Below are 71,665 nucleotides of genomic sequence, written 5' to 3'. Positions count from 1 at the left end.
CGAATCGATACCCATTTTATGCATAAATATCAACTTTGAAATTTGACCTTTTTTGACCTGACCTTGACCTGACCTCCACCAGAAAGTGACCCAAACCGTACCTGATGGTCTTATAACCAACACCATTGAGTTGGAAATGAAAAACTGGCCATAAAACATGCATCGCATAACCTTAGTAAAGTTGGGCTCATGTGGTGACCCCTGGTGACCTTTGGTGACCTGACCTGTGACCTGACCTGGTATGACCAGTGACCTCTAATAGCAACATATGTACTAGACAACTGACGCCTTATCGCTGATTTTCGACAAAATGCGTTTTACTCGGTGTTATAGCGCTTTCCCTAGAAGTCCCGTGAACGGTGAAACATTTTATCTTTGACCTGACCTGTGACGTCATCGGTGACCCCGAGGTCAATGAAATTTGGTTTCCCTCGACAAATTTGACAGGGCTATCGAACGCCGTTTGAATTTTCCGGATCCGTCCAGTAGTTTCGGAGATACGGGGGGGGGGGGCAAAAAAGTGCCCCCCCCCACCGCGCGGAAGGTGGCTGGTAGGCCCACCGCCTGCCGGGCTAGTCTGTCCCGTTGTGACTTGCCGTCAAAACAGTATGTCCCGGCGTTGAAATGCCGTCCCAGCAGTACAGCGGACTAGTCGTCAGTGGTTGATTGAACCGATTGAGCCTTGGTTGATTGAACCTTACATTGCCCTCTCCCTCTCGTGTTTTATCATCCCAGCATAGCCTGACTCAGAGCATTGCAGCCATTATGGTGTCTTTTGACTGAGACGCTGCGGCACACAGCCGGTGCCCGATGGTCGACTTTATTCTGATATTGCCCTCTCCCCGCTAATTCATTTATTCATCATACCACGGCCCTAAAATGTTCTCGAATAGACTAACCCATAGGCTCTAACCGTAACCACGCATAACGAACAAACCCACTTAGCAGTCTCCGAACGTCTGCTGTTAAAATTAGTAGCCAGTAGGTGAAACCGAAACCGACGAGTGGCCACGTCAAGCGGTCCCTCAGTGCCCCAAAGGTGGTCACTTTCGGGGTAGAACTTGTCACAACTCAGCCTATCCTACCGGACTGCCGTGGGCTCCTCTCTTACCGCGCGGCGAACACGGTGAATATCGTGCGCTGGTAGTATTACATACAGCTCGCATCCCAAATAAATAGTTACTGCCGGCGAAGGCCCAACCATTCACCGTACTATGGTGCAGGTCCGGTGACTTTCCCGCCGCCCGTGTCACCGCGACCAACGGCGGCAACAGTGCCGTCACCGGTCCCCTCGAGACCCGGCGATGCCGTCTGTATTTGTTTGTTTGTTTGTTTTGTTGGGTTAGGCTCTTTCGATCCGACAAGACCATTTCAGAGCCGGAAGGATGATAGGAATTAGGGGGTGACATTGGTCTGGGCAGGCACCCTAGTGAGTCGCCGGGGCTGAGCCCGTCCAGAGGACAGGCCACCCATCCCCAAAGTACTCACTGCACCCGGCTACGGGGTGCGCTCCCTCGGGAGCCGCGGTGCCGCTCCAAGGGAGCAGCCCGCATGAGATAAGTTGCCTGTCCAGCCCGGAGGGGGTTTCGGCGTGGAGGAGAAGGATTTCAGTATCCTGAGGATGGAAGCACGGAACGGGTGCCGTCTGTACCGGAACAGCGCACTATCTGTACCCGAACAGGTGCGTCTATGTAGGTGGAATAGGCATACTACCAAACTGAACTGCCGCATGCGAGAGACGGCTACAGTCAACCAGGACTCGTGAGTCTGCGGTGTTTTAATACAGGATCATATGTAAGAGCCCGGTCACCGGCACAGATTGACTGTCAACCAGTCCGTGATATGACCCCTGCTGTAGCTAGCTCACGTTCGGGCCCTGCTCGGCGCACTTGCCGAGGCCAATGACGAGACCGACTTTTACGTCGGTCCTTCTCCGCCGCGCCAACCGAGTTAATAAAATACCTTTCACCATTGCTTTCATAGTTCATACATAATCCAGAATCCTATTATTTGACTCATGTGCCGTACACACTTTGCCTCTGTTGCCGCTCAGCCGTTTCAAGCGTCACAGGCACTAAATGAAGAGCTCTTTGCTAACTGACGGTGAACTGGGCTGGTGCGCGATAGGCACTGGTGTACGCAATGCACTTAAGTTTTTAGGGTATTTCTATTACTTTGCTCAAAAGCAATGGCCATTTGTGACCCAGACAAACATACAGTGATCATAGAACAGGAGACATGAGAACAGCACGAAAACATAGCGTAGGAGAAAAGTGCATAGATGCGGTTTGATACTGTTAATGATAATGATACAGATATGGGCATTCAAAGTCCATTCAAGCCTTCCAACGCATGTAACGCTCTCCTATACACACCAAGGTATAAGATAGGTTTCGATCTGCCCCAGACAGAACAGGGCCTAGGCCGAGAGCCGAGAGCAAAACTAGGGCAAAATAGGCACATGTGTAGCTAAAACTCCACACTCCCTGTGTGTTTTGTTATTTTATACTATGAAGTATGTCAAAGGAACCTCTAACTGTCATTTGAAGTTGTTAAACTAGACGTCTGAAACAAATTACTATGGGCAAATAAGGAAAACAAACGCTATTGAGTGAGTAAGATCAGCATCAGACACCACAAACTGTGTTAAAACGCCATGCCGACGCTAGCGCCACCTACAATTCTAGATGTCGCTAGTAGGTTATCCCATAGGAGCCCGTGTTACGGCGAGATGGTCTCAAAGAAGTGGGCGCGGACCAGAGAATACTGACCGCAGGACACCGATTTTGTGTTTTTCTTACTTACAAATATATAGCGCCACTTTATCTGACAGTTTCCTCTCAATCTGGAATAAAAACCCTCAAATCGATACACTCTAATATACTGCCTTGGGCGTAAGGGCGTAATGTTAAAATCATGCCGTTTGGGAGGGGCAAATGCCCATTTTGCCCCCCCCCCCCCTGGATCCGCCACTGCACGTAACCATTGGTTTCATTTGATGCTGGGTTTGCTTTTTTAAGCCGAAAGGAATCAATAATTTGATGCTGGGATGAAGCTGGGCTTATCCTCATCATCAGAGGTTCAAGCAAGGCCCTAATCAAGGAGTCTGAGTCATCATAACTAAGTCAAAAGTCACAGGGAGCAGTTTCAACAAGGGTATATAGAACGTTTAAACACCTTGGTTTTAATGTACAGTAGCGATAGGACTTGGGTAGATCCACAGTGTATATTATAGTAGGTCTTGATTGATCCAAATGTTTTTATTAACCTACCTACTGATCATGGGCGCCGCCACCGGGGGGGGGGGACGGGGGGGACGCGTCCCCCCACTCTCAGAATGGAAGGGGGACGTCCCCCCCAAACACTCATTGTTATCCTACTCGAAATTTGAATGTTCAAACTTCAAAATCATACGAATTTCTTTTGTTTTGTCATGTCAGAAATGTTAAGTATCGCGAAAATACTGGTAGGCAGTAACATGAGCGTCCAAAGCGGGGGAGGGGAGACGCGTACTCCCAGTTGAGGAATCTGGAGGGGTCCTCTCCAAATAAAACATCCATGAATGTTAAAAAAAGGCTTACTATTTGTAACGGTCATTCGCAATGGAGTCACGAACACAGAAAAAGGCCTTCTTCAAAAGGATGTTGATGCTGGTCACTTCGACCATACACAAATAAGACCTCAAGAGGTAAATATAAATGTATTTGTATTTGATCAGCTTATCAAATCCGAATCCATCAGAGACTGGTAAGCAAGGGTGGCGCGACAGGAGAGGGGGACGGAGGGATTTCCTCTCCCACTTCATGGAGCCGAGGGCTTATTGCCTCCAGTTTTGCTTCATGCTTTCGGTCTAATGTTTCTTAACCCTCGCCCTGGCACTTGGGTTGACCTAGGAAAGGTCAATGAACAGTTTTGAAGGCGTTTAGGTAAAAATTAAACCACAGATTGGGATGCAGGAGCTCAAGAAACCCCACTAAACATGGCTCATATCAGATTCCAGGACAAATCTTCGTATGGCATTTCTTCGTCGCGCAATTCTTCGTCCGCATTTCTTCGTCCGCAAATCTTCGTCGGCGCATTTATTCGTGTCGCATTACTTCGTCTCGCATTTCTTCGTAGGTGCAAAAATTCGTAGCGCATTTCTTCGTATCCGCATTTCTTCGTCGGCGCATTTCTTCGTCAAGCATTTTTTCGTCCACGCATTTCTTCGTCTACGCAAATCTTCGTCCGCATTTCTTCGTCCACGCAAATCTTCGTCTGCGCAAATCTTCGTCCGCAAATCTTCGTCTCCGCAAATCTTCGTCCGCAAATCTTCGTCCGCATTTTTTCGTCCACGCATTTCTTCGTCTACGCAAATCTTCGTCCGCATTTCTTCGTCCACGCAAATATTCGTCCCCGCAAATCTTCGTCCGCAAATTTTCGTTCGCATTTTTCGTCCACGCATTTCTTCGTTCAATCAAATCTTCGTCTGCAAATCTTCGTCCGCAAATCTTTGTCTGCGCTATCTTCGTCTTCGCAAACACTCGTCCACAAATGTGGTTCAACAAAACCATGAAGAAATATCAGACAGTCAAGTGAATGACGAATTTGATGCATGGAATGGATGGTCGAAACTTTTGAAGTCAGGTAGATGAGGTCAGTCAGGTGAAGCTATTGTATTTGGAGCCGACAATTGTAACATTCCATATCATTTGTGTCCCGGACATTCTTTTTTTCGCGGTCGTTGAATGACAATATAATCTTTTGTACCCTCGCCGGCATAGGCGGCGGAACGGGGAGGGCACCGGGGCACCGTTCCTCTCTTTAATTTTGGCCTTTTAACAGCAGCCCTATGGGCGTTGCATGGAAAGCATATTGGACCAAAAGTCGGCAGTGCCGTGTCCCCCTTAATTGAAGATGTTCCGCCGCTACTGCCCGCCGGACCTATTTGTTTTCTACGGTACACGCCGGCCGAGGGGGCGGGTTACGACCCCCCCCCCATCGCCGTTTCGTCACTGGTGGAGCTAGCGCGTCGCGGAAAAAACGAGCGTGTGCGCCGTTACGAGCCGCAGAGATTAATATCCGATTTTAAGACCTTCTAGGTCAGGGGTCGGCATACCGCCCGCGGGCCGGATCCGGCCAGGTGGGTGACGGTTGGATCCGGCCCGCGACCAGCTGACGTCCGGCCCGTAGCTGGTATCAGCGACTTACATCGTGTTCCGGCCCGCGGTTCCTTCATAAATCGACTCCGATATAAAAGTTACTCAAATGTGCTTTGGCACAACAGTTCTTCCTTCGCACACTTCATGAGTTTATAAACACCATTTGCGGGTGTTTTTGTCTAATTCTACTTCTAGACAAAACTTGCAACGGTAAGATTTGGTCAGCAGCTTTTGCGCGCAGCATCAACGACTGCTGCAGCTGCGTGCACTTGGCGGCTTCACGTGGTCTACTCGCTTAACCTTCCAGGCGGTGTGTGTGTGGGGGGGGGGGGGGACGGGCCGGAACACGACGTAAGTCGCTGATACCAGCCGCGGGCCGGACGTCAGATGGTCGCGGGCCGGATCCAACCGTCACCCACCTGGCCGGATCCGGCCCGCGGGCCGTATGCCGACCCCTGACCTAGAAGGTCTTAAAATCGGGTATTGATCTCTGCGGCTCGTAACGGCGCACACGTTCGTTTTTTCCGCGACGCGCTAGCTCCACCAGTGACGAAACGGCGATGGGGGGGGGGGGGGGGGTCGTAACCCGCCCCCTCGGCCGGCGTGTACCGTAGAAAACAAATAGGTCCGGCGGGCAGTAGCGGCGGAACATCTTCAATTAAGGGGGACACGGCACTGCCGACTTTTGGTCCAATATGCTTTCCATGCAACGCCCATAGGGCTACTGTTAAAAGGCCAAAATTAAAGAGGGGAACGGTGCCCCGGTGCCCTCCCCGTTCCGCCGCCTATGCGGCGGCGAGGGTACAAAAGATTATATTGTCATTCAACGACCGCGAAAAAAAGAATGTCCGGGACACAAATGATATGGAATGTTACAATTGTCGGCTCCAAATACAATAGCTTCACCTGACTGATCTCATCTACCTGACTTCAAAAGTTTCGACCATCCATTCCATGCATCAAATTCGTCATTCACTTGACTGTCTGGTATTTCTTCATGGTTTTATTGAACCACATTTGTGGACGAGTGTTTGTGGAGACGAAGATAGCGCAGACAAAGATTTGCGGACGAAGATTTGCGGACGAAGATTTGATTGGACGAAGAAATGCGTGGACGAAAAATGCGGACGAAAATTTGCGGACGAAGATTTGCGGACGAAGATTTGCGGACGAAGATTTGCGGACGAAGATTTGCGGACGAAGATTTGCGGGGACGAAGATTTGCGTGGACGAAGAAATGCGGACGAAGATTTGCGTAGACGAAGAAATGCGTGGACGAAAAAATGCGGACGAAGATTTGCGGACGAAGATTTGCGGGGACGAAGATTTGCGGACGAAGATTTGCGCAGACGAAGATTTGCGTGGACGAAGAAATGCGGACGAAGATTTGCGTAGACGAAAAAATGCGTGGACGAAAAAATGCTTGACGAAGAAATGCGCCGACGAAGAAATGCGGATACGAAGAAATGCGCTACGAATTTTTGCACCTACGAAGAAATGCGAGACGAAGTAATGCGACACGAATAAATGCGCCGACGAAGATTTGCGGACGAAGAAATGCGGACGAAGAATTGCGCGACGAAGAAATGCCATACGAAGATTTGTCCGGTTACGCTCATATCACTAAAGTCAGCGTGTGAACATGCGAGGTCAACAGGTCATTGACCTTGGTTGACCTTAGAAAGGTCAATATGCAAAGTAAGATTCGTGTCCAGTCAAAGTCTGACATAAATCACACGGATTAGTAAAATTTAGTTTCGTTCTTGTCGATGAGATCCAGTCCAGTTACGATATACCAATGTATAATGTACGATTTTTGTCAAAAACGGTCGGATAATGCACTTATTATGACGTCATAACTCGGTGACCTGGCATGACCCGAAAATATTTTATGTATCAAAAGTTGCGCAAAAGATGCCCCATAGGCTATGGAAAATTTCAGCACGATCCGGTTCGGCGCGCATCGCAAAAAAAGCCTCAGGGAGGGAGGGGGTTGCATCGACCCACCTGCCAGGTCGAGGGTAATTGTTTTTTTTTCAAAGGCATAATAGGAAACTCTGACACCAAAAGTTCCTATACACTGACAAACAACTCCACCTGAATATGACACCCGTGATGACGAGCACCGGTGCATCAGATAATTTGTGGCATAGATCTTAGTCGCGTACCTAGGCGATAAGCGTTTGACATGGACATAGGGTCCTCTTTCCTTCACTGTTAATGGGGTGAACATGAACATTTGCGCGGAGGAATCGTACTTCTGGGTAGTGTGGATCTGGGTTAAACCCGCTTTCGGGCTAGTCTCAGCCAGCTTCCCCGTGGTGAGGTCGCACTTGTGCGGCGTTTGCCAGCGTCTAACTTCATGTGCTAGCCCACCAGACAGTCGAAGGGGCTCACCATTGCTTTTGAGGGCCTGATGCTAGCGTAAGAGGACCTTGTCTGTTTGTTTGTTTGTTTGTTTTGTTTTTGTTTATCTGTTTGCGTGTTTGTTTTGTTGGGTTAGATTCTTTGGTCCACTGAGACCATTTCAGAGCCAGAAGGATGATAAGGATTAGGGGAGACATTAGTCTGGGCAGGCACCCCAGTGAGTCACCTGGGCTGAACCCGACCAACTGGAGCCCACCATGGCACTCACTGCACCCGGCAAAGAGCCAGCTCCATGGTGGAGCCATTACCGCATGGGATAGAGTTGCCCGTCCAGCCCGGAACAGGGGTTGCGGCGTGAAGGAGAAGGATTTGACTGTCTTGAGGATGGAAAAGATGAAACGGTGCCGAATCTGAGAGGGCGCAGGAGGTTTAAATACTCAGTGTGGGGTGTGGGCCTACATGCATTGGTCTGACCCCTGCCACATCGGGCAACAAAATCTCCAGCTCTTATCCGACCTGTCATCGCGGAACTGCCTATTTTGATATCGTCATCAATGTGTGTTGTGTCGTATAACGCGACTGGCCGAAAACGGGCTTAGATATTTCGACTAACCAGCCAAGAGAATGACTTTAACCCAGTCGGACCTCGGAGTCAAAATACGAACAATTTCGAAGACTCCAAATCCGACTCTGGCCAAAACTCCCAACTCCGACTGACTCTGGCCCCGACCCCACAGTTCAGCAGTCACACTACACTAAATTTCCAGGTTCTAAAAAATAAGCCATACCTACCTACGGTAGACTTGACAGGACCGCAAAACTTTGAGGCGACTTGACTACACTTGGTGACCTGACCTAAGGTTTTTTGGTATCAGCTTGGTACATAGGCTGCAAAATTTGTACTTTGGAGCAGTTTTGCCAGATGTTTTTTCCCAATTTTCGCGGCGCTTCGCGCCGCCGATTCATACGCAAGTAAAAAAGAAACAGTAGGTACCTACTTCAGTTAAAAACCCCATGTTAAAAGTGGCATATTTCCTTTTAAACATTAAATGCATCGGCCCGAAAAGGCACGGTAAGAATGCCTTCTTTTGGGTTTTCAGTCGGTCAGTCCGTCCCCCCCAGTCGAAAATCCGTGGCGGCGCCCCTGCTACTGATACCACCCTGACCCCTTGCCAAAGATTGTAGCAGGGTTACCAACGGGAATTTTTCTAAATCCCAAGATCGCCGCGCGAATTTCCCAAAATCGAGCTCCATATCCCAAGGTCGACAGGATCAAAGCCCAGTGTGCATCCCAAGGTCTATAGAAACCAAATATAGAGCAAATAAAGTGTATTTGACGTATTTTCAAATCTTTGGTTGACTAAATAAATCAATATCGTTAACATAACTTGCATTCGGCACAGTTACACACGCAGGCATAGGTACAGAGACACAGCAAGTTACCTGTCTGGGTTTTACGAGTTGAAGCATGATCCGTCGCAGTGGCGGATCAAAGGGGGGGGGCAAAATGGGCATTTGCCCCCCCCCCCAAACGGCATAATTTTAACATTACGCCTATGGACGATGCATGGAAAGAATCGATAAATTTTATGGATTGCCCCCCAAAACTCTGAGCTGGATCCGCCTCCGATCCGTCGGGCGTCACAATTCGCAAACAGGCGGCCAGGCCGGGTGTTAATCGACGCGGAAGCCACTGGGTATTTCGCTAAATGCCTCACTTGAGAGCTGAGACGGGAGAAACAAAGTGAAGACGCGTCAAATAAGGATAACTTATTCGTGCTTCGTTGGTTGCTTGGTAAGGTACAGTGAAACCAAACGAAAGAACGCTCGGTTGTGTTCGTCCAAAAAGGACGGTTTACAAAAAACAAACAATTAAGTTGTGTTAGATGTGTTCCTGATTCCTTTGTTTGGTCTTTATTAATACTTTTCCTTTTTCCAATGATTAAAAAAATGTGCTAAAATTAGCGGGAGTCATAAGCTCGGGACAAATCCCAAGGTTTGCTGTTGAATCCCAAGGTCCCAAGGTCGGGTTCAATATCCCAAGATCTTGGGACAAATCCCAAGCTTTGGTAACCCTGGATTGTAGGTCAAGTTAAGTCCTGGCTACGCTATGCGTTTTCTGCGTTCGTTTTTTGCGAGTTTGCGTGATAAGCTTAATATCTTTCTAGAAAAAAGTTATTACTAATATACGTTTTTGATATCAATTAAAAGTTTATATGAAAAACATAACAATAACGTAATGTCGTTTCTTTCTTGAACGATATTACGCAAATCATGCAAACTCACAAAAAACATGCTGAAAACACATAGTGTAGCCAGGCCTTTATTCACTGGTGTTGCACGCGTATTTACAAATTGCAACCGAGCTCCGCCGTGGGGTAAGGTGGGCAGGGGTTTTCGCACTACGGCTGCGGTTGAACTACCGTCTGTGGTAGAAACTTCAGGATGATGGCGCGTTTCATACGAAATCTGGCGCAATGTTTATTTGCTTCTGAACTTGTATTGTTATTGCTGCGAACTCTTGAAGTGGGAGTGTTTCATAAACAATTTGTGGATTATTTGGGTTTCTTGATATAAAAATCGAATAATATTATGAAACATTGTGTGGAAACTGCAAATACTGATATAATCATTTGCTAAGTTTGGGAATTGATACACATTTTGTAGAGGTTTGTCTGGCAAATGGTGTAACAAACTTCAAGCCTATCATGATCTGAAGCTGTTGTAACAAATCAAAATTACTTTGATGTTCCATAGTACCTTGTTGGAAAGACTGGAGCATGGTTCAAGATGATGTGTAAAAATTCAAGATTTGTGCAAAAGCTTATGACTGAACAGCGAAAACAGTTCTATATGATGGCTCAATCAAACGTGGAAATGGACGACAAAAGTAGAGTTTCAACATTCCAGCATGTGAGAATAACTTCAGAACTTCATAGTCCTTGTAGCATTGCATTCTTCTTTTGTACAGTTCTAGGTTTTGTTAGGGTATTTCAATTTTAATGTGTCAGTTGAGATACAGGTGGATTGCGGACAAAATTTAGAATCATTGCATGGTAGATAGGTACTTGTTCGGTAAAAAGGTATGTGATGAATGCCACGAGAAAGTTTTTATGATTAAATATATGTTCATTGTTGTACCTACAAAAATGCAAGCTTACTAGCACCTAGTTATTGAATCAAATCGAAAGTATTTGCTATGAATGTAAATATGTACCTGCAAAGTATGTCAATAAATTTGTGGGATGTTGACCAGAGAGCTGTATCATCTGGGCATTTATGTTGCTTCTTACATTAGGTGTTAAGCATAGTAATTATGGATGAACTTTGTGCCAATATCTTCAATTCACACTGTGTATGTAGCATGTCTACAACCCTCACTGATCCTGCTATAGCTATAGGCATTTGACTCCAGGCAAGACCAAGGGCATGAACTTCTCAGTTGCACAACCCTTTTCATGTACCACCAGTCACTTTTTTTCCTTGAGGTGCACATGGCAGTGTACACAATAATGCGCAGAGGGCCTACACAAAAACAACATGATTGCACTATGATGCACAGCATTGCACCCTGATTATTTGAATATTCTGATCACTCAACAGTCAGGAGACCATTTTTGAATGTCACATTTATTATACATCACTTGTCAAACAAGAGCATGATGACACACATTTTGACAAGCAATCATGGTAATATTCCAATAAGTTGGACACCTCCCTGGGCGTCATTTTCCAGGAAGGTACCTCTGCAGGTGTTGTGGTAGGTTAGGTTGAATTGGGTTAGGTTATAGGTTAAGTTAGGTGAAGTAAGGCGGTTAGGATCAGGTCAGACCGTAAGACCTGGTCAGGTTGATTTTAATCTTTCATTCTAATTTGACATAGATACCTATTGCCTATGTTTTTGCTCCAGACTGAACTTCATTAGGTTATGAGTTCATTTTGTTTTGTTTTTTATCTGTCTTGTTTTGTGTTTTTGTCCCTTATGTTTTGCCCCATAGGCAAGGGTGGAGCTTTTCCAGGGAAGGTGGTGCTGGTGGGGCAAAAAGCTGTCGAACCTGCAATGCTCGGTTGTTAAGTTAGATTATGTGCAACACTGAATCAATTCTTTTAATTACAGAACTAACATTTTGAATTACACAGACATTTCAAAATTCAAAGCTTCTCAATGCGAACAACATAGTGGTTTGCTTAGCAACGAAGTTCACAAATAAGCAAAAGTTGGAGGGGCAGAACGCTATTTTTTCCCTGACAGCTTCGTAACATGTTACGAAGGCACTAAAACTACTTCAGTACAGGGTGTAACGAAATTATCCGGACATCTTTTTTCGCCATATCTGTTGGCACAGTTTCCTTATCCTTTCTGATGTTAGAAGTGGGAATATTGGATGAATACGTGCCTCTGCTATCGGTTTTCAACTCAGCAGTGACCTGACCTTGTCATGTGACTGTTGCTCTGAGTAGGAGTCGATTCACAGACGGGTTCACATTTCGTCCAAGGCAGTTGCGAGAAAGGGATACAATCTCTCCTTTCGTGGTAAAATTGCATGGCGGCATCCACGGCGTCATGAGCCAGAAGCTGGTCTGCCAGCAGCTGGACATCAGCAGCAGCCAATTGCACATCTGCCTGAGGTGTAATAAGCTGGGACTTCGGTGGCAGACTCAGCCCGGCCGCGACCACAAAAGCCGCCCTTTGTCAAGTGGTGAGGAGAGTCATCAAGATAGCGGCAAGGAAACGGCACCAATCAATCCGCAAATTGACTCGAATTCTTACTAAGTCAGATACTAAGAGATCCCATATCATGGTTTACCGCTACCCGCCCTTTAACTTGGTTCTAGTGCCCTTCAAACTGAAAAAGACAACGAAACTGACGGGAAAACAACCAGTTCACCACCTTTCGCCTCACGCCAGATCGCGTCCACAGGTTGAAGAATGATAAGGGTGAGGTGGTCTGGTTGGATGGGTAGCCGTTCGAGCTGTATTATCATTTGAACCGTCAAATCGGCCATGTATGGGCGGCTAGCCGCTCGAACTTGCTGGCCTTCGCCGCCGTCAAACATCCGAACAATAACCAGAACTGGAGCATGTTCAGCTGCCTAGCGATCCTCCAGTAGGACATAGTGTCAGTATCAACCACCATCAACGTCAAGTATTACCGGAGAAACATACTGGCCAATGAATAGTCGGAGGCGCTCAACCAGACGGTATAGGAGGGCTCGGTTTCTGAAGGCGCACTGATGCCTGATTCAAGCCACGCTGTCTTCATGCGGGGAGACGCGCTACTTAAAAGTCCCTAAAAGAACGGGAAGTGATGCCGATGAACCTTCCAATCATCATGGGTGGAGAACCTGCCCCGGCTACCCCGGCCGTGGCCGGGGTAACTTTCAGCCGACCCCGGCGCGGCCGGGGTAACTTTTTCCACTTTTGTAAATCCTAAAAGCTGTCTAAAAGCTGTCCTAAAGGCCATCTATAAAAGCGTCTCTCATTATTCTTATCTACCTTGAAAAGTTCTTGAAAATTTACTTTATTTTCATTTTGGAGCTTCTATGTTTTTAAGTCTTTTCATCGCGGAGCCCAACATGTTTCATCAAACAGAAGTAAATTATATTTATGGGCCGTTATCGTAATATGGCACTGTAATAACATCACAAGACAGGACGAGGGTAATATCAGTGAGATAGAAGGACGAGCTGCTGGGGCTCAAGGCTCCCCCAACTTAACCCGCGCCAGGGTGGTGGCCTTATCGTAACACGTTGAGTCGAGAGGTGGGCTTTTCACGCTCCTGCTAACTCGGCTACTGGGCTACGAGGCGAGAAGCGGAACGACGTTTGAAAGAGCGGCAAACGTGATCAGAGAAATCTGGTCATGTTTTAGGCAAGCTCAATAATAAAATCACCATAGATCATCAAAAGCCAAATTTCTCTGATTTTAGCGTTCTCCGACAACTTTTCTCACAGTTCATGAACATAACGGAGCTTAACCCTCGCCCGTATTGGTGTTTTTCCAGCCGCGAACGTATAAGGGGGGGGGGGGGATCCGTTGGACCCCCCCTTGCCGTTTCGCCCCTGATCGAGCTAGAGCTTTGCGGAAAAAACGAGCGTGTTGCCCGTGACGAGAGGAAGCCGATGGTACCCAATTTTAAGGTCCTAGGTCATTGGTTGACCTTGCAGGTCAGGTCAATAACCCCAAAGGCGGGAAAATCGGGACCTGTTAGAACGTCGTAAAGTGTGGCTGCTATGGGGTTTTTCGGGGTACTGATCACGAATATTATGTTAGTTTTGATCACAGATGATGTCTTCATGTATTTAGGCCAGGTCAGGTCAGGTCAGGTCAGGTCAACCAGTAAGGGTATTCGTAGTAGGTGGGAACCGCCTCTGACAGCTTCGTAACATGTTACGAAGGCACCAAAACTACTTCGTAAATGTTCATATGGTTGCTAAATTCGAATTCAGCTCCAAAAACTGGCCTAGAAACATGTAAAACTCGAAAAAGTGAACCGAGGTCATCAAAGGTCAATGACCTGACCTGACCTTCAGGTGACCTTGACACCCACCATAATGCATGGGAGCAACATCACATCACATGTTTGAACGCTTGAAACCACGAAAAGACTGCAAACGCGCGGCTAAAGCGAGCCGACATACGCCGAATCGCGATTCCAGCCAAACATGGTCTCGAAAAGTATGTCACAGGTCAAAGGTCATTTGGGTCAGGGTCATGAAATTTTCAGGGTAGGTGTGAAATTGATGAATGCGAATTGCGAGGGTACTGAAAGTTTCGTCGCGATCGGCCGCTTTTTACGCGAGTTATTTGCGAAAAACCATGGGGGGGGGGGGTCCGTTCGACCCCCCCCCCCCCCCTATACGGGCGAGGGTTAAACACCGCAAACAAAACATTCGATTACTCGTTTAAGGCTCGGTCGCGAATGATATTTCAGGTGCGAGCTCAAATCAATAGGAGGGTCAAAACCAGGGCTGCGGAGTCGGAGTCGGAGTCGGAGTCGATTTTAGAAACCCGAGCCGGAGTCGGAGTCGGAGTCACCGAAAATCTGTCGACTCCGCAGCCCTGCTAGGTCTGCGGAGTCGGAGTCGGAAGTTGGAGTCGGTCGGAGTCGACAATTCTGCCAGGAGTCGGAGTCGGAGTCGGAGCTGGCTTTTGAAAGCCGGAGTCGGAGTCGGAGTCGGAGTCGCCGAAAATCCATCGACTCCGCAGCCCTGGTCAAAACGGTCAAATTTGACACTTTGTTTTGTGTGGGAAGGTTGCAACTTCCACGGAACAAGCTTTGCAAAGGGCATGATGGCATATTTAGCACGATCATCCAGCAAATTTGACCTGATGACCTGACCTAGCACCAGGTGTTTAAGGCGTATTGTAGAATTGTTGTTACAATTACGAACTCTTCCGCACCTGCGTGCAGCAGTTTTCCCTAAAAACGTACAAACGGCAGACATCCATTATTCTATGCCACAGAATAGGGGTTTGTTGATAACCGTTGACAAATATTTGAGCATCATCGTGTTTCTGACTTTCGGTCGCCGGCCGGGGTAACTTTTTCCAACATTCTCCACCCGTGCCAATCATTCTGGGCTAGCGCTTATGTCTGGAAGAAGTCGCGATCCCAATTCAATCGAAAACCTGTGTTCAGCAGGTGACTGAAGAGACGCCCGCCACAAGCACCGCCCAACCGCAGGCACAGGTTTAGACGGCGTTGGTCCGCATCAAAGCCAGTGTGCTGGAGAATCCATTGGCTGAAATGCTCCAGAACATTCACCACTGTGTTTTTATGAAAGGTGGCTACGTGCTCAGTCAAAATAAAAAGTACCAGAATGTTTTGCTTTTTAATTACAGCGGGAAGAAAGATGTCCGGATAATTTCGTTACACCCCCTGTAATGTTCAAATGGTTGCTAAATTCGAAATCATCTCCAAAAACTAGCCTAGAAACATGTTAAACTCGAAAAAGTGAACCGAGGTCATCAAAGGTCATTGAGCTGACCTGACCTTCATGTGACACCCACCCTAATGCGTGGGACCAGCATCATATCACATGTTTCAACGCTTGAAACCACGTAAAGACTGCAAACGCGCGGCTAAAGCGAGCCGACATACGCCGAATCACGATTCAGGCGGCCCAAACATGGTCTCGAGAAATAGGTCATAGGTTAAAGGTCATTTGGGTCAGGGTCATGAAACTTTCAGGGTAGGAGTAAAATTGATAAAATCGGGGGTATTGAAAGTTTCGTCGCGATCGGACGGTTTTTACGCGAGTTACTCACGAAAAACCGATGGGGTCCGCTCAACGCCTCCCCCTATACGGGCGAGGGAAAAGCGCAACCAAAAAGGCAAAAATATGCACATGCGATAACCTATACTGCGAAAAAAGGTGCATCATTTTTTAACGTCGCCGACAAATTGTAATTACCCCAAGCTCAGGCAGATGTATGGTAGAAAATACCCCAACTGAAATACACTACGGCGGAAATAAAATACCCTACGGCGGAGCTCGGTTGCAATTTGTAAATACGCGTGTTGCACTGAGGTAAAAAGCTGAAAAGAACCAAGGCCCTATATAGAAGGTATGCTCATTAGGCCGAAGCAGCGATTTCCGTGACGTCACTGGTACGAAGGGTCGGACGGCTGTAATGCAATCCTATGGAAAATGACCCAACTTTAGGGCTCTCCCACATAGCTGCCAACCTCGACACTAAGGTAAAAGTTATATCACATTAAAGCTCAAATCAAGACGAACAAGAAACCTATTTGACGTTTTTAGGTATTACTAACGGCTTAGACTCTATTCAATTATATTCAGAGCTCTGCATTACCTCACTTTTTCTGCCGTCAATGCCACTACAAATGTCTAGTCGGCGCACGTGCGCTTGTCGAGCGGAGACCACCAGTCGGGCGATTCAGAGCTGCCGCCCAATCAGAACGCCGCAATGCCGTGACGTCATTGGTCGCACACGACACGTTACGGAGATAGGGATGAGACAGCCCTGGAAAAGAACTTGAACTGTAGGCTGCAGGATAGTTTGTTTGAGAGAATTGCTCTGGTGCCCTGTTTAAGAATCTTGGCCCTGTTATCACTGTCCACACTCCACCCTTAGAAGCAGGGAGGCACCGGTTCTGACGTCACACGAAAATATCAGTCGGCTGGTTGTGGCACTGCCCCCTGCCGGCGCGACTGTGCTGCCACCTAGCTAAGCCTAGTCAGCCTAGGACGGGACGGTTTTACTTTTTCTCGTCGAGTGGGGCAGCTTGCGACGACACCCGGTCGACATAGCTGTGCTGCAACATACCCCAGGTTCTGAGTCTCTCGGACGGCCAATCCTGTTCCATAACCACAGCTAAGTGCCCGCTGACCTTAACCAGGATTGGCCGGACGACGTTGAATCTTCGTAGTTCGAGAGACACCGAACCCGCGGATAGTCTGTCGAAGCCTTGGCGGCTGAAGAAAGGCTAGACATATCTCACTTGATTTTGGCGTGGCCAGCCTCAATTCTGTAGTTTTGCTTCACAGCATTCCACGTCCTATTGAGTTTCCGGTTGCGTAGTACACGACCACGTTCAGAAACTTGATGTCTTTTAGATACATCACGCAATGACAAACTTTTGGCAGCATTTACATTTGTTGCCTGCATATTTTGGTGAGGAAAAATCACTATCGCAGTAGTACAATCAAGACATACCACAAAGGATCAGAGCTAAAGCAGCATTATTAATCAAAAGTGTATTGCATTGATCACCAGCATGTTCGTAAAATAAAATACATCACGAATAAAGATGACAACCAAGCCGGACCAGGACACTTATGACAAACATGAACGCTAAAGTGGCAACACAAATGAAAGAGAGAGAAGATGAATCTGCCCTTCGCAATCGTCAACCTAAAATAAAACTTCAAATATACAACAGACTTCGGTGCATTAAAAGAACATGAATATACTCGCTTTGTCGTCGACACATAATGGGAACATCCTGCCGGCCCAGCCAAACAGCGCGCCCACCTTCGAGTAGGAAATGGCAGCGGCCGCAGAAGTGGCCAACAGATACATTGTTCGTCACGCCACCTGCACTGAAACGTACCAGCTATTTAATCGTGAAATGTAGCTAGCCATCCAAAAATGTTGCACTACACCAGCACTACCGCACAGTTAGCAGATAGGTACGGACCGCAGGTCCTGGTCTCTGTCTCTTCCGAGTACGGTCTCCGGACCGGTCACCGGCGCAACCATCTCCGCGCGGTAGCTATAGCACAGCTCTCCGGCCGGGGCCCGCAGTTCCTCGACTTCTTCGTCCAGCCAGACCAGCACGGTTCCCGCCCAGCGCCTGAAGACTCCGCCCTCCACAGATCCGTCCGTCCAAAGCCGGACAGCACACAGGGGCAGGAACGCGAGGTGCAGCGTAGCCACGCTTTCCCTTTCCGCCACCGTGGCCCCAGCCCGGATCGGGCACACGTCCAACCGGAAGGTGACACCAGCCGTCTGTTGCCACGGTGGGATTCTCGCTCTCGCCCAGGCCTGGCGGCCTCGCAATCTCCAGCGTCGGACCGAAGGCAGGCGCGCCGGTGCCGTGGCCTCGGCGGTCGCGCGCAGGGGGTCCCCTGATGGCAGACCCAGCGCCCTCCCCAGCAGCCTGGCAGCCAGCGTCCAGCTTCTCTCCTCCATCGGAGAAAGTCGGGCTTCCGCCATTAGTGCGTGGCACGGTGTTGAGCGCGGACACAGGTGATGATGCGGCCGCCTCCCGCAGTCCTCGCTCCAGGAGATTCACGTGCGAGGGGGCGGCCGCCGGCAGCCACGCGACGGCAGCGTGTTCGAGCGCCCCTCGGACGTAACCGATTGACCATCGTACTAAGGGCACTCTCGTCCAGGCCCCAGCTATTCAACCAGGTCGACGGCGCCGTAGCCGTCAGAACCTGGTGATCACTCGAGCCACGCCACAGAGCTTACGCCTCAAAGCGGTTGGCTCTCCGGTCCTCGGCATCCGGCATCCGCAGTGATTTGGCGTAGCCAGGACACGTGAGATGCTGGCCTCAGTCATAACCGGAAAGCCTGTAAAAAAAAAAAAACAATATGTGATTGACAAATGGAAATATATTGTATGCATAGAGTTGAGAAATCATGACGCACACTGCATTGTGACAGTAGATAGTTTAGTGTGATTGGCAGAGGAGGGACTTATTGTAATAAAACAATAAACAATTGAGGCATTGATTTGATTTTGTAGGTAGCTACCTACCCTTCTCGTATGAATCTGGATGATTTGTACCATTAAAAAAAAATAGGCCTAGGATCGGGGGGATGTCCCCACTTTTCAGCCATGCTAATTTTTAAAGTAAAATTAAATATTTATTTTTCATTTAAATTCAAAACTAAGAGCAAGAAATTGTTCGGCAAGGTGAGATAAGCACGAAACTGCAAAGAATTTGTTCATAGGGGTATTGGGGTTCCCACAAAGTGACATTGATGTTCTCTGCCCCCCTCCCCCCACACTTTACGTGAGGTTCCTGCGCCCATGAAAAAAAAACAAATTGCATTATGTGCATCAACACTTAACCCTTGCACTTAGAGAGGGCAACAAAGCCCACTATAAAGCCCACAAGACACCACCTGAAATCAAAGCATGACAAATGATAGCATGTAGGCACCTGACCTACTATAACCTACTGAACCAAACATACCCCATATATCAATATGTATGTGTAGATAAAGTATTAATGGTAGGTTGATACCAAGGCTGTTTAGTAGGTTGTAGGCATGCTGAAAGGATGAAAGATGGGTATTTGTTCAAAAAATATCTACAGTTCATATGAATATGCAACATGGGGTCCAGACTGGAAAAAAATACACGTTAAGCCGAATATGTCCGGCGTAGTGGCGGGCTTGCGCCGAAAATTTAAGCGCACGTCCGGCGTAACTTCGCATACGCCGAATTCAGCGCATGGCGGCGTACGAATTTTTCGGTGCAGGGCGGTCGCATAATTTTTTGGCGAAAGACAGTCACCGAATTTATGCGGTACGCTGGTCAATCTAGCAGCAGATTCGCCCCGTGGGCAGCTCTGGAGAGGTTGCGGGACGAGACGTCCCCGCCCCGGTCGTCGCGTGCTCGAACTGGCGAGCCGCCCTGAGTCTACTCAGCGGAGGAACGGCCGCCCAGGTGAGGCCTCAACCTTCGGCGTAGAGATAGGCATGGAAAACGTTGTTGAACGTCGCCAAGCGTCGTTCAGAGGGCCGAACGACGCTTGGCGTCGTTCAGGGACCAGATGGCCGGCCCTCATCTTCAGGGACCAGATGAGGGCCGGCCACCGGGGCAGCTCGCTCCAATACGGCACCGAATCGGCTGTCTCCACTCCGCCGCGTGTCAGCAGTGCCCAGACAAGCGGTGCCCAGCGGCGCTCTGCACCGTGAGCCGAGAAGAGGCTGATGTGCCAGGGCACGTGCTGCTCCGCTGCCGGGCCCTCGCTGGCTCCCACCGAGGTATTGGGTTTACGTGGAAATAAAAACTAATTCGGACGCTCAAACATGGGATACCTAGCGTACAAAGCCCCGAAACACTCTGCCTGGTTGATATAGCCTTGATCAGTATATGTGCACATGTGCTTTATATGAAAAGGGCTTAATTTTCTCACAAATAGGCACCTAATTTTTGGCACAAATCACTCAGAAATTTCGGTGCAAAATCGCTTGTGCCAAATTTCGGCGCAAGATGGTCTCACTGGCATCCGGCGTAGTGTATGGATGTTTTCCAGTCTGGCATGGGGTTAGGTAAGGTTTGATTTTGGTTTTGTATTTGTATCACATGTAAATATCATATCTGGATTCAGGATGTCAAATAGTGCAAGAATGTACAAAATGTATGCCTGAAAAGTGAATCACTCTTTCTGAACATTTACCAAAAGTGGTAGTTTAGTACGCAAAGGTTAGGCTAGGGTAGATGATGTTTTTTATCTTAGTTTATCTACAAAGTAACTGAGAAACCCTCGTCCAGACATAGCAATAGGTAGGCATGGCAAATCGTCAAAAAGTTAATATTTTTCTGCTCATCAGCATTTGACCAAAATAAGGGTTCTAGCATGTCTAGTTATTTCAGGTTATGTTAGATTATATGTAGGCGAGGTTAAAACTTTAACAAGCTCTAAGACATAGATATTATAGGATTAAATTGGACTTACTCCACAAGAGAATCGTTTTCGGTCGGAGCTTTCGACATGTATTACATGTCCTCTTCAGCGAAGGTCGGTAATCGGGGCGAAAATAAAACGTTCGGGTCGAATCGAATCTCAGTTAGAATCGAAATTATTCGATTCTTGTGCGATTCGATTCGACCCGAACGTTTTATTTTCGCCCCGATTACCGACCTTCGCTGAAGAGGACATGTAATACATGTCGAAAGCTCCGACCGAAAACGATTCTCTTGTGGAGTAAGTCCAATTTAATCCTATAATATCTATTTGCTCTCCACACTAACATGTCTCTAAGTCTCTAAGACATATATACGGGCTTCATCTGAGATTAATATTGAGCTAGGGGTCTGGGTACCCACCTTCCTGTCAGGCGATGATACTTGACACATCATCCTGCCAACATCCTGCTATCTGAGGCGGCCCAGGAACCAGCTCAAGCAATTACAATGAAAGTCAACAGTCGTGCAGGCATTACACCACTCCCCATGAAAATATATCAAGTAGGTAATTAGTTAATGACGATAATCCCGCCACCACAAATCTTATGAAACACATCAACATTGACCTTTGATATTCCGAAAAGAAATATCCATAATGATTTAAAGCGAACGTGTTCTTACGCAGCTGTGACATAAGCTGCGCATGCGAAAAACACCCGCTAGACCAATTGATGGCGAATAAACCTGTTGATGAAGAAATACTTGTCTCCCATTGGTCTGTGAACACAATCTGCAGGAAACGCAGCTTAAACTACAGCAAAATTTTGCAGGAAAATCTGCAGAAAGTAAGAAAAATGCAATTTAAACATATTTAGCCAATGAGTCTGGCCAATCTGTTGATATATTCCGATAGATATTGAGCACGATCAGTCATTTTGAAAGAATTACGGTCCGACTCTCTTTATTTTTAAAGCAATGACGCATAATATGATTATTGAAAAATTGACAAATATATTTTCTTGGAGGGAAAAGTGGGACTAGCGTTTAGTTAAAAATCAAAATTAATACACTGATCGAGACCTCGCTTTCAAAAGTATATATCAGTGCATTTTCGCATCGAATCTCTCTCAATCATGAACAAACTTGGGCAAAAACAGCAAGATTGCCTGTTTTGTCAATTCACACATTTTCATATTTGGGGGCAATTTTAAAGTTGATGGCCAATGTTTTCAAAGTCAACATTTCCACAGGAAAAAATACAGCTATTTTTCTTCCAAATTCATTCATTTGTAGAGTCCGACTCTCTCTTGTTTTCTCGCAGTTTCCGTTGTGCTCTGAGAGAAACGATCATGTGTATCATAAGCGTTTGGCTCACTTGAAGATGGCAGAATTTGCACTTGCATTTTCTGCCGTGTGGAAGACCAGAGGGAGTCAGCTAATTTATGACAGAATGTGCTTAAAAATGACTGGTGAATAATATCTTTTGTAAGTGCCTGACAAATATTTATATTTTAAATCACGCTCTTCAGCTGTCAAGTGAGCTCCAAATGGCCTAAATTGTCAGCTGTTTATCATCCTAGGTCAGCTCAAGGTCACAGACGTCAGCTGAAGAAAGTGGTGACCATTGGCCCTGTGTTGAGCGGACAAACCGGTGTTACCTAGTATTCTATGTACCGTGCTTAGAAGCAACTTAGAAGGGTGGAGTGTGGACTCCACCCTTCCAGTTTCGTTCTGACGGCTGACCTCTTCAGCTTTGATTTTCGAGTCTGGAAAATTTTTAAGGTTGAACGTAATAGTCAGCCAAGTGTATATAATTGATAATGATATTGATAATAAAACTGTTGATCTGTTATTCACAAATTGATGAGAAAATTAAACAAATATTGTACCTAAGCCTGTAAATCACAAGTTATACTGTATTTTACTTTTCTCATTACTGTATGAATTCTTCACCATTATATGTGCTTTGCTTTCTCAGTTTTATCAATAATTAATCAGTTGGTACTTGAGTTCCTGGTATGTGTAGAAATCATTGATACATCTGCGGTCTGCCTTGAAAAGGTAACATCTTGTGTTGCCATTCTTTGTTCATCAAAGTTGTGGTCAGAGAGCATCACACCAGTGTATCACTAATCAGTGGTCTATAATATATTGCTATCTTAGAAATGGCAAGCATGGACCTTGTGGGTTCCAAAAGGAGTTGGTATGGGCTAACATTTTACAGGTTAACAACCTTGCCTATAGGCAAGGTTGTTTGGTAGATATGGAAGGTCCTTGGCTTGATTCACTACAGCATTGCTTTTCATGCCACACGGGTCCACGTCTATCAACTTATACTTCCTAACAAATAACAAAATAAAAAATAAAACAATATGCTGAGTCATAAAGGTGTTAAGAACTCCTTTATGTTTTGCTTAAAGTACAAATAGTTAGCATTTTATATAAATCTGTCTGAATACATTATGCAGCTTATCAAGAGTTTAATGCTAAGCAATACATGTGAAGACTGACACACATGTACATACTAGGCAGCAAACAAAGCCTGGGTTTCAGTTGTGGTTTTATTTGTATTGCTATTGTATTGTCATTGTCTCTGAGGAAAACAATAAGCCTGTACCTATACGCTGACATATGTGAACATACTAAGCAACAAACATGAACACTTCTTAAGTTTTAGGAAATTCATCAACTGTGCATGACAATAACTCAATCATTTTCTTGATACATACCTAATCGCTAACTCCAGACTCCCAAGTGTCCAAGCTGCAAACTACCTACCTCAAAGTTGATGAATCTCCAAGGCATAAGACACACACAATAGCATTACATTAAAGGGACCCTCCCACCTTAACATTAGTTTTTGAGTTGAGATAGCCAAATTGGTGGCCATGGCCTGAAAATACCGGTTTGGGCATTCACAACATCGAAAAATGCTTTAATTCGGAGATATGGAATTTCAAACTTGCAGTTTTCGGATTCTAAGGGGCTAATGCATTGGTATGCCCCCTTAGAATTTGTGACGTCAGCGGAGATCTAACGATTTTTAAATCTTTTACTAAAACGTTTGGCAGCACGCGGTGGTATATGCTGCTTTGCGCGCAACAAATGCCGCACTTTCAAATAAAGTCGCTAGGAACAGCGGATATCCCAAAAAGTAAACAAAAGTAAAAGTCTAATATCTTGAAAACCGGTGAATATTTTTCATTGAAATTTGGTAGATATTCATTTTTGCTCTTTCTGAACCGAGCGACATCACTTTCATGCCAATTCATTAACTTTTTTGAAGGTGGGAGGGTCCCTTTAAGTAGAATGCATGACAGTTCATTGCAATTTTAACGCTGTTCTTCATCTGAGAGCTGTGGTGTGGTGTCCTGCAGTCTCCGGTCTCCATGTGACCGACTCTAACTTCTGTGCACAATAGCTGTCTGCGTGGTTTGTCGAGCATGCCAGCTGTGCAGCCCATTTGTATCTGTCACAGCGTGCCGTCTCCAGTCGGTCCCCCGCCTTCAGCTGCGGTCACACGCGGCTTCTCGCCGGATCAGTGGCGCACCATCAATCAGCGGGGGCGCGTGACGGTGCGGACAGGCCGGCCCTGACCGCCCCTTTACCCTGCCCGCCGGCAGGCCAGGGTCGCTGGTAACCCGTGGCTGGTGACCTGTGGCCTGTGAGTTGTGACCGAAGATGCAGAACTTCACCGGCGGCTCGGCGGCCGTGCCGGTCACCCAGGTGGAACTGACCCTGTCATGTCGGTGAGTGAGTGAATGGATGATTAATGAATGTGGTTAATGAGTGTGTACGAGCGAGCAAGAGGGCGTGCGCGGGTGAGAAGTCAACAGTCTCGGATAGGGGTTTCGGAGTTGTGAGACATTTTATAAGCTTTTGGGACTTCGGTGTCTATTTGCAATCCTGTGCTGTTGAAGGAATGTGTGTGCTCCCACCAACTCCGAGTCACCCAAATCTGCAATCAATCGATGTTATCTGACCTCTGACCTCTGTGACCTCTGGCCTTAATTGACCTCTGACCTCTGTGACCTCTGACATCTGACCTCTCTGACCTCCTCCCCCAGGCACCTGGCGGACATGGACGTGTTCTCCAAGTCGGACCCGATGGTGGTCGTCTCGGTGGCACCGTTCGGCTCGTCAGCACGCGACAGACGCTGGGACGAGTACAAGCGCACCGAGGTGGTGCAGGATAACCTGAACCCCGACTTTGCCACCAAGGTGCCCATCGCCTACCGGTTCGAGGAGCAGCAGTTTCTACGGTGAGCGCCCGGCGGCCGGCCGGCTGTGACTCCGCCTGGCCGGCCGAGTGGCTTGTGTTAGGAGCTGTGGACGCTGGGGACGCTGAGGCTGGATCCTACTAGCGCCAGCTTTCAGTCAGAGTCGCGATGACATTTGGGGATGGAACGGAAGTGACAGATGCTCAATCGGTCAGTTAATTGACCATGGCCTATCTCAACAGGCACCGTTCTTCACTCGGGGTAGTGGAATGGGTTCATTGCGTTGTTTATTTCAATATAGTATGCTGTTAGTAAAGCCCTCCTGGCACAAAAACATTGGAAACTAGGTAGGTAGGAACTAGAAAGTCGTATATAATACGCTCTGCATTAGCGTAAGACGCTTAGCGTAATGACCTAGTGTTGTACTAAGAAGCGGTTTCGGAAACGGTTGGCATCATTATCACTGCTCCTGGACCACAACGGACTGTGGAAATCTCGTACAGGGACCCGCAGTTGCTACTGTACAGCTGCGACCCTGAGTAAATTGTCCCAGCACCCTCACAGGGAACAACGATAAGCTGTCAGAGGGTACTCACAGGAAACCTCAGCTGGTCTTGTACAGGGACCAGCAGTCGATATCAATGTTATCGGTTGTTACTGGACAGGACAGACGGTTAGACTTGGGGATTGTGTACAGTAGCAACTGCGGGTCCCCGTACCATCTATACACAGACAATATGAGTTGACATTGTATTTTCAGACAGTCCGACGTGTAGTTTCCTTCCGTCTCGGTTTCCAGTACGATAGTGCCCGGGTAGTCCCTCAGATGTCATCAGGCCCGGACCGGACGTACCGCGCGGGCTCTGATCTGACCCTGGTGTAATTGGACGTAAGTGCACGAGACCGCAAGCCCGCCGGGCCGCAGACGCTGGTAGTTAGGACGGCGCTACTGCTTAGGATTGCTTTCAGCTGCGGGACGTACCGTACGGCGGGAAGGCCCGTCCGTGAGCCGCGCGCTGTGAAGTCACGTGACGCGCCGTGACGCCGTAGCGTCGGCTAATGGTGCCGAGCAGGGGCGTGCTCCCCGGGGTACCGCCGCACACAGCCGCTATCCGGGTTCAGAAATGGCCAATACCCTAATTTTCGACAAATTTTAAAGCGTGCTTTTCTCACATTTTCTGGTCGTAAATTGATCAGACTGTTTAAAGGTAGACTGCCACCTTTTTTTCCACAAAACGGTTTTCACTAGAGCTGAGCCACCTATGTCCCAGACTGAAGTCGGTTTTCCGAAATTCGAACCCGTTTGCGAGAAATCGGAGACCAAAGTTCAGTTTGATGCCATTTTTTTAGTCCAAGAAAACCGACATCTCTACTGTTTATCGATAACTTTGAAACACGAATTTTCTTATCTTTTGATAAATATATGTCAAAACTTTGATTGTTTCGAGATCAGAGAAGAATTTTGGAGTGTCAAAATAAAAGTTAAACTTATATATTCAGTAGTTCATTTTTTCCAAAAAAGTGTGGGAAATGGGGTTTAACATGGGCCAGACCCATTCCAAATGAGCCATAATTTTTAAATGTTTTACGAACTTAAATGCAAAATAAATTAAACATGGCCAATTTCTTATGAAATCATATATTAGTAAATCATAAAATACCTTACTTTTTCAAATAAAATGTAATAATCTTATGACCTTGAAGTCTAGTGATGTGTAAACATTGTCGCTAGACATTAACCGATTGATAATTGTATGATAATCGACATTTTTTTTTCGCGATTCACGTGATGATACTTTGTCAGGTGAATTCTAAAATTTTGTTTTGTCCAGGGAATAAATCATAGGCCGATCTGAGAAAACTTTTTGAAGGTGGCAGTCTTCCTTTAAAGTATCATCCAGATTACTCATTCTGGCACAGATTGGTGGGCTCCCAAAGTACACCGTTTTGTTTTGCTCCGTGAGACCGAACTTGTGCTGCGATCTTCATGTAAATGTTGACGAGTCTCCTGTCATATTCTTTGCTTGAAAATGCGTAAGTAAGATATCAGCTAAAAGGGGAAAATGTGCGGAATCCATTGGTAACAAAAGTGCATCTAAAAAACTTCCCACTCAGTTATTGTAAGCTAAATGTTGCACACTTGCACAAAGCAGAAGGGCTTGAGGATTTCAATATTTACATAGGCCTGCCAAAAAACGCACAACGTGCTTCACATCGAGACAACGTCCATAACATATACCGTACAATTGTGATTCATTTGCTGAAGAACTTAGGTTGGCATCACACTTCCGGCAAAAGTTATTGCAGTTCGAGTGACGCTAGGTCGCCGCCCGGCCGACCCCGGTCAGGTCGGCCGGGCGGCGGCCGCGCAGCTGACGTCTGTGCGATTCGGCAGCTGACCAATCAGCTGCGAGAGAGGAGCGCGGTCCGTCTAATCGCCCCCGGCAGTTGCTTGTGCGGAAGGGTGCTCGACGCTCGTGTCGATTGCATTTGTTGGTTGTCGATTGTCAATTGACTTAAGGGGTATACTTTCTGGTGACCAATAAATGTACGTCGTCTTAACTGAATGTAGTCTGATCAAATTCAATAAAGCAAAAAGACATCCAGCCAACAGAACATCGTAAGAATGTCCGATATGGTTGATAACATTTAGAGTTTTGGGGAGCAGCCATCGACCAGAATAAAGCTTATTGGCTTTTGTATGTAACATTTGCATTGCTTTTGGAAAGTTTCAGTCAGATATCTTCAGAAATGGCAATGTTATCGGCTTTTGCATTTTACCGTAGTCGGTTAATCACAATTCTCGATATTGCAAAGGCAATTTCAGTACTGACATCGAAAACCAAAACGAATAGCATCATCGTGTTCCAGAGCTCAAATTGCATCCGATGCACATATTTTTTTTGTTGAGAATGTTCAACTTCAAAATTTGACCTTTTTGACCTCGCCGTGACCTGACCTTCATTTGTCGAATGGAAATAGTTTCGAATCGGACGACCCAGATGACATCATTTTTAGATGCTTTTGCCGAAATGGACATTAAAGATGTGTCGCATGACCTTAAAAATGTATACATTTCCTTCCATGACCTTTTCCGTGACCTTTTGTGACCCATGACCTTTCCATGACCTTTTGTGACAAAGTTAGGTTTCGTTTGTCAGCTATTCCTATCAGAAACCGTTTGAATTTTTAGTATTGAACGAGTAGTTTCGAAGACAGCAGGGAAGCTATGCAGAATCCCCTCCCTAGTCACCCATGTTATGGGATATACCCGTCATCCGCGGATTACAAGCAAACATATTTTTACGGCAATGCTGGATCAGCAGGATGGTCATACGTTTCCATACGTAACCTTACGGTTTACTTCACATATAATAAAAATTTCTTGGCAAAATGTCAACTGGTTAACGAGTTATCGCATTTTGGCCACTTCCGAACTCAAATAGCGGCTGTGTGCGCCGGGGTCGTTAGGGACGAGAACTGCAGCGGGTCTCCCCGCGCCGGCCGGGCGCCCGCCGGGCCCGGCCCGCCGGTCCGCAACTTCATGATTTTATCGATAAAGAAACACCGCCCTTGTTGATATGCTGTCAGCCTGCTAGATGTATCTTCGGCTGGTGTCCCTATTTCATGCGGTTTTAGTCCTGCCTTTTTTGCATGATATCTGATAGATGGTCGTCCGTTGCTTATTAGCAATTTTATTTACAGATTAGCCGGACACGACTATGCTGTATTGCTTAGTATGTAGGTCAGCTTAGCCTGGACCGTAATCCTGATTATGGTGCTATGCGTTTTTGGTCAATAAAGTAATTTATGTAATGGTGAACGATTTTTTTTTTCATGTGCAGTTAGATTTATGAAAATACGTTTTAGCCATTACCTATAAAATATGTTGCCCCGATTCATGCTGACGTAGATCATACACCATAATGGAACTGCGATTGACTCGCTTTTTGGGATCCGCTTTGTAAATTTGATCGCTAAGCTTAATGTCAAATACCAAAAGTACGTCGGAAACTATGGTATCACCCTAGAATATCTAGTTTCTTTTCAACAGGTAGCATTTCTATCAATACCTGGTAGGGTGCGTGGGAAGGTACAAATTTATTTTGATCCACCCCGTCACCGTCACCCGGATCAGGCTGCCGATCAGGGAATGCCGCTGAGTGCGAGCGGTCCTTACGTAGATAGTTGGGACATTCCCCGCTGTTTTTAAATTGGTCTGGCTCGGTACCGAGTTCACGTCAATCTCCGCAATAAATGTTTCATTATTGTGAGATTGACTCGTGGGCGGTACCTGCAGCCTTTCAGTGAGGATTACTAAGTCCTTTTTACTGTTTGTTCATCTTCTTGCCGGCCATACTTTCTGATTCCCCTGGTTTATTTTGTCGCTGGTGACGTAGTCTGATTCCTATTGGCGCATTGTCGGGTAAGTATGAAAATGTGGAGAAGCTCGGAGAGTTCCGGGAGTTTAGGAGGACTTTTCTTTTTTCCTGCATCTTGCCCTTCTGATCCGGATCTAAGAAGTGAGCTCCTCATGGGCGGGGTCCGGGAGGGTAGTTACCTACCGTACCACTGCGTCCGGGAGGGCGGGTGTCGAGTGTCGACGGAGCGGAGCAAGATGGTCAAAAAAGTGGCGCCTGAAGAAATGATACTTATAGGTAGGAGAGCAATTTTTAAGGTGCTCACTCAAGTGCTGTTTATTGCTGACGTGAATACCATGGAAGAACGATGTTTGCTCCAGCGACCGACGGCTTGCGTTCAGGGTATGATGGTTCGCACTTTGCAGTACGGTAAACGACGTTTGAGAGAAGGCTAAGTTGGTGAGACGGGGTTGGGTTTTTAGGGCGAGTGGTCATACTGATAAAAAAGTCCAACGTGGCAATGCTTGAAAAAGTCAGCAGGTACCCTTACCCGTGTATTATTGAGGAAGTGATACTCCGTTGCAACTATGGTTGTCAAACTATAAATCCATTCCGGTAACTGGTGTTATCTCAGCTATCGTGAATCCTATAGCTTTTTCCTGCGACTTTTGTTTGTCTTTGTGACTATCGTGATGTTCATTTCACGACTCATTGACGTGTACTTCATGACGTACGTGACGTGCATTTCACGACTCCCCTAACCCTCACACCGCGTCTCTCCCTCCGTCGTCAGGTTCGACGTGTACGACGTGGACTCGTCGTCTGCCCGGCTGGAGGAGCACGACTTCCTGGGCCGGCGCGAGTGCACGCTCGGCGAGCTGGTGTCGGCGCGCGTCTCCGAGCTGCCGCTGCAGGGCGGCCCGCCCAGCGGCGCGCAGCCGGCCACGCTGATCGTGCACGCCGAGGAGATGCTGGGCTCCAAGGAGGAGGCGGTGCTGCAGTTCTGCGGCAGGAAGCTGGACAAAAAGGACTGGCTGTGGGGCAAGTCGGACCCGTACCTGGAGCTGTTCAAGTCGACCGAGGAGGGTCAGTGGGTGCTCGTCTCGCGCACGGAGGTGCTCAAACGGACGCTGAACCCCGACTGGCGGCCGGTGACCGTGTCGGTGGGCTCGCTGTGTAACGGCGACTACCAGCGCAACATCCGCGCCGTCTGCTGGGACTGGAACGCCAGCGGCACGCCCGACCTCATCGGCGAGTGCTTCTTCACGCTGCAGCAGCTGCGCGACGCCACCAAACCGGCCGCCTTCGACTGCATCAACAAGGAGAAACAGGTGCGTGCGTGACGGCCCGACTGCGTGTGAGCGTGGGCGTGGGGTTGGGAGGGGGTGTGACGTATGTGTGTGTGCGTGGGGTGGGGGGATGGGGAGGGCGTGGCGTGGGGTGTTTGTTGGAGGATCTTTATATCACTGGTAAACCAAGACCATTCGAACTCAAACTGCGGCTCTTATCTCATTTATCATTATGTATTTGAGGGGCAGGGCAATGGGTAAATGTGTTTTTACTGCATTCTAGAACATATTTGCATTGTTTGTCTACCATTCCCCATTTTTACGTTGTTTGTTTACATTGCTCCTTTCACGTAATTAATTTACGTCGTTCCGAGGCGTTTTATATGTAGCAGCACTCTAGAATTACTATAGGATTAACGTGATTGCTGCCATAAATCTGTTCGTAGGACAATAGCTCGCAGTCGCCAAATTGATGGGAAAGGACTTGCTACGAAGGAAGACGCCTCTTTTCTTAAACAACCTAAAGATACAATGGAAAGCTTTTAGAATGCCTTCAAGTAGGCAAATATTTTGGATTATTGGATACCATTTGGATATTTGTCGTCGGAAAAGTGCGTTTGGGCCACGATGATATCGTGAATTAGGATGAATTAGAATACTCGTATGCATAATGAGTTATTTTTATGGTTCAAGAAGCATATCGTTCTGACGTACGCTCGTCGTTCACGGGTCTAGAATTGGCTGATGAATTATGGCCATACATAATTTGCAATTTACATTGTGATATTACTGATTACTATTAAGTCTGATCTCGATCTAATGCTGGTCCTATTTCTGTCAAGACCTATCCCAGTGCATTGCAAACGGCCGAGAGGCCTACCATCTGCCGGCTTAATCCGGCGGCGCATTCATTTGAATTCAATTGTGCTCCTTTACCGCGTTAATCGCCCTCGGCTGATGGGTGGCAGCCTTTTTGCCGGTGAGCCGGCTTTCGCAGCGCCGCGCGCCGCCCCCGCCCTCCGCTCTGAGCCGCCATCGGCGGTTTTTGACGGCGGCGAACTCCGCTCTCTGAGGAGGCGACTGATGGCGAACTGCAAAGCTCGTCTGAGAGCTCCTCTAGCCGCCCTCGCCCCCCGCCTCGCCACTTTGAGACAGACGGCTGGATGACTTCTGGCAGTTTTTCCTCACGGTTGAACTTGAGTGGTCGGATAGTTGTGCTAGATTGATAGCTCTTTGGGTTTTCTGTGGGCCTTTAAATGACACTTAATGAGACTCAAGATTGAGGTTCTTTTTGCGTATGGATTTTAGTTAATCAGTGGCAGCTCACGTTTTCCTTTTTGTGCTAGAAAATGTAGTCAAGCGTGGTGTCTGATGATATCCAGTGGCGCCTCTGATTATTTGAATAAGCCCGATGTTTTACTATTTTAAAACCATTTGACTATTGAGTGCATATTCAATTTTCCGCGTCACAAGCCAGTACGTTATTGATGGCGAGGACTGACTGCAGCCGTATTGTTTATCCTCCGCCTTCAAAGCTGACCCAAGGCCGCAATTTGTCGGAGCTTGCGGCAGGAATGGTTCTGAGGGCGTATAACTTCTCAAGTTCTGCCCATCTCACCGATAAGTTTATCCATTCATTGCACTATCGATGTTGATCAGAGCCGATAGAGCCAGAGGATGTGAGTGGCGCGTTACGGTGGCGGTCTGCGCGGCGTCGCTCGGCGATAGCGTTAGCTCGGTCCGTGCTGCTCCTCCTGGCTATGTCATGACAGAACCTGACCTGATGGTATGATCTGGCTGGATCTACACAGGTGCCTTGTGTACAGGTGTCAGTAGTTTTTGTGATGAGTGTGCGTTATTGTACATTACAGTTCCGTGGAATGCATTTTCACTTCAAGTAGGAAAGCAAATGCCTTATTTTATCTTGCACAAGTGGACCAATGTTAAGGCTCAACTAATTTCGAATCAAAGTATCTGGGCAATGCACTGATGCCGTTTTAAGCCTCAGCCGGAAAGCTCAATGTGCATCCATGTAAATTCAATCAAACTAGCAGGATGATGCTGATAAACATCAACAAAATATGTTCCGAAAATGACTGACACACTGCTGTCCGGACAGATTGGTCGGAGATGCGTACTCCGCTTGGTAGTATGATAATTCCGCTACTGGGAGGCTTCCCAGAGGCGGTTATAGTCCTAATTTCGTATCCTATTGATTTAGGACTCTGTGTGAAGGTTTGTTTGTGGCCCAGAACAGCGATTGTCACTATCCGAATATGAAATAGCTCTTTGCCTGACTGCTTTCGGGCCCTGTGATGCCGCTTGGTTTGACCAAGAGCACAATAAAGTTATCAACTTCCCACTGGACTGAAGGCAGCACTATCGATAGGCAATGGGCAATCATGAACGTATTTGGCGTCTATTTGTCTTAAATTCGATGGTGGTCGTAAAACCAATGATGCTTCAATATTCCTGAATTGGAAACCCTGAGCCAAAACGTCTTAACTCTTAAATGACTGCCAAACTAAATACATTTTTATTCTACATTCTGATTAATCGCCCGCCATTGGCCGTCATTATTTATCTCACAAATTGAGCCACCGTACCGTGATGCACATTCTCCGCTGCCTTTCTGGTATGATGCCGCCTCGCTCTCCCGCCCAACCCGCTCTCTTTGACCGATCGGTACCCCGCACCCCGTCTGTGCGGCAGGCGCGGAAGGGCTCCTCGTACCGAAACTCCGGCCAGATCATCCTGCAGAGCTGCCAGATCCGCGTGCAGCACACGTTCCTGGACTACATCCAGGGCGGCACCGAGCTGGCCTGCACCATCGCTATCGACTTCACAGGTGAGCGTCAGAGACTTCACACCTTAGGGCTGAGTTCGACGTTGGAACGCTCTGTTCCTCTGCTCGGTAACGAACTAGCTTGCCGCGGCATAGCTGTGTCACTGGACTCTGTAACGTTCTGTTACTGTTGTCGAGCGTTTGTACATCAGAGTTGACTAGGGGAGGGGAGGGACGAGGAGAGGGGTGGTGACAGTGACGTCATAATGACGTCACAGTGCCGCTACCCCTGCTGCTGTCGGGAGCCGGAAATTGGTGGCAGCAGAACAGCAGATAACACAACTTGGCACGGTGCAACAAGCTGCTAATGATAAACAATACAAACAAGTGCAAACAAACAGAGTGAACAAATGCAAACGAACGGTAATGAATTATGTAATAAGGGTGGCTATAAGTTATAACTGTACAGCAGTCATGAGACATGAAGTATGATTTTCCTATTCATTATGATCCGTAGAGGTATACACTGACATCATGGCATTATTGACCTTTAGTTCCCAAGCAACACAAGTAGCAGGACTTCTGGAATACTTCTCAAGATCACCTTCCTCAAAAGGCTGGGGCGCTGTTCAGCGAGTGTAAATGGGGCTATTTTTGGCAGCGTCAGTTTTGGTGGATAAATGTCACACTACTCAAAGATGATGGAATGTTTCATATGCCGATGCTTTCATCAGTGTTGCGAACTGTGGCCAGCTAGTTCGCGATGAATAACCGTGTCTAAACGTGTGTGTCCAATGTCCATTCTCCTTCCCCTGCCCATAATTTGTCACACTCGGGATTATTCCACCACTGACGTCACTATCTGCCCCGGCCTGCCACCAGTGACGTCACTAACTACCCCGACCCTCTCTGGCAGCGTCCAACGGTAACCCCATGCAGCCGGACTCGCTGCACTACCTGGGCCGGGACGCCGCCGGGCGCATCAGCAACCCGTACGTGACGGCGCTACGGGCCGTCGGTAACATCATCCAGGACTACGACAGCGACAAACAGTTCCCCGTGCTCGGGTTCGGCGCGCGCGTGCCGCCGGCCGGCATCGTCAGCCACGAGTTCTTCGTCAACATCGGAGCCGAGACGCCGTTCTGCTACGGCATCGAAGGTAGTGGGGTGCGAATGCGGAGTTTCTCGGGGAAACTGGATGGTGATGCAGAGTCTGGCTCGAGTGGTAGCTGGGGTCGGGTTGGTAACAAGCTGAGTGGTAAGAAACTCAGAGGAATGATGAGTCGTTTGTTTGCGGTTATGGCAAAGCATGGGGAATGTGATACATGGTGACTTGTGTCCTAACTTGTGTTAGTGACTATTTACATGTCTTGCGTTCCTGTTCTTTGAAGGTTTGGTGGCGTCTTGGTTTGTCTCAAATGATTGAAATTTAAAACGAATAGAATTAGTTAGCGAAAGTTTGAAAAGCAATGTGGTGGTGGCGTCTTTCAAAATGCATCATATCACAACATAACTTATCTTCTCTAGTGACTTTTAGTTAGCAACTACTTAGCATACTACCCAGTAACCCTGACTGGTGTAGTCCCATTAGTTCTCCGGTGCGTTGTCTCCGCCGATAGTGTCCCTCTAACCCGCCCCGGCTCCGACAGGGGTGGTGGCCGCCTACGAGCGCTGCCTGCCCCAGATCCAGCTGTACGGACCGACCAACTTCGCCCCGGTGATCCAGCACGTGGCAAACTTTGCCAGCCGGTACCGCGACGGCAGCCAGTACTTCATCCTGCTCATCATCACCGACGGCGTCATCACCGACATGCCGCAGACCAAACAGGTGAGCTCGGTGATCCACAACAAACAGGTGGGCTGGGAGGGGCAGGCTCAGAGGACCAGGCTGCTGTGTCAGACAGTGACAGCAGGGCGGACCAGGCAGGTATATCAGGCACCCACTGTATGACGAAGAGGCGCGTCAAACACTCACAGTGTAACAAACAGGTGCGACAAACACTCAATGTAGCAAACAGGTCCGTCAAACACTCACATTAGACGAAACAGGTGCGTTAGACACCCACATTACATAAAAGAGGTCCTTCGCAGACCTGCAGCGAACCAAATAGGTGCGTAACGAGATTTGAGCATGCTCATATGTTGACATGTGATGTTCATGAAATGTGAAGGAAATGCTGATTTTATACATGAATTTCATCGACAGCATGCACTTATTATACAAGCTATGTATTGATTTGCCTCGCATTCTTCTAGTGAAGCTGCATGTGGGTCCTGGATTGGTGTGCACTGCTGAACAATGACATTGCACTGTTTCTAGGACGTGTGTCATGGGATGCTTACGTAGCTTACATGGCTACGTAGATAAGCGCAGTTTATCGCTTGCAAATTAGATGCCACTGCATACTAGACGGATGGCAGCACGAACACTAATTTGTAGAATTTAACGGCAGCTGCACTGGATTTCGAACTAATTGCATACGCCTCGTGACACATCTATTTGTATAGATCGTCTACCCCAGAAATCGATGAGAGCTTATGTCTGGTGTGAGGATCATACGTCCTTGCCAAAACACCTGGTAAATGGCTGTTCTGTAAATGATTAGACTAAAGGTGTTCTCAGTCATTGCTCCAACAGTTCAGCGTGGGTCGGTTTATTTACGCCAAATACTGACTGACTAAATAGCCGATTGCTGGAGCGTTGGTGGGGAGATTGACAACAGCTAGGTCTTAGTAAAATGTCCCAGTATTACTGGTATTTATATGGCAATTTAATTGTTAAACGACGCATACTATTCAATAAATTTGATCTCCCATGAGTTTTTATCATATACTTCAGTGCCTGTAAATGTTATCAGTCTTCGAAGCTAATTGATCGTCAATCGGCCAGTAAAAGCTAAACGTCCGTCATATCCCGACAACGGTCATCACTATCCACCCAATCAGCCGCCGTCTCAGCGGCTCGAGGGCGGCCTGACCGAGCCCGTCAGTTACCCTGTCCCTGACCTGACCTGCCCTGACCTGGGTTGGCCTGGGGATATTTGACGCGTTCCTGATATGGGCTGGCCTAGGTATGTGATATTTGACGCGTTCCTAACCTGCCCTGACCTAGACTCATCAGTGGCGATCAGACGCGTCCCTGACCTGACTTGGGGTGACCTGGGGTGATTTGACGCGCTCCTAACCCGCGGTACCCGTTCGGCAGGCGATTGTGAGCGCCTCCAGCCTGCCGCTGTCCATCATTATCGTGGGCGTGGGCGGCGCCGAGTTCGACGCCATGGAGGAGCTGGACGGTGACGAGGTGCGTCTGACGGCCGGCGGCCGCGCCGCGCAGCGCGACATCGTGCAATTCGTGCCGCTGCGCCGGCTGTCGGGCGGCGACCCGGCCGCCGTCAGGACCCGGCTGGCGCGCGAGGTGCTGGCAGAGGTGCCGGCACAGTTCCTCGGCTACATGCGCAGCGCCGGCATCCAGCCGCAGCCGCCGCGCGCCGCGCCCGTTCCCCTGCCGCCCGACCCGCAGCTCGTCTGAGGCCGGTCGAACGGGGACCTGACCTGACCTGACCTGACGTGGATATTATGGGCGCTCCCCGACCTCTGGGTGACCGGCATCCCGTGTGTCCAGTGTGTCCGGCCTGTCCTGTCTGGTGTGCCCCTGGCTCCCCTTGTACCCACCCCACCCCACCCCGGGGGTTCCACGCCAGACTAGGGGCGGCGCTCGCCCGCTGGGCTGGACTGCTGTGTGCGTGTCTGTGTGCGTGTGGGCGGGGAGGCTGTCAAGTCGGGACTGCCGGCGGTCAGTTTAAGTCCCCGACCTGTCAGATGTGCATTTGGGTTTCCGTGGGTGATGTACTTAGTAATATCGAAATGTGATGCAGCCAAGGGATATTGTTGAAGAGGCCATATAGCTGTTGTCCTGTGTGCTTAATCAGACGATTTTTACTTGTTTTATTTTTGTCGTGGATGAATGCTGGCTGTGGTCCGATTTGAATGGGTTGTTGTTACGATATTTGTTTAAATGTCAGCCTTTATTAATCTGGGAGGTACCGATACTGTTCGCCACTGTCGCTCAATTTGCAGCCGTTTCGCACAGCTCGCGCTGCCGTTTATAATTCGAGGGTCCAACACGCGTCTGCTGCGCACAGATGTGACGTGCCTTAATCACTTCAGTAGCTGCCCAACTGCCCGTGCCCCGGCGTGCTCCGCAGGTGACCTGCGAAGTCAGATAAGAGCTCGCTAGCGGTATGCCATCCACCGTTTGTAGCCAAGTAGCTAGATGAAGGGCCTAGGTCGGTCAGCAGGACCCCGTGGCGCTATGCTCTCAGATCAACCCGAGGGCAGTGGTGTCTTCGTGTGGCGTGCCTCAGATGGGCCGGGCTCTCAGGGCACGCCGCCGCCGCTAAGGTCACTCACACCCTCCCTTTGCTGACGCCACAGGCTCAAATACGCACCGAGCCTGCGCCCGATGTGGTGTTGGTGTGCCAACCGTGGCCCCAAGTGAGAAGCCTTGCTGGTTTTTGCAACAGCTGAGCTTCGTTGTGAGGTTAAATTTAGGTGTTGGTCGACCGAACAATTCCTACCAGTGGCACACGTCTCTTTATTGAGGCTGGCTACGCAGAACCCTGTGTTACATATGGTTGAGGTCGGAGTCATTTCATCTGATGAATTCCTTTTTGTGGAGCATGAAAATAGTCCAACTTCTATCAAACTTGTCGGATAAACTAGAATTATATATAGAATAAATTCGTAGTTGGTGATTTCAGTTGAACCGTTTTTCCACAGCTCTGTGACTGGGCTTCTGCGCGTTTCCACGAGTTTCCATCTATAGCATTATTGCTGCGTCGTTCAAATGTATCCCGTTGCCGTCATACAGGGGCGGTGGGTGACCCCGCGGGATCTCCCTCACCTAATTGTGAAGGGTATGACGCAGCTCAGCTCCCTACCGGTACTAGCTGTATTTAATGGTGTGCATCTGCTGCTGCTGGGATGCGCTGGGGTGAAAGAAGCCTGTTGCCTTGTGGGGTACACACCGTGTCTGTGGGAGTATATGTCTGTTCGTATCCCCACTTTTCAACACTACCCCATGGTCAGTACAATGTTGTGTGTACTTACAGCATTTTGGTGTCTCGATGTGCAATAGGGCGTGCTTTGATGGATCGTTGCCGCTCGCGTGCCGTGTGTGAGCCCGCGGGTGTGCGTCCCGACCCAGCCCTCCCGGCCGGCCCGCCAGCCCTCTCGCTCCAGCCGGGCCCCGACGACGGACGGGTCGCCGCCGCCGGCCGCTGCAGCTGCCCGCGGTGAGCTCTGTGTACGCTTTGGCCGCTGCGGCGTCTGGGTGCTTCCTCCAACACTGCGAATGTGTGAGCAGAGCTGTGATTGACCTGTCCGCCAGCCTCAACCCGTTGACGTGCCGCAGCGCAGGCGGAGGCTGTTGTCATGTCTCGTCAGAACGCTGACTGGTGTTATGTGGGTACTGAGTTAATCGGCTGCTATCATGTCTCGCCATGGAGCGCTGTGATCTGTCAGGACCGCGGGCTGCAGCTGCCCCTTCTCGGGGCGTCTGGCGGCGCTCTTTCGCACTTGCCTGTCTAACCACGTGACCAGTTACTCCCTATTCCTCATATTCTTGATTCACATGTATTTTGCTACTGCTTTTAACTGCGTCGACATGCGCCACCCGCTCGCTGTGTCGCGGAGATGAATCGAACTCCGTGCGCTTTAACTGCCTGCCTGTCATTACCGTGCCTATTACAGTTCACCTCAGGGACTGTGGGGCATCAGTGGGGTTTCTGTGAAATACACATCAACGAATCATATTATGATCGTTTTATTTGAGCTAAAGAACATGGAAGATCGTCGGGGATCGCACATCATGAGTCGGGCGGCGCGTGCGGGAACATTATTGTCTTCACAAACAAACAGTATGCGGCTTCCACCCGACGCGTGTCCCACAACAAACACATACAAATACACCGACACACCCACACGGACGCAGCCGCCCACAACCAGCCTCTGGCGGCCAGGACAGCACAGTCGTCCACAGTCCGACTCCGGGCCGGTTGAGACGGCGTAGTCTTACCATGTCCGCCTGTGGGGCGGCCGGTCAAACAGAGGCCATAAACCGGCACGGGCGAAACAGACTCGCCACAGTAAACAAAAACGACACGCGGGCGCACCGGCGGAGCGGGCAGACTGAGGTACCGGCCCGGCCCTCACGGCCGTCCGACCGGCACCGGCTGTCCGTGAAGCCGCCGCGTGCGGCCGGCGGCGGCGGCGGCAGGCGTCTATCACAGAAGGGCTCGCGGGGCGGCGCGCGGCGCATCACACCAGGCGCGGCTGGTGCCAGACCACGCTGCCGCCCAGACAGCCCGTCACCAGCAGACACTCGCACGGCGAGAACTTGGCCGTCACCACAGCGCGCTTGTGGGACGAGGTGGCGGCCAGCTCGTGCAGCGGCCGCGCCGGCGGCGCCCAGCACGTGCTCAGCTCCTGGCCCGTCTCGCTGAAGGCCAGCAGCCGCACGCCGTGGCCGAACGGGGAGCAGAGCAGCCGGCCGTCGGCGCTGAAGCACAGCTCCTTGATGAAGCCGTGCGTCAGTCGCAGGTTGGGCTCCTCGATGTAGCGCGTCAGGCGCGGCCGGTTCTGCGCGATCTGGTGGCTCAGGTCCACCTGACGGTAGCGCTCCCTCGCGCGCGCCTGGGAGCCGATCAGGAACACCGAGTCGGCGCCGCCGCCGTGCCGACTCGGACCGGCGCGGATGATGAACGGACCCTGAGCGTCGCCGCCGACATCGGGCGACTCACCGCGCTCGAGCGCGCGCTGGCGGCGCCGGTGCTCGCGGATGATCTCGAGCGCCTCGACCACGTCTGCCGAGGGCGCGCGCAGCTCGATGCTGCGGCCGGCCAGCTCGTGGATCAGACTGGGCTCGCCGGCGCCGTGGCGCAGCGTGGCGTTGAAGCGGATCTGCATGAGCGGCCGACGTCGGGCCGTGTCGCCGGCGCCCGGCTCCTCGGGCTCGGCCTCTCCGTCCGGCCGCCGGCCGTTGACGCGGATCGTGAACAGCGAGCCGGTCGACTGGGAGATGTCCTGCAGCTCCCGCAGCGGGTCCGGGCTGCTGGCCGCCGGCCGCCGCGACCGCTCGTCGTCGGCCAGCTGCTCTGGCGGCGGCGGCGGCGGCGGCGGAGGCAGCTCCGGCTCCGGCGGGTCTCCGGACGAGTCCGGATCCGCGTCTTCGTCTCCGGGCCGCAGCCGCTCGTCCTGGATGTCGTGCACGCACGTCCACTCGGAGGCCTCCTCGCTGCTCGTGTTGCGGCTGGCCACACACCAGCCGAGCGGGTGCATCGCCAGCGAGGCGATCATCTCTGCCTCGTTCCCTGCAGATACACCACGGGGGCGTCAGAAGGGAGGGGCGTAAGTGGTTTAACAGGAAATCAGAAGTCCGAATTGCCGTGTTATGTGTGTCAGATTATCTACTGTAGCAACTCAGTGTTGTTAACGCTTCAAACGAATTAAATATTGAAATAAAAGATTGATGCACGGCCACGGGGCTCTAAGACACAGCAAACAATTCAAAACGTGGACAAATAACCGAAGATTGAAATCGGTCGCGAGCCATACCATAATTGAATGTCAAAAAGTGTCTCAACTCTCAATAATAAAAAACGTTACAGACGACACAAAATGAATGGCTCATGAGCGCGGGGATATACCGGGAGCGCGTTGCAAATGGGGTCCGGAACAGCCCGATGGCCGCAAACGAGGCCGTCTGATCTGCATTGAGAGTAGCGCGGTAAAGTCAGGATGGATGGGCCCATAAACCATCGGGCTGCGAGCCGATCGGTAATGGGTCGCTCGGCGCGACGGGCCCCAAAGCGGCGTCGCGTGCCGCGCCCTTGATGAGCTGCTCAGGCCGCCGACCAGCTCGCCTCAATGCCCCGACAGAGTCCCGCAGCCGGCGTCGACGCTACTGTGAAACATTTAAATTAGCCGAGTTCGCGGCAACTGGCCGACTTCTCGCATCCTCGGCCTTTGATGAGTTAGACTTGAGACGGCGCTATTTCTCATCATTACCGACACGTCGGCGTAGCACAAGAAACTTGGGACGAGAAACGACTGCGGACAAACGGCCGTGGTCAGCGGACGTGGGTGGGCTCAGAGCTAAATTCTGCTTCTATTCGGTAACAACGAACGCAATACCTACTACTCATAGTGATATATGCACTGTGCAGTATATCGTACAATAAAATTACGTGTCTAGCTGATTGTAAGACTACCAATTTCACGCTAACCATGATTCACCAATAATTAGAAATAGGTCGAATATGAATTAAACCTTTAGAGTTTTAAGGTCAGGAAGACAAACAAATAAACGTCCATAAGCTAGCGGCAGCAACGAGAAGATTTCGTATGCCTCAAAGAAGATACGTGTAGTGCAACTTCACTCTATACGGCCAGTTGCAACCTTGTCAAATTCTGGCAAATAGCGAATAGGTAGTGTCGGAATTTCGCAAAAATAGCGTTGCAAAGTTCACAAAAAAAAAATCCACGCTGGCAGAGCAGTGGGGCCAGCGAGTGCCCGTCAGGTACGAAAAACAGCTTCATTTTAGCTTCAGTGCCTACAGATATAACGCAGACCTAAGAGGAAATAAGAAAATCTGCTGGTTGAAAAATGCTCACGGCAGGGCCAAGACGCGCCGCTGTCAATAGCACAAACAGCTGCGACTCTCGCAGTTCGTCGAAGCACTGGCTAAAATTGGTTTGCTAGCGTCCTCTGAAAGGCGGGATGCGAACTGCAGGTCTCGCCATGCACGACAGAGGGCATCGACGTCTGTTCGTTTGAAATGATTCCCCTCATCTACTAGCATATTCTTCCAGACCTCCTGCGCCAAAACACTCGAAGGTTGTGATAACCGAGCAAGGACGCCCAACTCCCGGGTCATTGTCCCTGGTCCCCGACTAGCGACCTCTCCAGCCGACGAGACCGTCGGTTCAAATCAAACCACCCCGTACTGTTGCGGCACTCATGGCACCGTGATACCGTTCGACCTGAGCCGTGAAGAGACGGATGATACCGCCAGCTACCAAGAGACTTCACTGTAGAGAGGACGCTAGCAGCCCGACCCACCTTCGGGAAAGTCTGTGATGAACTCGATCCGGTTGCGCCGTCGAGACGTATCAAACAGGTGCGTGTAGCGGGCAGCCGCAGGGAACGGCGTCTTACTGATCTGCATCAGTTTATACAGGCTCGGCTGGCGACAGAGGGGAGCGGGCGTGTGTCAGAGAGCCGAATATAGACAGGCCAGGACGGGGAACAGAACAAACAATGGCACAATTATACCTCCGGAGCGAGTTAACGTAAACACAGCCGCAGACCAGGGTCAGCGCTCGCTTCCAGATTAGACGCAGGGTTTGCCTGTTTGGTGTGCTGTTCTCCGTATTTCGTGCGCTGAACGGATTCATATAGCCAGTCGCTAAGACAAAACGTGACAAAAAGAACCGCACGTTAAATGTGGCTCAGAAAAGAACACAGAGGCGCAAAAAAGAGCGTCGGAGAATACCGGCTGCCGATTGTCACCAGACTGACCTTGAAGCCCCGCAGGTCTTCCTGCATGGTGTCGAAGTCGACGTCGTGCACCACCATCAGGTAGCCGTTGTTAGTGCAGATCACCAGCTTGCTGAAGTCGGGTGTCAGACTGGTGCGCATCAGGCCGTTGGTGTGCAGTACCCGTGTGTTTTGCGTCCGCTGCTCCGAGCCTCTGCCGCATACCGAGAGAGGGAGAGTCAGGGCAGAAAGGGAGAGTCAGGGTAGAAAGGGAGAGTCAGGGCAGAAAGGGAGATTCAGGGTAGAAAGGGAGAGTCAGAGAGGTGAGAAGAGGAAAGAGCCGAACAGAGAACAGGCCACGAATAAGTTTGGAGAATGGAAACTTAATACAACTGACGTTCATGTCCGTAGCAGCTGGGACAAGGAACAGGGTTTTGGGGAAAATACAGCAGGTCTGCATCGTGGTAGCAAGCAAATAACTCTAACATGGAATCTGATTAAGCAAGAAATGAGCGAACTCCAGGTGATATTGAATGCGAGATAACGCTTACAAGCCAGGTGGACTTAAGTGCAAGTGTCAACTAAACCATCGACATAGGTAACGTAATCTGCCGACCGATCACGCACCCGACGTTGTTCAGATTCCAGGTGTAGATGCTGCCGTCGAAGCCGGACGTGACCAGCAGGCTCTTGTGCGGCAGGTACTCGATGTTCTTCACCCAGTTGCTGTGCGCCTCCAGACAGTGCACCTTCTGGCGCAGATTGCGCACGTCCCAGATGGCCACCGTCTTATCGTCCGAGCACGAGGCGAACATGCGACAGTCCAGGAACCTGCGCAACAATCGGAAGGCTATTGAAAAAGCGAGACGACAAACAAGTTCCACAGAAATGATGACGATGATTTGGGGTTTTGGACTTTCAGACTGCCTGAGATCCTCAGCGCCCACAGTTATAAAGTTAACACAATCTGTAAAAAGCTGGATCGCAAAAGGACGAAGTCGGTCGATTACTCACTTGACGCAGTTGACGTATCCCTGATGCGCTTCCTCCACGGTGTGCACGTTCCGGCGCGTGAGCGTGTCGAACAGAAGCACACAGCGCCGCTCGCAGGCCGCCACCAGCACCTTCCTGCACGCGCCGCAAGCGGGTGGGGAGAACACTGGGTGTTAGTAGGGATTAGGGAAAAGACCACGTTAGCGGTGAGTAACGCTGACCACCGGACCGGTAGTTTAGCGACTTTCGAGTGTAACATGTATGGTCCACGACGCAACAACAGCACGTTCTTTACAGAGGCCACCTGTATAAATAAAGGTAGGACGATTACGTCCGGGACATTTGTTCATATATAATGACAAAAAATTTCCGCAAAGTAAAGAAAAAAAGTAAAACGAACCCATCCTTGGAGAATTCCAAGTTAAAGACGGCTCCACCAGATCCCTTGAAATCTTCATATGTCGCCACAGGTGCCACACTGAGAAGGAAAACTTCGCTGAAGACATAAAACCAGCTCACCCTACCTAAAAGACGACCATGAGCTGTACCAGTGTGTCAGGCGACGGGTGTCACAAGTCACAACCGAAAAGCTTGGATGTCTGTTTCCAATCGCGAGTCCCTCAAGGTCAAGTTCTGTACTAAGAGTTCGTCCAGTGAAGGTTGGCAAACACTGGGGTATGCACTTACAATAAAAAATTAAGTCTTTACCGTATATAGGCAGACACGTTTGCTAGGCCCTAGTGTGATTATTACTAAGGAAGAGCGATGCAGCTAGCCGTGTCCGGAGTTCACGAAAAAAGCAGACATAAATGAATCGCATGATCAGGTTAAGAAAGCATTACCTATATTGCTATGCGAGTGAAACGCATGCAAGCAAAGTCCAATGCAAATGTTTCCTTATGACATGTGTCTATGTGGATGCATTCCAACATTGGTGACCTGGCGCAAGCGCAGCCATCCCAGTCAGCGTCTGTGTAATTCAGTCAGCGTGGGTAGCTAGCGCAGCCGGTCTCACCGCGAGTAGAGCCGGGACGAGATGGCGTCCTGGTCGCCGAGCGTGGGCCTCCAGCCGTACTGCCGGTCGTACGGGTAGAGCGTCACCCGGCCGGTGGCGCGCGGAAACTTGGGCATCCTCCCTCACACGGCCCTCCGCCGGCCTATGGCCAAAGACAGATGTGTTAGGCTCAAAGATGTTGGTGCGCTGTCGTTCGGGGATGATGATTTGTTGTTTGTTTATTGAGTAACGATACAGATGGGAAATGGGACATAGGCAATTGTGGTCAAATGTTCGAATTATTCAGAAATGTCAAATATACCTTCAAAGGGAACATGTATCAAAATGCACAACACATAGTTGTTGAGAAACACAAAGCATCATTTAACACTTGCATCATGTATATTGTATATTGAAGGCAGTCATATATTGTGGCTGTGGGCAAACTTTGAACTCATTGGTGACTGGTAACACCAACTGAACATGAGTGGCAGAACAGAAGCCCCGGAAGGAGTTAGCTTGGTCTTCCATAAAATATGGTGTATGGTGGTTATGCAATATCCACTGTACAACATTATCCTATTGCAACAAAACCATGTCTTGCCCATCCTAAACTGATTTTACCCAAGTCCCAGCCTATCCAAACTTTCTACTACTAAATGCAACTGACATAACCTAACCTGGTCTTATGCTTACCTAACCCTACAATACCTAGTATCTTACACCTAGCACCTGCCTCTGGCAGAAGGCTAGGCTTAGGCTTCACTCAGCCTTCAAGCTTGGCTAGAACAGATCAGGTTTGATCACGTCAGCCTCAGGTGACCTCAGCTTGATTTATTCATGGTAGTGGCTGCACTTTTACCCATCATCTGTAGATAAGATATTCAAAAACAAGCAAAATTTCACCTTGGAAAATTATTTGACCTTAGCTTCAGCAATACAGCTGGTAGCAAAAACTTGACCTGGAAAACTTTGCAAAGCAAACCTACTTTTGCTATCACCTAAAACTAAATGTTCCATTATACATTTTGATCTTCTCTGTCTGAATTAGACATTTACAGTCATCTGCAAGCATGGGAACAGAATCTTGTGTATTTTTGTCTATCTTAATTTCATTAAAACTGAATTTTTGGATCATTTTGCTAATATTAGAATCACAAAAAAAAAAACAAACAATCAGCACATTCCTTGTCAGCAACATTTGGATAGCATGATCATTCAATATAATGAGAGGGATTCTGAATCGCCAGGTATAGATCAAGCAGGATGCCAGACAGGCCCCAACAGCGAAATACTTATGCCATAGACCTCTGTACCTCTGTACATGCTTATGCCAACTATGAACTCGCGTCTACCAGCATGGCATACGCTAGTCATGACCACCAGTGTTTCATAATCTTTGAGCACAGAGCAGGCATCAAAAATTGCAAAAAGTTTGCATACAAATAGTAAATGATATTAAATTTCTTTAAGTGCTCATTTAACCTTCGCCCCAGTGGGGGGGGGGGCATATGTTACCACCCTGTCGCGTTTTATGCGTGTGAATAAAAAAACCGCGGCGCGTAGCGCCGCGCCGCTTCGGGTAGCTTTGGGTACATCAATTTTGGACAATGTGTGAAATTTTTGACCACAGGTCATGTCAGGTCAGGTTACCAGGTCAAGTTAATCGACCAAGCCTAAAAAAGTTTGCAATCATGTCCAGCCTGCAGTGTTTGTCAGAAAGGTTTTAAACTTGGTGGATTGCATGGTGTTATGGGCGCCTACAATTCGTATATCTCGGATTTTTTTATATCCGTGACCTAAGGTCAGGTCAGTGGCGTGACCTTTCCATTACAAGTCAATGGAGAAAAATGAAAATGCCTCTAGATCCGTGTGTACGCATAGGAACAGTCCAAATATTTCAGAACATTAGCGTCGCCACGGGGGGGCAAGCGGGGCAGCTTGCCCCCCCCCCCCCCCCCAACCTCGGACCGGGCACCCCCTGAGATCGATACAGATCCGATGAGATTTTGGAGTCGGGAAAAAATGAGGGTACCTTTCTGAGAATGCCTGTGAGGTCAGACTCGGTTGGAGCAAGCAGTTCAAACCAGAGTCTGACTCGCAGTCGCCAAAATCTTCAAGACTCCGAGTCCAGACTCGGAAATGTCAATGCTGTGATTCATTCCATGTTCCTAGTTCGTTCTTTATTACATTGTACAGCTGATTTTCATAAGTTTTGGAGTGCTGACACAATTTTCGTTCAAAGCGTGAAACGAAATCTTCGGGGCCTTTCTCAACTCTCGTCAAATGTCTGCGAAAGGCTTAAGTACCGTACAAGTGTCGCAGGGCTCATGAGCTTGCTTTAAACAAAGGCTCCTAAGGAGCTCCACTGAGCCCTAAAGAAGCTTTCAGAGGGCCCAAACCGGCCTCTGAAAGTCCCACTGGTATCCATGTTCTCTGAGGGCCCATACAGGGATCTTTGAGCCTTCGAACATTTCTCAGAACCTTAACTGGCCTCTGTTAGTTCAGCCAAACTTTTGAGGCGACATACTTTGCTAACCCCAAGCCGGCATCTGAGGGGTCACAGCTCACGTGTCCCTCTGAGGTCCGCAACACATGTTTATTATGTCCCTACGTAGGGTTCTTAGGGATTCGACACAGACCCCGAGGGTTCACACTGTTATCCGAGGGCTCCAGGGCCAGGCTCACCCGGGGCCTAGTCTCTTAGCGCCCGCCGCCCACACTGGCTTCGGAGGGCCCCACCTTGGGCTCGGAAAGCCCTAAAGCACCACGTACACGTAAATATTTGAGGTGACCCACGCCGATCTCCGGGATCCTAAGCATGCTTCTAAGAGTCGGCACTGGCCCTGAGTGGCCTGAAATGGCCTGGAAGTCCCAAACCTATCTCTAAGGGATCCCTTGCCGCTATGCCGTGCGTAACTTTTGGTTCCGTTTAATAGCTTTTGTTCGCGTTTGCAGCGCTTCCCTTCACACGAAAAACGAGAAACTTTTGTTCACACTCGAGTAGACAAAACACTTCCTCTCACTGGAGCAAAGATGAATTACTTCCGATTCACACTTCCGACATTCACTCTCCGCCGAATGCCCAGCTTAGCTACGATCGGCGGCTGGGATAAGTCCTATGCATTTCACGTAAAACCTCTGCATGCATGCGTGAATGGAGGTTTTAGCAGGGTGATCCGATTAAATGGATCGTTTTTCACCTTTTTCTGGGTAATGATCATGAGCGTCGAGCCTATGCACAGGGGCCCTCTGCAGTGTGTCGGCAATCGCAGCCACTATATACTATAATTCTACCAGTCGTTTTTGTCATGAAATTTCAAAATTTTGAATTTTTCTGTAAAAAAAATTACATGTCATAGCTAGAAGGAAACCTTTGTCACCATCGGATTCCTCGCACCATTGCGCGTCGAATGATATGTAAAACGAGTGAGTAAAGACTGGGGAAAGGCAAGTTTTAACACAAAAGTTGATTTTGCCCCCCCCCCCCCAACCGAAAATCTCTGGCGACGCTTATGTTTCAGAATCACAATGATTTGGACCATCCGTGATGACCTTGGTGTCATTTTTGCTGATAGCCTCTAGAAAGGTCATCCGAGGTCATTTGAGGCTACAAACATATTTTTGCCAACAACTCGCGATTGGAAAGAGATAGGACGCTGGGGATGGTCTCATTGTGTTTGTCTTGTTGAGACGCATCGACTGATATGCAACATGACCTTTTCCGGTCAGGTCATGACCTTGACCTGAGGTCAAATTTTCAAGTTGACCTTTCAAGGTCAAGTTATAGTTCATGCGACGCGTCTCGGCGAGAGGAACACGATTCTGGCAACAGAAATGTCGTGGCTTTTTGTAGTCACTGTCGTTAAGTTACTGTCGAAAAACACTTAGTAAAAACAGCTATTTTTGGAGTTTTTGCCCTCTGGAGGCTAAACCGTTGACCTGAGGTCAATTTTGATGATGACCTTATCAAAAGAAGAGTTCAAAAGCTATCGATTGTTGTTCCATGCGTTTTTCTAGCTACCATAGTTCCTGAGATAACGGCATGTTTTCTGAAAAATATAATGACAATTGGCAAATTTTGACCTTTGATGACCTCTGGTGACCCCAATATTGCTCTAAGATGAAAAATGACTGAAATACTTTCAAACGTACGCATTGAGAGCTGGGGCATTCCCCGATAGATCGTACCACTTTTTTCCAATTTGACACCCTCATCTCTCGGAATTTGACGAGAATTGGTCTTAGGGGTAATCAGGGGCTCTGAATCCACCTGTAACAATTTCAGGCTTATCAGATAAGTATTTTTTGAGTTATGGTGTATAACATTTTTTGGATCTTGCTTTGCAGCGCTAAGTTTGGCGGGCTGTAACTCTAAGACGGATTATTCAAATGCCAAATGTTATACAACATTGAACTTGCCATGAAACAGAGATTAATATGTGTTTTTGAAATTTCGAAAAATACGCCATTTTTGATATATGACATATTAAGTTTTCTTTCATTTGTGTTTTTTGGACTTTGGCACCAAATTTTTTTGAATTTTTATTTCTTTAAAAAAAAAATATTTGGCTCATTGTTAACAAATATGCAAAAAATTAGGAAGGTGGGGCATTCCACGTCAAATCAAACACCGAAATCCGTCATCCCCTTCGATTTTTCTGAAAATTTGTAGGCAGACTGGGCATGGTTCAAAACTGAGTTACGTATAATATTTTCGAAATTTGATAACGTATCGCTGAGATATAGGTCATCGAATATAGCGAAAAATGTCACACATCAATTTTTTAAATGGCTATAACTCTGGTTCCTTTTCTGGTATCAAAATGATATTAACAGGGTCGTATAGGCAATTGATAAGGCTTTGATTTTTAATTATAAAATTAAATTGAAGTGACCTTGAAATGCATTTGACCTTGAATTAAAACATAGAAATTTAAATAGCAAAAAACACGTCACCTTCGATTTGGGTAATTTTTACATATTATGTCCGTCACAATGTTCCTAACCATCTGTGAAAAAATTGGACTGGGCCATTCATAACTTTCGCGGCAAACGCCGTTTTCATGCATCAACATCACGCAACCGCGCGTGACCTTGAAAGACAGAGTCAAGACATGCTTGCTTGTGTACACTTTCTGAAATGAATGATTGCTGATAAGTGATATCCCAAACTCTGCGAGAATGGAAATGCATAGTCATCGTAGTCAAGCATTCACGTTCCATAGTAAAAGTGTCTCAGGCAAACGGTAATTTGCGGTGAATTTTGAGCCGTGTGGAAATGCATCATGAAGTGAATTCAACGAAAACATTATCACGCAACGATATCTTCACGTCATTTGATCTTCACTATACGAAAGAACATACATTTTTTAGTATGTATGGGAAATTTCTAGTTAATCCAATAATAAATATGGCAGTTAGAGGCCTGCTAAGAGTAACATGTCGTCGGCTGAGGCGGCTCGGCCGATGCGGGAAACGCAGCAATCACAATTTTGTGTTTACACGTTCATATTTCAATTGTTTACCAACCGATTTTCAAAATTCTTTCACCAGAAGATTGCCTGTACATTTCTTAGTCTTCTCACAAAATTTGACGCGAATCGAACGTAATCAGCGGTAGGGAGCGCGATGTAAAGACGGAACCGTTCCGCTCCATCCCGGCACAGTCTACAATTCAGGCGGCGCGTAGCGGTCGGCGCCGGCTGCCGAGTCGCCGCGTCGCTGCGGCGACAGGATGTTCACTTTACACCGCTATTACTAGAACAGTTGTGAACCGATTTTCTTATTGCTTGCACGATGAGATGTCCAATTCAATTCTTGACAGGTAGCCATAATTAATTTCGCATTAATCTTATGAGATATTGGCGAAAAACAGGAGGGGTGGGCGAAATTCGCTCTTCCCCCTCCACTGCGCGTGCAAACATACGTTTGCATATGTGCAATTTTCTTCAAAACTTATGAATGGCCCACTCTAATTTTTTCACAGGTTGTTAAGAATATGGTAGGCAATAAAATATATGAAAATGAGCCAAATCGAAGGTGACGTGTTTTTTGCTATTTCAATATTTGTGCTTAAGTACAGAGTTAAGCAAATTTCAAGGTCATATATTTAAGTAGGTGCAACTCTTAACAAATGCTTAAGAAATTACATAAACAGTAAGGTTTATTTCATTCAAATCAAACAAGTACAACCAAAGTTATGGTCGTTCAAAAATATAAAGATGCAACATTTTGTACAAATTTGATGCCCTATATTTAGAAGACCTGTGGTCAGAATGTGCAAAAAACATCAATGTAATGTCCGGGGCCACACAGGAACTCGCTCACAAATTTATAATGAAATCGCTGATGGTAAGGTGCAAAACAGCCGATTTTTGTTCGATTTGACGTGGAATACCCCAGGTGTTCTTTCTATAAATGTATTTATTTTACGTCACGATAACGGTTTCGAATAGTGATTCCGGGAGAGGAGCTTACAAATGGCGTGGTAAAGCTGCCTAGTGACATCACGGGTTACTGAAATTTCAATTGAAGTCTGAGTCATCTGAAAAAAGTGAAGAGAAGGTTCATCCAACCCTCTTTCCTATAAGCGCGAGGGTGAAAAAGGCTGTTTGGTTCTGACATTGTTTTGGACGCCAACAACCATAGCTGTCCGAGATGAAAGCTACAGGACGCATACATGGTGTCCTCCAGAGGTCTCACAACTTGTATATCTGGGAATTTTTAAGGTTACGTGAAGTCAGGTCGGTCACGTGACATCACTGTTATAAGTCAATGGGGAAATATAAAAACTGTTATCTTGGCGCCGAGAATGATCTAAAACTATCCCACGTACATGGTATCGTGATTTCATGCACTTCTTGCAAAGTCCAATGCTTTTCTTTTGCATTGGTAACCTTGCGTGACGTCATTTATGACGTCGCTAGGGTCGTACGAGTTTTTCGTCAACAACTCCCGATCAAATGGAGCTAGAGAGTCAGGAAAGCCACCAATGGACTCGGGAAGACCTTCCGAATCGAATGATATGCCATATGATACCCTTTGCCCAGCTTCGTGACCTGAGGGGCTCTGACTTGACCTTGATCCGAGGTCAACTACTTAAGTTGACCTCACCCTAGCAAAAAGTATACCATTCGATGCACCTGAGCTAGGCGAACACAATGATGCCAAAATCGCGGCTCTGCGGCCATTTTTTGCGAAGTTATTTACTAAAAACCGAACCCGTAACTTCAGTCACTTGACCTGACCTCAGACGCTACCGGTTAAATTGAGACCTTAAAATCGGGTACCAATCGCTGCGACTTGTTGCGGCACACACGCTCGTTTTTTCCGCGAGGCTCTAGCTCTATTAGAAGCGAAACGGCGTGCTGGGGTCGTATCAACCCCACCGAAACCCATTTTGTTTGCGGGAAAATGAGGATTTTATAGAAAGAACACCTTTCTAATTTTTGCATGTCGATTTGCAATGACATGAAGTTTATTTTGAAAAATAAAAATTTGAAAAATTTTGGTCCCAAAGGTCATTAGAGGCAAATGAAAAAAGATTAAGGTTTTTGCTCAACAATAAAAATTTTTCTTTGGAATTTTTAAATGGTAATATTAATTTTTGATTCATCGCAAGCTTAGTGTTGTTTACTGTTTGTTGGTAGCTTAACCCGTTCTTGAGTTATAGGCCATCAAACTCACCGTTATAAACCGAAGTTAAAAGAATGTAATGCAATATAACTCAAAAAGTTTTGATCTGAGAAGCCTGATATTTTTCCAGACGTCTTTGGGGCCTATGATTACCCCTAGGACGGATTTTCATTAAAATCTGAGAGATGAGGGTGACGGGCCTGGTACGATCTATCGTGGAATGCCCCAGCTATCGACTGCTTTTTACCGCGTCTTTCTAGCCCTCTTAGTTTTTTAGTTAGAGGTGGGTGGTAACATATGCCCCCCCCCCCCCCACTAGGGCGAAGTTGGCAGAGACCGCCACTGGGGCGCGGGTTAAAGGTAGTGTGCCAGCTTTCTTGGACCATATGGAGTTAATGACCCGGATAAGGAGAACCGGATTTTTAGAACTTATCCATACCTTCAAAACTTATGGAAACGTCTTAAATTCTTCAAATTTTGAGTACCCCAGTGCGAAATTCGCCCCGACGGGTTGTCGGTCGTACCCCAACCACATTTCACACCACTATGAACAATAAATGCACACACTAAAATCGCTATTACCGATAGGCTCATCCAATCAAGTTTCGATAAACCCGTTCATCATCATCTCCTGCGGTTTCGAACACGCCTGTTAGGTGGCTTCTGATGCTCGTCGAGGTCGGAATTTCCAAATACGCGTGGTGCGTCGGGCCGCGCGCTCTGACTTCGGCCAAGAAAAATGCGTCAGCTGATCATTGTCATTTCTGCCACTTGCGTGTGGTGTAATGGGGTCATAACTTAAGAGACGGCTGTTTCATATCAATTATTTTACATAAAATCATATTTCAAACCACAAATTAATGTTCGACAGCCAAATTTAAGAAACAATACCAATACAGGCTTACAGTTTAAGGCTCGACATTGTGTTGTCTACGATTAGACAGCTGATAACTCATTCCCGTACGTCGTATGGTCGTAACACTATAATGACCTTTGCTTATTGTCACAAGCGCGCCGCATTCGCGATTGTTGCCCGACGCCTGTTTGCAGGTGAGCCCACTACAGTTGTTATACATATCTAAAAACCGATAAACTTTTAGGCGAAAAAGGCACTATTCCAGGCCCATTTTTGATTTTTTTTTTGCGATATTAGGTAAAAACAGAAGCTTCTTATCCTAGGAAAAATAAAACGGGAAATCTTTCAAAGGTGCAGAGACGTGTGCAGTGGTGTTCCACAGGGTTCCGTGTTAGGTCCGCTGTTGTTTTTGATATATATTAATTTTGTGTGCTCAAAGCTTTCCTGTACTTTTAAGATGTTTGCCGATGACCTTAAATTGTATGCTTCTGTTGCGCGCAACTCTGTGGCGTTGTATCCCCAGACAGATCCGACACTGCAACAAGATATTGACGTGCTGTATAAGACCTCTCTGTCCTGGGGCTTGCGCATGAACAAGGCTAAGTGTGCGGTGTTGAGATTTTCCCGGAAGTTCTGTAGCCAATCTCAGCCGTTGTACACGTTAGACGGTACACCACTTCCGATCCATCACTCGCAGCGCGACCTAGGAGTGTTGGTCGATGATTCGTTAAAATTTCATCTACATATAGCCACTGTAGTGCATAAGGCCGGTGGACTGTGTCACAATTTTAAAAAGGCTACAGTTTGTCGATCACCCGCATTCATGTTGTTCTTTCTCAGGACGCATGTAAGGCCTGTGCTTGAGTATGCGTCTTGTCTGTGGTACACCGAATATGCTGAGGATGTGCGTAAACTAGAAAGGGTACAGCGCAGATGGACAAAACACATTGAAGGGATGCATGACATGACTTATGCGGAGAGGCTGAAGGAACTTGACCTTTTCTCTGTGCAAGGCCGACTAATTCGCGCCGATCTGATACAGTACCGGAAGATTTTCCATGGGAAGAGCACAATAACCCCTGAGGACATTTTCCATCAGCCTCCCCGAGGTGGAACTCGTGGTCACTGCTTCAAGCTGCATGTAGCACGTGCTGTTTCGAACGTGCGGCAGCGCTCGTTTTCGCATCGTCGGGTGGCTATCTGGAATAGTTTGCCAGAGGCCGTGGTGGCCGCTTCAGATCTGTCGTCTTTCAAACGACTTCTCGCACAGGCACTAGGTAACACATTGTACGACTACATCTGACTCGCGATATTTGTGCAAACATACCGATAAGTGTTGTTTTCCAATGGCATATACCACGAGGACACACACTTTCCAGTCATCTGGCCATATCTATAGGACATCATCGTGGGGAGACTGTGACTGGCGTGTCCTGATCCTATCCGGGTTCCTCCTGCTCCAGTCCTTACTACCGGCTGCGAAGCAGAAGGAGCCCCACCAGGTAAGAGTACCAGGTAAGAGTGGCACACTACCTTTAAAGGGACCCTCCCACCTTAACATTAGATTTGAGTTGAGATAGCCAAAATGGGGTCCCTGGCTCACAATTACCGGTTTCGGCACTCACAACATCGAGAAATGCCTTAAATCGGAAATATTGAATTTCAAAATTGCAGCATTTTGATTCAGAGGGGCTAATGCATAGGAATACCTACCCCTCTGAATGTGTGACGTCAGCGCAGATATCTAACGATTTTTAAATGTTTGACTAAAACGTTTTGTAGCACGCGGTGGTATATGCTGCTTTGCGCGCAACAAATGCCGCACTTTCAAATAAAGTCGCTAGGAACAGCGGAGATCCCAAAAAGTAAACAAAAGTAAAAGTCTAATATCTTGAAAACCGGTGAATATTTTTCGATGAAATTTGGTAGATATTCGTGTTTGCTCTTTCTGAACCGAGCGACATCACTTTCATGCCAATTCATTAACTTTTTTGAAGGTGGGAGGGTCCCTTTAAGTTAAAAGCAATTTATGCCAAAACTAGGATCAATATGATGAACAGCAAAACCAAAAGTTAAAATAGTAGGCAACAGCACCATAAAGCTTAAGCTACACTAGCAGTGGTCGTCCAGGAAATTACGTGCGTGATCTGCAGATCCGTGATTGCGAGACTCCCTTGACATCGCTTTCTGCGAGTTTCCAGAATTTCCGTGAGTTATTATAAGCTGACGTAATAATAACAACTAATAAATGGTTTCGCAACAAACGCTTTAATTTGCTACCTTCAATACTATTTTATTGATAAATATTTTATTTTGTTAATAAAACATCAAAAACACAAAAAAATTAAAGAAACAATTATTAATTACGTCACTTGGGTTCATACGGTGCGCCACCAAGTGCGCAGTGCGCCAACAACTGTCTCATATCACTCAAACTCGCAGATTCTGCAAAAAAGTTCGTAGCTTTGAACTTTACATTGGTACGGAACATCCTGACCGTCCTGACTATCCGGCATTTCCTGTACTGAACGTCCGGGATTTCCTTGACTGAATCTGCGTGACCCGTGTAGCTGACCCTGTGTATTTCCTATCAGCTGAACTTGACCTGCGTACCGATTTTCTGCAAAACCCGCAAACACGCAGATCACGGACGTAGGATCCCGCATAGTGTAGCTAGACCTTAACCCTTGTGGGCTGCGAATGCGATAGGTAATCCAATCTCACCTTACAACCTTGCCCTGTCACTTATATGCTATTAGAATAACAAATACAAATCCTCATCTCGAAAGGCAAGGCACGCAATGCTGCATTTCAAGTTTAAAGGCCTTCTTTTTCTTCGACCCAACTTTGGAAAATGAAAAGTCAGAAATACACAGCCCAACTTTGAAATGCAACTGCGCCGCCGCGCGTCAAAATGGGAGCGCGTCGTTAATGTAACAGAGCGCCAAGTTATAAAACATTCCAGATCAGCTGAATCGATTTGGTAGCCATACTCTTATGAACAGCTACCATATTTCTTTCTCACCATGTAAAGTAATCTTGGTTTCTGCCTTCTATGTTTCTGCCCCAAATGGGGCAGAAATGGGGTTTTACAATGTTGTAAAACCAATGTAAAACAATGGAAATTTGAATGGAAATGATAGGTATACACTGGGAAAACGGGGATCAGTCATGTTCTCAGGAATGAGGGAGGAGGGGGGGGGGGGCCTAAAAATATATAAATTTATACATCGCACACTGGGTGGATCGCCAGTTCTAGCACGACATGGGTAAAAACTAAAAAAATCGAACTTTGTTGAAGAGCAATGAAACGTACCTCTATACCATTTTGTTCAAAAATGATCATACTACATTGCTGTGGTCTTTATTTCCCAACACAACTACTATTTCATGGCGAAAACTCAGCTTAACCCTCGCCCTGGCAGGAGGAGGGTTATATACCAAATATACTTAGGACCTTCCTAGCGTAAAAACGGCAGTGCGCAGCGCCGCCAAATTTGGTACAGCCTATGGCGCAACCTTTTTACATATGACCTGAAAATTTCAGGTCCGGGTGACCTTAAGTCAGGTCAACAGGTAAAAAAAAAACGGTACAAGGTCATGGTCAAATCTCAATTATTTATGCACGTGTCCAACTCACAGTTTTGGACTGAATTCCTTCAAACTTTCAGGATGTGCTAAGTTCACCGAGTTGTAAGTATAACATATAGTTCGTTTTTCATGACACTGACCTGAGGTCAATTAGAGGTAATTAGGGGAAGCGGGGGTAACACCGCCCCCTAAGCTTTTCGCCAAAATGACAGAATATGTGTGAAGTCTCTTGGTAGTTATTGTCTTGGTTACAATATTTAAACATTTGCTCACGTGTTTTAGGTACTTATTTTGCATGCTCCTAAAAGGTTTTCATGTATCACGACTTTTAAAAATACCTTGCATATTTGCCGCCTACAAATTGTGTGGGTAACCCCGCCACCGGTGTTGATTTAACCCAACCCATCCCTACGAAAGCTTTTAATTGTTCAAAGATCGCGTGCGATGAGTTTCCTGTCGGTAAGTGGTAATTTTCGCAAATAATCGGTAATGGACACCTAAATAGGTATAGGTTCATCAGCTGTTTGCCAGTTTTATACAGCTGGCAAATGCTTGGTCGGGATGCATGAAAAATATAAAGTAAAAAGTCAAATAAGCTGTTTATTCCCGACTTAGGAACATCTACGAACATAAATAAAGCGTGTCTTTGGAATTTCATCACTTATCACGCTACGAACAGGAAACACCGCAACCTCAATTGGGGTAACACCACCACGGGGTGGCGGTGTTCCCCAATAAGTGATCACAAGCAAAAATCGCCAGCGGCAAGAATGTACTACACGGTTCAAGCAAACCTATCTTACTGGACAAAGCCGATCAGTTATTTTTCGATGTAATCAAGTAAATCAAAATGAGTCTCTACTTAAAGACATTCAAAAGTGCTCCCAACTCATCGAATTTTTATAAGAGAATGTGCATTTTTCTTTAAATGCCCACAATGAGCTTCGATTACACTGAAACACCGGAACACAAATCAGAAGACGCTTACCTTCGTGCGGTTAATAGGAAATAACGGATTTTTACACTTTATAGTTCATACTTTCGCCGCCAGATGGGGTGGCGGTGTTTCCCACAGTGGCGGTGTTCCCCCCCCCCCCCCGCTTCCCCTACGTCGTAATGGGAAAATATTCAAATCGGAAAATACTGGAGATATCCGCTTCGTTCTATCACTTTTGTGGTTTGAAACAACTGTACTTAACACTCGCACCGACGGGGGTCTGCGCCAACTTAGCACCGACGGGGGGGGCGGATGACCGCCCCCCAGCCAGCAATTCGCTTGGGCTAAACTATGGCAAACGTCGGGCAGCTTGGGCTTAGCTTGGGTTTGCCCACTCCGGTCAAAACCAATGCATTTTCTACTTGGGCTGACCTTGGGTATGCCGCTGCTATGCCCGAGTGTGGCCAGCTGCAGCTCAGCCCGACATCCGCCCGCGCAATCAAGGCAGGCTCAACTTGGGCGGAGTGCGGGCTGATCAAGCTGGCTGTCTCCTTTGGCTAACTGGAGTAAAGCCGGAGTTAAGCCATACTTGATCGGCTGTTCACGCTTGCGCATTTCTGCGCCAGTCACGTTTTGCTCGGGCTTACATCGGGCTACCGCCAATCGTCGCACAACTAGGGCTAAACTACGGCTATCCGGAGCTCGCAGAGCGGGCATGCCTCCGGCGGAGCATGGGCTTAAGTCGGCGTTTTTGTGTCATACGCCGACTTTAGCCCAAGCCTTAGCCGACTTTAGCCCGACTAAAATCTCGGGCTAGCCGCACTTTAGCCTGCTTGGGCCCGGAGTAAAATTGCTGGCTGCCCCCCCCCCCCCCTGAGATATCGAGAACGAGGCAAGATAGCGACAAGCGGTAAACGGCATAGGATACGCACGGTCAAGTCAAGATCTACAATTTTTACACAGGTCATTTTCAGGTCAGGTCAAAGATGACGTCACAGGGGTTGAAAAAGTCAAAATGGCGGCGCTAGATATGGAGAGAGTTTTTCTCGAATAACTTTCGAACTAGTCAAGATAGGAACAAACTAAGGGCATCATCGTGATCCTCTCGTCAATCCGCATCGAATGATATATATGTTGACCTCGAAAGGTCAAGGTCAAAGGTTGACCTCAGGTCACGTGAACTCGAGGTCATCATGTATATCATTTGATGTGTCTTGACGAGCTGAACACAATGAGACCATCCACGTGGCTGTATCTTGTTCCTTTACGGAGTTATTGGCCAAAAACCTTTGGTGACCTCTGATGACGTCACATGACCTTACAGATGCCCAACAGCAAAACAGACCTCAAGGTAGTGAAGGTTGATCGTATATGAAGTCATGTATGGTATATAGGGCCATTCCGACCCGTTTTAGTGGCAAAAACAGGGAGTTGATTCCCCCCCCCCATTGACTTATAATGGGGAGGTCGCGAAATTGACCTGACCCTAGGTCACCGATATCAAAATTCCGAGATTTACAAATTGTAGCCACTAATGACCTAATAACATCCTGCGACTTTCAAAGGCCTCCGACATATACTGTAGCTCTGGCACGGTGACAAAGTTGCAAAAAAGTGACTTGAGGTTGGGTCATTCAAAGTGACCTGGTGACCTGACCTTAACCCGCGCCCCGTAGGGCTATCGGCGGACCCTACCGCCCGTAGGGGAGGAGCCGTTTCGGCCCCTCCTAAGATCTCGGAAATTTACCGGCCGATTCTCAAAATTCAAACTGTGTTCGATAGCCCCACCCGGGAACTACCTTGTGACCAAATTTCATTGACCTAAGTCAAACCGATGACGACACAGGTCAGGTCAAAGGTCGGATTTTCACCGTTCACAGGCATTTCAAGAAATGTGTTGTGAAATCGAGTAAATTGGTAATTTATTGAAAACCATCGATGGTACATTGTTTGTCAAACACATACCTACTTTGCTATCTGAGGTCACTGATACCAGGTCAGGTCACAGCGAGGTCAGGTCACCGGGGGTCACAATATGAAAGTGTCGTGTGATACATGTTTTATGGTCCATTTTACATGACAAATGCGATTATGTGGGTTAGGCAGCCTTTGGGGCCAGCCTAGGTCACGTTTTGGTGAAGGTCAGGTCAAGGTCAGGTCAAATTAGGTCAAATTTCAAAGTTGATATTTTTGCATAAAATTGGTATTGATTCGATGCAACTTGTCACGGGGAGTGTAATGGTGGTCTTTATTTTGCTCTACGATGTCTAGAATTGCCAAAAATTGAGTTTGAAAATTTGACGTCATCATTTTTGAACAGTTTTTTCGCTATAACTTGGCCAAAAAACGAGGTATTGATCGGAAATTTGGTATGTATATAGAGGACGGTAGGTACTATCACAAATATTCGTTTTTTTCGGAACTTAAAAAACTTTTGGGATTTTTTGGCAAATGTAGGTATCCAAAAAATGCTTTTTTGATTTTTGGGGGTCAAAACTCAAAAGTTTCAAAAATCCGAGATAGCAGTTGTGTAGCCCTGTCAATTCTACACCTTTTATGTTTTGATTATTTTTCTGTATCTTCAAAGCTGTAGGCCTGACAGGTCTTCTCGCGAAGGTCTTTCTTCGGTCGAAAATGGCAGAACATGACGTCATTTTGACCTCATTTGTGGCCAACCTATCATAGCCTATGATTAAATTTCACAATGTGTAAAATTGATGCCCGGAAGGGTCCTGAAAGTTTGGTGGCGATATCTCCAGCCGTTTAGGAGATATCGACGGAAAAGGACAGGGAGGGGCCGTTTCGGCCACCCCCCCCCCCCTACGGGGCGCGGGTTTTGAGGTAGGAAGTTCAGACTTGCACACCATGTGTAAAATTGATGAGGAAATAGTCGCACCAAATTTCGCGGCGCTACGCGCCGCGGTTTTCCCGCTATTCGCGAAAAACCTCAGGGGGGCGGATATCCGCCCCCCCCCGTCGGTGCGCGTGTTAACAGCATGTCACTTGGTGCTTCTTGATTTGGTGTAGGTACTTATCCATGGGTCAGGTTAACCCGGCAGGCGGTGGGCCTCCCGGCCACCTTCCGCGCGGTGGGGGGGGGGGGGGGGTGAGAGGTGGACATTTTTGCCCCCCCCCTGTATCTCCGAAACTACTAAACGGGTCCAGAAAATACAAACGGCGTTCGATAGCCCTGTCAAATTGGTCCAGGGAAACGAAATTTCATTGACCTTGGGGTCACCGATGACGTCACAGTTCAGGTCAAAGATGAAATGTTTCACCGTTCACGGGTCTTCTAGGGAAAGCGCTATAACACCGAGTAAAACGCATTTTGTCGAAAGTTAGCGATAGGGCGTCAGTTGTCTAGTACATATGCTGCTATTAGAGGTCACTGGTCATACCAGGTCAGGTCACAGGTCAGGTCACCAAGGGTCACCACATATGAACCCAACTTTACTAAGGTTGTGAGATGCATGTTTTATGGTCAATTTTTCATTTCCAACTCAATGGTGTTGGTTATAGGACCATCAGATACGGTTAAGGTCACTTTCTGGTGGAGGTCAGGTCAAGGTCAGGTCGAAAAAGGTCAAATTTCAAAGTTGATAGTTTTGCATAAAATTGGCATTGATTCGATGCAGCTCGAAATGGGCGGTCTAATGGTGGTCCTTGTTTTGCGCTACCAGGTCTAGAATTGCTAAAAATTGAGTTTGATTTTTTTTTTCGCTATAACTTGGCCAAAAAAAAAGAGATATCGATCTCAAATTTGGTACGTAGATAGAAGGCGGTAGGGACTATCACAAATGTTCCGTTTTTTAATAAAAAAAAGTATATTTTTTGGCTATTATATTCAAAAAATCTATTTTTTCATTCTTTTGGGTCAAAATCCAAAGTTTTCAAAAATCCGAGAAGACAGTTTTGTAGCCCTTTTAATTTTACACCTTTTATGTCGAAATATTTTTCTGTATCTCTAAAAGTCTAAAGCTGTAGGCCTGACAGCTCTTCCCGCAAAACCTTTTTTGGGTCAAAAATGGCAGAAATGACGTCACTCTGACGTCATTAGCAACGATAACATTTTTGGTCGTAATGTGCAATAGCTATTCACGGGAGGGTACTGAAAGTTTGGTGACGATCGGCGCAGCGGTTCTGGAGATATATCGAAAAAACTAAGGGGGGGGGGGGCAAAAAATGCCCCCACCGCCTGGAAGGCTAAATGAGGTGAACTCAAACTGAGATCAAATGACGTTTGTGCCAATAACTTTTCACATAATAAAGATATTTAAAGCCTTTCAAAATGGCATCATTCTGTTCCTCTTGAAGAGCTGGCTTGAATGATATGCATCATTAACCCGCGCCCTGCTGGGGGGGGGGGGGTGTTTGAACACCCCCCTTGTGGTTTTTCGCGAATATCTCAAAAACGGCGGCGCTCCGCGCCGCCGTTTTTGGTAAACCTTATCATACATCAATTCTACACATGTTGTCAAAATTTCAGACCAAGGTCATTCAAGGTCAGGTCACCAGGTCACTTGAAGTGACCTCACCTCATAAAAAGTTTCAATGTCTGTCATAGCTACACTGAGTGACCGATCGCTTTGAAACTTTCAGCGATTGCTAAAAGCAATAGCATGTACAAAATGTATATCTCAGAATTTTGATATCAATGACCTAAGGTCAGGTCAATTTTGCGACCTCCCCATTATAAGTCAATGGGAGAAAATTGAAATGCGCCTCTTTTGGACAGAAGACATTATAAACACTCCCAAACACTGAATTACAAGTGGTTGAGACACACTGAACATAAAAATGGTGTCCGTGACCCCTGTTTATGCCCTGAGGTCATCTTAGGTCACGAATGGTATCTAACAGTTTTTCGCAAATAACTTTTAATAGAGGCATGCTAGAGCGATGAAAACGCCTTTGATGTGTTCAGCTCGACGATACGGATCGACCGATATGCAACATGACCCTTTCCGGTCAGGTCATGACCTTGACCTGAGGTCAAATTTTCAAGTTGACCTTTCAAGGTCAAGTTATAGTTCATTCGATGCGTCTTGACGAGAGGAACACGATGCCGGTAAAAGCAAGCTCGTACAAGGCTTGGGTCAAAAGTTATTGCAGAAAAACTGTTTCCGAAAAAAATCGGCTATTTTTGCAGTTTTTGCCCCCTGCAGGCAAAACCGTTGACGCTAGGTCAAATCTGAGAGAATTACTCAGAAAGGGCGTTAATAGGGCTATCGAATGCGCTTTTCCGCGGCGCTGTAGCTCTATTGGTTCCCGAGTTATGCGTTGGCTTCTTGGATGTCGACATTCGACCTGGAAATCGGCGAAATTTTGCCTTCAATGACCTCTGGTGACCTGACCTTTGACCTGAGCAAAAAATTGACCGAAGTGATTTCCTCATTATTTTTGACGCTCTTTCGAACGCCGCCTTCCGCGTATCGCTACGTGGCCCAGGAGCCGAGTTAGAAGGGGGGGGGGGGGTGTTCAGACACCCCCCCCAGCAGGGCGTGGAAATCCAGGACCCCCAGCCGGGCGCGGGTTAACCCTCGGCGGCCGAAAGGGGGGGCCGCCCCCATAGGGTTTTTTTCGCGATAGCTCCAAACACGCTGGCGATAGAAAGCTGAAACTTGGCATACCTGACCTCTGATTCAAGCCGAAACTTTTTTGACACCAATCGCATTTTCGGGTCAGGTCAGGTCACTGACCTATGACGTCATAAGTGAACCTCTGCACGGTCTTCAGATGTCGCAACTTCGCAACGCCCTCACTGCCAGAGGAGCTTTCACAGGGAAATGAAACTTGCAGGATCTAGTATCCATTATGAGTCTCATAACTTGTTTATCTCGGATTTTTCCTAAAGGTCATATGAGGTCAGGTCATTTTCGTGACATTACCTATGGGGGAAAATGAAAACTGCTATTCTGGCACCGGGAACGATCTCCAACTATCTCAAGCACACAGAATCGTGATTTGATGCACTCCTTGCAAGATAAGATGCGTCACTTTTGCAATGTTGACCTTGCGTGACGTCATTTATGACGTCATCAAGGTAATATTAGTTTTTCGTCAATAACTCCCGATCAAATTGAGTTAGCAAGTCGGGGAAGCCACTAATGGACTCAGAAAGAACTGCCGAAACGAATAATTAATATGCGACATGACCTCTTTCGACCAACTTCGTGACCTAGGGGCGCTGACCTGACCGTGACCTGAGGTCAACACCCTAAGTTGACCTGACCCAAACAAAAAGTATACCATTCGACGCGCCTGAGCGAGGCGAACACGATGCTGCCAAAATCGCGGCTCTGCGGCCGTTTTTTGCGAAGGTACTCACCAAAAACTGAGCTGTGCCTTGGGGCACTTGACCTGACCTCAGAGGTCACCGGTTGACCTAGGACCTTAAAATCGGGTACCAATCTCTGCGTCTCGTAACGGCGCACACGCTCGTTTTTCCGCGACGCGCTAGCTCCACCAGGGGCGAAACGGCGAGGGGGTTCGTACCCCCCACCCCCCCCACCCCAGCTCCCTCGGCCGGCGCGTATGTAGAAAACCAATAGGTCCGGCGAAGCATAGTTGTTGAGAAAATAACAAATTATAAATTATAATTGTGATCTATGAAGGGAAGGTACCTAATTAGTAATCGCCATGCCATGTGTGGATCGTTCATGATCGTAAATGCAATATAACACAATACAAATGTTAAGAAATATTTTTTTCCCAACGCATTCTACGTTTGATGACCAATGTGAGCTCAATAGTGAACTGAACCGAGTGCTCTTTATAAATGTTGTACGTCTTTCAATGAACGTGATAGCCCGTCCGGAATATGGTGAAGAGGACCTCCGATGGCTCTCTATACAATCAGGGGTTCCTCTCAGGGAACAAAGGGTCTTTTGCGGTCAACAGAGGGCGGTGTCCTTAGAGCCCCAGGTTAGCAGAGAGCCCTCTGACCCCTGAGACAGATTCTGCGTTATTTTCGAACGAATAAAATCGAAGAGATACGCTCATCGGGCAGCCTAGAAACCTCAGGGCCCCATGGATACGCTACTATATTCTGCTGCATTCTCCTAAATATGTTTTCGCGTCTTTCTTTCTTCCTTCGTTTTTTTTTTTTTTTGTGACAAAGTGGCTGCTCCAACCACGGGGAAGTGAGATGCGACCCACATCCGGGTGTGAATCAACATAATTTTGGTATAGATGGTCACCATAAAAAGAAGTACCTACAAGGTAGGCTTAACCTTCGCCCCAGTGGGGGGGGGGGGGCATATGTTACCACCCTGTCGCGTTTTTTGCGTGTGAATAAAAAACCGCGGCGCGTAGCTCCGCGCCGCTTGGGGTAGCTTTTGGTACATCAATTTTGGACAATGTGTGAAATTTTTGACCCCAGGTCATGTCAGGTCAGGTTACCAGGTCAAGTTAACTGACCAAGCCTAAAAAAAAGTTTGCAATCATGTCCAGCCTGCAGTGTTTGTCAGAAAGGTTTCAAACTTGGTGGGTTGCATGCTGTTATGGGCGCCTACAATTTGTATATCTCGGATTTTTTATATCCGTGACCTAAGGTCAGGTCAGTGGCGAAACCTTTCCATTACAAGTCAATGGAGAAAAATGAAAATGCCTCTAGATCCGTGTGTATGCATCGGAACAGTCCAAATATTTCAGAATCACAATGATTTAGTCCACTCGTGATGACCAAGGTGTCATTTTTGCTGATAGCCTCTAGACAGGTCATCCGAGGTCACTTGAGGCTACAAACAATTTTTTGCCAATAACTCGGGATTGGAAAGAGATAGAACGCTGGGGATGGTCTCATTGTGTTTGCCTTGTTGAGACGCATCGACTGATATGCAACATGACCTTTTCCGGTAAGGTCATGACCTTGACCTAAGGTCAAATTTTCAACTTGACCTTTCAAGGTCAAATTATAGTTCATTCGACGCGTCTCGGCGAGAGGAACATGATTCTGGCAATAGAAATGTCGTGGCTTTTTGTAGTCGAAAGTTATTGTCGAAAAACACTTTTCGTAAAAACAGCTATTTTTGGACTTTTTGCCCTCTGGAGGCCAAACCGTTGACCTGAGGTCAATATTGATATGACCTTTTCAAAAGAAGAGTTCAAAAGCTATCGATTGCTTTTCTCTGCGTTATTCTAGCTACCATAGTTCCTGAGATAGCGGCATGTTTTCTGAAAAATATAATGACAATTGGCAAATTTTGACCTTTGATGACCTCTGGTGACCCCAATATTGCTCTAAGGTGAAAAATTACTGAAATACTTTCAAACGTACGCATTGAGAGCTATCGACTGCTTTTTACCGCGTCTTTCTAGCCCTCTTAATTTTTGAGTTAGAGGTGGGTGGTAACATATGCCCCCCCCCTCACTAGGGCGAAGTTGGCTGAGACCGCCACTGGGGCGCGGGTTAACCCTCGCCGGCACAGGCCATTTTGAGTCCTTCGACGGCACAAGGGGGGGGGGGGTTGGTACGACCCCCCCCTCGCGTTTGGCCCCTGATTGAGCTAGAGCTTCGCGGAAAACAAAAAAACGAGCGTGTTGCCCGTCACAAGAGGAAGCCGATGATACCCAATTTTAAGGTCCTAGGTCATCGGGTGACCTTCCAGGTCAGGTCAATGACCCGAAAACCGGGAAAATCGGGACCTGTTAGAAAGCCGTAAAATGTGGCTGCTATGTGGTTTTCCGGGGTGCTGATCACGAATATCGTGTTAGTTTTGATCAGAGATGATGTCTTTAAGCATTTAGACCAGGTCAGGTCAGGTCAGGTCAGGTCAACCGGTAGGGGTTGTGACGGGTATTCGTAATACGTGTCAACCGCCTCGGACAGCTTCGTAACATGTTACGAAGGCACCAAAACTACTTCGTAAATGTTCAAATGGTTGCTAAATTCGAATTCAGCTCCAAAAACTAGCCTAGAAACATGTAAAACTTGAAAAAGTGAACCGAGGTCACCCGAGGTCACCAAAGGTCAATGACCTGACCTGACCTTCAGGTGACCTTGACACCCACCCTAATGCATGGGAGCAACATCAAATCACATGTTTGAACGTTTGAAACCACGAAAAGCTTGCAAACGCGCGGCTAATGCGAGCCGACATGCGCCGAACCGCGATTTCGGCCAAACATGGTCACAGACAAGAGGTCACAGGTCAAAGGTCAGGGTCATGAAATTTTCAGGGTAGGTTTAAAATTGATCAATGCGAGGGTACTGAAAGTTTCGTCGCGATCGGCCGCTTTTTACGTGAGCTATTCGCGAAAACCCTTAGGGGGGTTGCATCAACCCCCCCCCCCTGTGCCGGCGAGGGTTAATAATTATTACACCAAATAAGATGTGACCACCCACCAGTGTTGTACCGTCTAGAAATGACTGAAACGTCTGGCGTGCAGGAAATGAATGGGCGTACGAGCGTGCAAACTATGAATGAACTACACCGGATGTGTCGGACACGCTGTGCTGGGTCAGGACATGTGTCCCCCTGTATCAAAAAGTAACGGTGGTCAGAGTATGACGGCGATACGATCACCAGCACCGTATATCCGCACCGCCACAGACCGGCGGCAGAGCGACGCTCGCCTCAGTGTCGCAGCCCCGATCTCCCGGCCGCGCAGGGTCAGATCTTTCCTGGCGCTCCGACCGTGCACGGCCCGGAGAGCAGGAAACTCCCGCTGCAGGCGCGCTCCTCTGCGCTGCGCGTGACCGTCGCGACGCATTTTACTCCGGTGGCTCCGTACAAAAGCGGCACACGGCCTGCACCAAGCGCCACTTTCGACCTCCACTTCCAGAGAGGACGCAGCCATGCTCTCCACGGCGACTGTCCTGCTCGTGTGCGCGGCCCGGGCCAGCTGGGCTCAGTTCTCCACCGCTCAACTGGGCAGAGGCGTCACCCACGCCCCAGTGGCCGGCGCCGGTCCGCGCTCCGCAGGGGTGCCTGTGCTTTTCGGCAGCGCCGCCCCCCGCCGGTCGTCATCAGGTGCCACCTTTGGAGGCCTGCTGGTCAGCGGGTTCGACAGCATCTCCTACTTGCCGCTTTCCGGGACTCCGGGGAGCCTGGGCGGCCTCGGCGGCACCGGCTCCGTCACCCAGCTGGGACTGGGGAGCCTCGGCACCGTCACCCAGCCGAGACTCAGTGGCGTCCCTCTAACCAGGCGTCACTTCACAGGCCTCAGCATCCCTTCTGCTTTCAGCGCCCAGCCAAGTCTTACCAGCTTTTCTTCTGCCTTCGGAACCCAGCCAAGTTTCTCCAGTTTCTCTTCTGCCTTCGGAACACAGCCAAGTTTCCCTAGATTTTCGTCTGCCTTCGGAGCTCAGCCAAGTTTCCCTAGATTTTCGCCTGCCTTCGAAGCTCAGCCAAGTTTCCCTAGATTTTCGCCTGCCTTCGGAGCTCAGCCAAGTTTCCCTAGATTTTCGTCTGCCTTCGGAGCTCAGCCAAGTTTCCCTAGATTTTCGTCTGCCTTCGGAGCTCAGCCAAGTTTTCCTGGATTTTCGTCTGCCTTCGGAGCTCAGGCAAGTCTCTCCACGTTCCCGGCCGTCACCAGTTTCAGCTCTGGCGGTTTCTCCGGACTTGGCTCCTTCGGGGTGAGCCAGCTGCCCGGACTGCGCCCCGGCCTCGCTCTTAGAGGGCTCACCAGCGTGGGCTCCTCTGTCGCGGGTCTACCTCAGCTGGGATTGCCGCTGACGACGGGCTCAGTGTCTGGCGGTCGGCTCGGCACGCTCTCCGGCTCTTTCTCAGCGGGTTTGCCTGTCAGCTTTGCGCCCGTGGCGGTAGCGCGGCCCCGCGTGGTGAACCTGGCCTCCCAGTCGGGCGCTGCGGGAGGCGCGATCACCGGACTGGGTGCCGCCGGATTTAACAGTGTCAGCTACAGTCCTCTGCTCACTCAGCGGGCCAGCTCCAGAGGGGCGCCCTAGGTTCTCGCACTGTGCATTAGATTATACCTACAGGGTCTTTATACCAGGGTCTTTCATAATGAATGTTACTTTTGAACATTTAGTTAGGAGCTCTTAATTTATCACTTCCGCGTGAATTTTATATTCGTATTGTTGCAAATTGATTAGGGTTTTGTACCAAAAAATAAAAAAATTCACAACGCCAATTTTCCTTCACGGAAAAGCAGAGCAAGTTGACACCACTAAAACGCATTACGGATTACGGTCGACGGACAAGTCTTCATCCATTGGCTCTCCCCTGGGTCAACACTGAACGGGGTGGCTTACCTCAGGCTGCTCAAGGAATGCTTCTGCCTCAGATCAGGAACAAGGTTCAAAGAGACGGCCTGTGGTTCCAGCAGGATGGCGCCACAGTGCACACCACGGCAGCAGTTGCGCCAGTGGCTGATCGAGAATTTTGAAGAGCGCGTTATCAGCCGCCTCACCGAGCGACCATGGCCACCACGGAGCCCTGAAATCTCCCCGCTGGACTACTGGTTTTGGGAGTCGCATTGGCAGACCTGAGACAAAACCCTCATGCAGCCATCCACTGCGAACCACAGTGGAAAGGTTTGCTGGAAGCCTGGACCCAGACGTTGTGAGGTGCGGGGTGCGACACCTTCGTCAGAGGGCCGAAACCTGTGCCTTAATTTAGGGCTATACAGCGGAAAATTCCTGAGGAGCATTAAAATGAAAGTTGTGTGTGCAAAAACGCTAATGTGTTTCTGTTTCATGTGATGGTACAGATTTCATGAGGAACATATATGTCCTGAGAAATAGCTCTTTCAAAAGTAACATTCATTATGAAAGACCCTGTATGTAATGAGTTTCATGATATTGATTTTATAGAGATTCAACAATTAGCTCGTGTATCTGACTCGATTCATATACGATATAATGTTATAAGCAGGATCTGTGTAAACATTTTCTCTACCTTCATGGTTTTATGCTGTTCGTTCCACATATACGAGAAATTCGTTCCTCGTATTTTGCCTCGATGATCTGTGCCATTCAAAATGCACATCAATCAATGTGTATGTTTAATTAAGCCATATAAAATGAACATTTACCTGCACGGTGTGGTTTGTTTCTACCCGTATAACACAAATCTTGACAACGCAAGTCTCCTCCCACCCCATAACCTCACACTCAGCAATAGTCCGACGATCGATAATTTCTGAAGGCCTTCCCGTCTCCGGTGTTTGTGATTTCACTCAGCCAGCTCAGTGACAAAGCTCAGCTCAGAGGCCAGTTTTACCAACAGAAAAATAGCAGCCCGGCGCAATTTTTCTGTCAAAAACCAGCCGACGAGTTTCACCAACCAGGCGAAAAAAATATCCGCCGGCGTGAAAAAATATCAGCCAGAAAAATAGCCAACGAGTTTCACCAACGGCAAATGCGGCATTAATGGAGTGTTTATCTGCGCCATTATATGTAGAAAAACAGCCCCCAAAAAATAGACAGGCGACCCCGTCTATTTTTTTGATGTCGTGTTGGAATAATTGGCCTCATTTGTTACTAACTATCGTGATTTGCGCTTCTCAGTTGATATAATAATTTAGTATCATTCATGGCCAATTTGTAAAGCATCTGGGCTTCAAGATTAGAAGAGGAATACTGATGATATTGCGTAAAGAAAGAGCCTTTGTCACCAGGCAGGACCAACAGAAACCATCAAGACGGGTGTTTGGTGTTGTGGTGTTAGTTTTTTCGTTTAAATTAAACAAACACGCTCGCGGAATACACACTGTATATTCCGTGGTATACCCTATTTACGTTCGTAGATATATGTTACACAATCATTAATCAACCTATCTATGTAGTACCTTTGCATGTCTAAAATATTTTTAAAGACAGATAGTTTACCGGTAAATAAACGAAATGCCTGCCAATTTAGTACATAGTTACTAAAAATCAACTTGGATAACCAGTAGCGGCGTAAACCTTCAATTAAAAGGGGGGGGGGGGCACTGTCGACCTTTGGTCCCATTCTTTCCATGCAACGCCCATAGGGCTAATGTTAAAATGCCCAATTAAAAGGGGGGCACGGTGCCCCAGTGCCCTCCCCGTTCGCCGCCTATGTCAATAACACAATATGAAATAATTCAAAAATAAGAATATGGCGTCCCCAATGCGCCGTGATTGGACCATTTTGGGCTAGCCAATTAATTATTTTCTTCCTTCCTCTTTCGTTGGGTTGGTGTGGTGGCGAGTGCGCATGTTGTGTGCGCTTTAAAGCGACTCTCGATCGCCTCTGTCGGTACCACTGCAATAGACGCCCATACCACAGTCGGTGAGGCCGGCTGACGCCTGACCTCATGACGTCAAACATCGTAGCGCTATGAATGGCTGGTGGGCTGGTCCATGAAAGTCACCGCCGCCGCCACCGCCGCGCCGTCTCCACCACTGCCGCCTTCGCCCCGCCGCCGTTTGCTTGCCTGTTTGTTTGGTTTCTTATATATATATATATATATATATATATATATATATATATATATATATATATATATATATATATATATATATATATATATATATATATATGCCATATATATATATATATATATATATATATATATATATATATATATATATATATATATATATATATATATATCGTTAAACAGCACCGCAGTTTTGGCTTTAGATAGTTTTCTGTTAAGTTTTTGTATCTTGTTGAAAGTTTTCTTGATTGAATCAGGAACTGTATTGATTATATCGGTTATACTCATTTAAGTCATGTTTTCCGACGCGTTTCGATTGTATTTGAGACAATCATTTTCAAGGAATGTACTAAAAAGTACCGCTAAACATGGTCGTCAGTGTAGCTATTTTGATTTGCAAAATATTGAAAATAGCCATGTTACAAATATTGCAGGTGACGAAGATACATATACACTTACACTTCAC

General features: G+C 47.7%; 2 protein-coding genes across 6 annotated transcripts; one reads left to right on the top strand and one right to left on the bottom strand.

The window, feature by feature from the left end:
• The first annotated feature begins 22,273 nt into the window (after positions 1-22,273).
• On the top strand, positions 22,274-39,094 carry LOC122375276 (copine-8-like). 5 transcript variants are annotated; one of them, XM_043354565.1, is made up of 9 exons: positions 22,274-22,296; positions 22,605-22,687; positions 24,250-24,375; positions 24,694-24,888; positions 30,001-30,538; positions 33,209-33,344; positions 34,198-34,440; positions 34,931-35,109; positions 36,487-39,094. In XM_043354565.1, the coding sequence occupies exons 3-9, from the start codon at positions 24,308-24,310 to the stop codon at positions 36,808-36,810; spliced, it is 1,683 nt and encodes a 560-aa protein (XP_043210500.1). In that variant the 5' UTR covers positions 22,274-22,296; positions 22,605-22,687; positions 24,250-24,307; the 3' UTR covers positions 36,811-39,094. The 5 variants fall into 5 exon arrangements, with proteins under 5 accessions (XP_043210500.1, XP_043210499.1, XP_043210503.1 ...); XM_043354564.1 differs by lacking the exon at positions 22,274-22,296 and adding an exon at positions 22,301-22,408; XM_043354567.1 differs by lacking the exons at positions 22,274-22,296; positions 22,605-22,687 and adding an exon at positions 22,326-22,408.
• On the bottom strand, positions 39,090-56,198 carry LOC122375275 (DDB1- and CUL4-associated factor 10-like). Its single transcript, XM_043354563.1, has 8 exons — positions 56,025-56,198; positions 44,828-44,969; positions 44,213-44,290; positions 43,834-43,947; positions 43,447-43,650; positions 42,862-43,033; positions 42,403-42,526; positions 39,090-40,651 (listed from the first exon to the last, which is right to left on the bottom strand). The coding sequence occupies exons 2-8, from the start codon at positions 44,941-44,943 to the stop codon at positions 39,600-39,602; spliced, it is 1,860 nt and encodes a 619-aa protein (XP_043210498.1). The 5' UTR covers positions 44,944-44,969; positions 56,025-56,198; the 3' UTR covers positions 39,090-39,599.
• Positions 56,199-71,665: the final 15,467 nt, after the last annotated feature.

This window comes from Amphibalanus amphitrite, unplaced genomic scaffold, assembly GCF_019059575.1.
Source record: "Amphibalanus amphitrite isolate SeventyFive unplaced genomic scaffold, NRLGWU_Aamphi_draft 001808F_arrow, whole genome shotgun sequence".
NCBI lineage: Eukaryota > Metazoa > Arthropoda > Thecostraca > Balanomorpha > Balanidae > Amphibalanus > Amphibalanus amphitrite.
The sequence above is the reverse complement of the archived record's forward strand: the minus strand, read 5'-3'. Positions and strand labels throughout refer to the sequence as shown.

What these genes read in the sequence shown, in the direction of transcription:
- LOC122375276 (XM_043354565.1), top strand. Translation starts at nt 24,308, where the DNA reads ATGCAGAACTTCACCGGCGGCTCGGCGGCCGTGCCGGTCACCCAGGTG. An exon ending in GCATCAACAAGGAGAAACAG is followed by an intron (nt 30,539 to 33,208) that starts GTGCGTGCGTGA and finishes TCTGTGCGGCAG; the next exon opens with GCGCGGAAGGGCTCCTCGTA. An exon ending in GTTCTGCTACGGCATCGAAG is followed by an intron (nt 34,441 to 34,930) that starts GTAGTGGGGTGC and finishes CGGCTCCGACAG; the next exon opens with GGGTGGTGGCCGCCTACGAG.
- LOC122375275 (XM_043354563.1), bottom strand. Translation starts at nt 44,943, where the DNA reads ATGCCCAAGTTTCCGCGCGCCACCGGCCGGGTGACGCTCTACCCGTAC. An exon ending in TGGAATCTGAACAACGTCGG is followed by an intron (nt 43,034 to 43,446) that starts GTGCGTGATCGG and finishes GGTATGCGGCAG; the next exon opens with AGGCTCGGAGCAGCGGACGC. An exon ending in CATCACAGACTTTCCCGAAG is followed by an intron (nt 40,652 to 42,402) that starts GTGGGTCGGGCT and finishes GTGTATCTGCAG; the next exon opens with GGAACGAGGCAGAGATGATC.